This window comes from Sceloporus undulatus, chromosome 6 (assembly GCF_019175285.1).
Source record: "Sceloporus undulatus isolate JIND9_A2432 ecotype Alabama chromosome 6, SceUnd_v1.1, whole genome shotgun sequence".
NCBI classification, from domain to species: domain Eukaryota; kingdom Metazoa; phylum Chordata; class Lepidosauria; order Squamata; family Phrynosomatidae; genus Sceloporus; species Sceloporus undulatus.
This window is the reverse complement of record NC_056527.1, coordinates 2,627,338-2,698,078: the sequence shown is the minus strand read 5'-3', so window position 1 is coordinate 2,698,078 and position 70,741 is coordinate 2,627,338. Positions and strand designations below refer to the sequence as shown.

Sequence of the window (70,741 nt, the reverse complement as noted above, 5' to 3'; positions counted from 1 at the left end):
ATCCCTGCTCAGCCATGGAAACACACTGGAAACCTTGGGCAAGTCATACCTTTTCAGCCTTGGAAACAGGCAAAGGCAAACTCCCTTCTGAGCAAACGTTACCAAGAAAACCCATGATAGGTCTGCCTTAGGGTTGCCATAAACAGGGGACAATTTGAAGGCACAGAACATCATTCAGAATGGAGGCTGGAGCCAGTAGCTTAAAAGACACGAGATTTAATTCAGAGACTGTTATATTCAAGTCCTGGTCTTCTCTCTTACTTAGAAGACTAGTGGTCTCCACTTAGAGCTTCTCGAGATCCAGCCGCTCCCACATTAGCTGAGGCTTCTCCTGACTTTTGGACTTGTAGCACAGCTCACCCAGTCTCCTAACAGCTCACGTTGCCAGATCTCCAGGTGTGATTTTAGATTCTGACGGAGCGCCGTTGGCTGGCCTGCAAGTAGCTGGAAATCCCATTGTGTCAGTATGCTTTCTTGCTCCCAACTGTGCCCTGGCCTTGGCGTCTTTTTCAGGGATCTCACCAGAGAGGGAGAGCTGGAGCAGGAGAGGCAGGCAGATGGCAGGCACAGTGGTTCTGGCTAAGGAGGATGCTTCAGTGCCTCTGCTGCCTGCTCCTTCCTCGTGTGTGAAGGGGAGGAGAGAGCTGAGCTGGGTCACTTCCAGCTGAACTTGATGGAGGCAGTTTTGCATGAAGCTCTCACCGTAGCACATGGCAGGCCCTGTGTTCACCTCATCAGATGCTCAGGAGAGTTGAAGGGCCTCAGTAACCCCAGCAGCAAAAGTTCTGGCAAAACACACACATGTCAGGACTCTGTTTCAAGAAGCAAATCCCTTTTGCTTAGTTCTGCTTATTTTGTTTTTGGTTGTCAGCAGCAACAGGTTGTCATTAAAGGAGTGACAGAAATGCCATAGTTGCACATGGTGGAGCATGCTCCCCGGAGGCAGTCCACTCCATGTTTACTTGGATGGATCCTTCTTGTTGGAGAATCCTTGTGAGAACCTTTTCTTGGCTTTCTTAAGAAACAGCTAGCCTCCTTCATGACAATTGAAATGGAGTTGCTTCTCCCAGCCTCACCAGGAAAAGATGAACAGGGCTTGCAGGTGAATCAACAATCTAACTTTATTCAGGGGAAAAAATATATTTCTGTTGCCCACCCTGGCAGGCAGAATCCAAACAGAATGGAAGCCCTGAGGCCCCCAGATTCTTACAGTGTAATATAGTTTGCCAAGGTTGCCAAGGCACTATTGCAAAGCACAAGTGCTGTGAATATTCCATCAAGCCAACCAATTCTATAAATGCTTTGACTTATAGGTGTCAGATGGTCATGTATAGTCTTCCAGTAAGGTGAGCAGCCATTTCCTTATAAAATGTTAAAATATTAATATACATGCATGTACAAGCAAAAAATATACACACTAAACAAAATATTTTATTCATATATTACGTCAAGTGCGCGTGACATCTGTAGATGTAAAGGGGATCACAAAGGTAAAAAGTTTAAGAACCACTGATGGTAAACTTCACCATGTCAGGTTGCTGTATTGATTTCAAGACATGCATGCATTTGGGGGTTAGCACATGCAAAGCCTTGTTAGTTTTCCCTTCTCTTATCTTTGCCTGCCACAAGACTTTAGAGCGTGAACAGCTAGGAATTTCAGTTGATGGATCTTGTTATTCAAGGAAGGAAACGTGTGTCTATGCGTAAGTATGACATGTATATCGCTCTCTATCTGTTAATCTGTAGATAGACAGACATAGATATATTCCCCAACCCAAGAGCCCATTTTGTTCTCTTGGAATAAATCATGCAAATTGGCGATTTCAGCGTAAATCTTGCATGCCGTGAATTTGCCTGCTTTACGTCTTTAGCAGAATTCCAGTTCTTTTGACAGAAGTAGGGAGCACTGAATTCACAAAGGCAGCAGGGACTCCAGTCTGCTTTTTCTTGATCTGCGTGGACTGCTATGATTTGAAGGACCTTGGTAATGAGAGGATCTGTTTCTATGTCAGAGCATTTGTGGAGGGGAAGAAGTAGAAGAGTTGCAACTACTTAAATGCCAGTGAAGTTCTCTTTATACGATTGCATTATAAATGAGCAATCAGTTGCTTCCGTGATTGACTGAAACAGTATACAGCCCACTGTTTTCTTATTTATCCTGCTTTCTCTACCCACCCTATGTGCCTGTTTTTGTGGAACTGGTGCTCTATCTTCTACTTGTTCCCTTATCCATCATCACCACCCAAACCTTAGAGCACAACACTCAGGTTTACATTCTAGCATCATAGAATCCTAGAAGAGTTGGAAGTTATCCCCGAGGGCCACCCAATCCATTCCCCTTCAGCCATGAAGGAAGACACAATCCAAGTTGTGGCAGATGGCCTTCCAGACCTTTGTTTAAAAACCTCCAAAGAAGGAGACTCCACCATCCGCTGAGGCAGCAGCATCTTCCACTGTCAAACAACGTCAGGAAATGTTTAGGTGGAATCTTTTTTCCTGTAGTTTGAATCCAAGTCCTACTACACTGTCCAGAATGCTAGACCATAGAATCATAGAGTTGGAAGAGACCACAAGGGCCATCCAGTCCAACCCCCTGCCATACAGGAAATCTAAATCAAAGCCATCCAGCCTCTGTTTTTAAAGATCTCTAAGGAAGGAGACTCCACTACACTCCGAGGGAGTATGTTCCACTGTCAAACAGCCCTTACTGTCAGGAGGTTCCTCCTAATGTTGAGCTGAAACCTCCTTTCCTGCAGCTTGCATCCATTGCTCCGGGTCCTAGTCTCTGGAGCAGCAGAAAACAAGCTTGCTCCCTCCTCAATATGACATCCCTTCAAATATTTATACAGGGATATCATATCACCTCTTAACCTTCTCTTCTCCAGGCTAAACATCCCCAGCTCCCTAAGGCATTCTTCACAGGGCATGGTTTCCAAGGCCCTTCACCATTTTGGTGGCCCTCCTTTGGACATGCTCCACTTTCTCAACATCCCTTTTGAATTGTCGTGCCCAGAACAAGACACAGTATTCCAGGTGGGGCTTGACTAGAGCAGAATAGAGTGGCACTATTACTTCCCTGGTTAGTGACCAGGGCCTCACTGTTGGGATTGTGTTGCTGAAGAGTGTGTGGTGAGCTGGTCTAGTGTTCTGGACAATGTAGTGGATCTTCTAAAATGGAAAGTTATAATAAGTTGGGGTAGGCACCCATAGTAGAATGCTCTGTGAAAAGATTTCTGGAGGCTTAGTGCAAAGATCATATAGCATGGAAGTCTGGGAGCTTCACTGGAGCTTGTTAATATTCAGTTGCTAGTCCTGGCAGGGGCTCCTGATGTCCACATTCACAAACTAGTTGGTGTTATCAATTGCAGACCTTCTTGCCCAAAGGGAATGCTGAGATCGCAGGACCTGAAACTGTTCATATGTGGTTGCTGGTGGTGATGTTGTGTGCCTTTAAGTCATTTCTGACGTATGGAGGCCCTAAAGCAAATCTGTCACAGGGTTTTCTTGGTGAGATTTGTTCATTAGGGTGTTTGCCTTTGCCTTCCTCTGAAGCTGAGGGAGTATGACTTGCCCAAGTGGGTTTCCATGACTGAGCAGAGATTTGAACTCTGGTCTCCCAGTGTCCTAGTCTGACACTCCAACCACTACACCACACTGCCTCCTTGGTTCCTGGCAACCTCTGCCTAATTTGTAGCAGAGGAAATCAGCTGCTGGGGAACCTGGGTTGGTGAGCTCCTATCTTGTGTCTTCAGGTTCTGAAAACAGTAGTAAGGGACAGTCGACATTTATGACATGAAATGTTGACAGTCAGAAAGCAGCAGGGATGAGCAAGTTTACATTCTGCCTAAATGCCATATTAAAGTATTAATTTCAGTTAACTCAAAGCTATGTATTTGTCTGTAAAATTAATATATTGTCCACATTTGTAAATGGTATGGTGCACACATTTATTTCTTTGTGAAGGGGTCACAATCCCAAAATAGAGGATTTGGGGGGATTTTGTTCAGTCTGTGTAAAAGGAGCAGCTTTCCAGTCCTCAAATACCATCTAATAGTCCATCTAATAAGGGACATCTGGCAATTCTTCTCATATCACATATCAGGTCCTCTCCCAAGTTGCTGTTTTTTATGTCTCCAGATTTTTCTGTGGGGGGTGAAGAAAATAAAAAGAAATAGTATTTGATGCTAACATAGTATTAATAAGACTCTCTCCGCAGCAGACACTAAGTGGGTGTTTGGATTGGCAGTCTATGATTTGGCAGGGAGCTCCCGCCCCCATCTGCTTCCCTCGGCATTTCCTTGGCTTCAGTTCCCTCTGCCACCGCTGTAACGTATTTTTAATAGGTTTCCTCAGCTATAGAAGGAAGGGCCAAGGTGCGGAGGCTGTCATGATGAGGAAAGACGAGATTTTTCCTTCTTCTCCCAATTACTGCAAGAGGGCCAGGGAAGGGCCTGCTAATTTCAATGGACCAGTAGCTGCTGCCAAGGTTTTTAGTCCCCCACCTACACAATTGAAAATAATAACTGCAGTGTGGGCCTGATTCTCACAAGATGCTTTTATCAGGATCTCCTCGCTGCCCAAGTGTTACCACAAGCAATGTGCTGCTAAAGGCTCTCTCTGGAAAGTAAACCATGTGCTTATTTATTCATGGCTCATGAGTGATGGTATTAAACTACCTGCCCAGCATCCTGGTGGGGATTTTGCAATACAGTTGTCCCTCTGTTCTCACGGACTTGAGATCCTCTGTCTTGAATATTCACGGAGGGGCAGCCTCCATTAAAGTCAATGGGCACGTGCCCCATTCAAGCCTATGGGGCTTGAATATTGGCAAGTCTCTGTCTTCACGGAAGGGGGGGTTGGAACGGATCCCCTGTGAAAACAGAGGACCAACTGTACTTACGCAGTAAAGTTATCCATATTATCTGAAAGACTTTGACATACAATGCTGGCCATGTTTTTTGATCTTCTGAGGAGGCTCTTCTCACTGTCCTATCACTCTTTCAGGTACATCTGCTAGGAATATGGAAGAGGGCCTTCTTGGTGGCTGCTCCCAGCCTCTAGAACTCTGTTCTTGGAGAGTTTAGACTGCTACCCTCCTTCCTATCCTTTCATAGGCAGGTGAAGACCATTTTTGTTTGAGATGCCCATTGAAAGGGCTCAAGAAGAAAGAGTCCCTCAGAATGTGGTGCTCTGTTGCTATCCTTCTAGTGGTGAATCTTTTAACTGCTTTTAATTCTGTTGCTCGTTCAGTAACTTCTAACTTTTATATGTTGTTAATTTTTTAGGTATATCTTTTTAACCTTCATAAGGTGTCTTGAGTCTCACACTGGGGAAAGGACAGCCAGAATATAAATGTGCATCGATAGTGACAATGACTGTGATAGCTCTGCCTCACAGTTGCTTGGGACTCTCCCCCAAACTTGACCACTTTACCACTCTCACTCTCTTCAAAACCTCTTGTTTTCTGTGCTTCCACCTCTTGCCTGTCATTCCCCACAGAGACAAAAGTTCTTTTTAAGTACCTGATAACTACATTTGCTCACATTTCTTTCTAGCTCTGGATGCTGGTGTGCGTTCGCTCACATGCTACCTTCTTCTTTATTGCCCTTGGTCTTTCTTGCTGCAGTCAACTTTGCTTGACTCTTGGCATGCATTGCCTCTAGAGCTACTCCTTGCCCAAAGATGAGGGTCTTTGCAGGGACGTCGGCTCCTTTTCCAGCTGAAGTAACAAGTTTGGAGTACTAGATTGTCCGTAAATGCCATCCATCATTGAATGAGCCTTGTGCAGTTGTTGTATCTCTTCTCTCTCCTCTTGGGTTGACAAGATTGGAAAGCAAGACCTTTCAGAACCAGATTTGGAGAATCATAGAATCCTAGAGTTGGAGGAGACCATCCATTCCAACCTCATTTAGCCATGCAGGAAGACACAATCAAAGCACTCCCATCAGATGGCCATCCAATGTCTGTTTAAAAACCTCCAAACAGGGAGACTCCACCACATTCTAAGGCAGCATGTTATTATTATTCTTTATTTATGTTCCACTAGCAAACATCTCTTACATCAGGACGTTCTTCCTAGCATTTAGGTGGAATCTGTTTTCCTGTAGTTTGAACCCATTGCTCCAGGTTATAACCTTGGAGCAGCAGAAATCAGTCTTGCTCCATCCTCAACATGACATCCCTTCAAATACTTAAACATGGTTATCATGTCACCTCTTAACCTTTCTTCCTCAGGCTAAACATACCCAGCTCCTTAAGTCGCTTCTCACAGGGATTAGTGGTTTCCAGACCTTTCATAATTTTGGTCGCCCCATTTTGGACATGCTGAAAGAGAGGTCTTGTTTCTCCTCTCAGAAACAGAAAACAGAGCAAGAGGACAAAGGAAGACAGAGAACATCAGAAGCTGGTGACTCTAATGTCAGGTTTTTGGCTGAATTTTAGAGGATTATCCAGGGTACTGAACCTATTTCAGCAGTGGTCAAAGGTGGGGAGCCTTCCACTAAGACTGAAACAGAGCAGCTTTGCTTCCGCCATTGATATTGGAGTGCCCAGATGTCACAGTCTCTGAATGTTTCTGGAGTTGGTGGATGCAGTTCCTACATTAGCCCAGGCAGTCTTCCTGAAAGGGCTGTTCTTGGCTACTGGCTGGGCCTTCCAAAAAGAGGAAGAAACAGAAGCGAAGCAGCAGCAGAAGGATGATGATGATGAGGAGGATGATTGCATGTGTGCAAATACACTGGTATTGGGTGGCTTTGGTTATTTGGCAAGTCTAGCCTCTGCAGACAATGCTAGACTGTGTTGCACCCCCTGGGAACAATATTTCAGACACCTAGTTTATTAAATGTAGGATTTGTATTTGTATTTTTATAATTATTTTTAATTTTATCTGCTTTCTAATAATGCTCTTAAATGTTTGAATTACTGTTTTCAGTGCTTGCTCAATTGTTGTTGTTGTTTTTACTTTTGTACTGCTGTTAGTTTTAACTGTGTTTGGTTTGAATTCAAATGGTTAGCTCCAGTTGCTAGCTGCCTTGGTTGTCTGCCTTGAGAAAACAGAGGACTATAAAGTAAACAGGCAAACAAATTCATTATGATTGTGGCAGGGTCTTCTTCCTTTCTGTTATAATCTGTAGCTCTTCTGTAGCCTCAAGACTTGCAGTGCCTTTCTAGCCGTCCACACACACAGGCACAGCCAGTAACCCATTTTTTTTGCTTCCCACAGGTCAGGTCCTTGGCCCAAGCTCCATGATGCCTGGGCAGCCGGTGCCAGGCAGGATCATGACAGCTGGAGCGGCCAGTACTCACCCAGCCAGCAGCAGCTCCGGCAGCACCAGCACAACCACCACCGGCCCCCCATCTGGTACGGCAGCGGGAAACACTGGGGGGCCCCGGGGATCCCTGGCTTCTCCAAACGGCTTGTGTAAGTGAGGATGACGCATGTGTGTTTTTTTGTGTGTGATCTCTCACTCTCTGTTTCTCTCTTTGTGTTTCAAAGAACCATCGCAGCTGTTTGGTCTTAGAAATTTGCCAGCTTCCTTTCCCAGTCCTAAAGCATACTGCAGTCCCTTACCTGGCCAGTAGGGGGCATTTCCCCTAAATCCCCTGGTATGCCATGATGGGAAGCACTGCCTCGCTGCGCTATGCATTTTCACCTTTTGTGGGTGGTAGGCCCATGCTTTTACTTTAAAAGCCTCTTTCGCTCCCAGATACTCAGTCAGTAATCTCGACTTTTGAACAGTGTCACTATAGTGGAGGGCAGATCTGTGGGAACTATATTGTGTTCTGGTTTTGATAGAGCTTTCAAGCTTTTTCTTCCCTCTAGTAAAGCATGCGCAGGGGAGGGGAGGAGGGACACAAAGAGTATGTAGGTTTCATTGGGTTGCACAGGGCAGTTTGAGGAAGAAAACTTTAAAATCTGTATTCCTGTGATCTTTCTACCTGTTCTTCCATCTGAGGACAAGGTAGCTGAACAAATGAAATTTTCCATCTGTAAAGTCTTTACCCTGTCTGACTATCCTAAAGACACCAGCTCCTGTCTGGCCTTGGAAGTTAAGCAGGGTTAGCCCTGGTTAGTACTTGAATGGGAGACCAACAAGGAGTGCCAGGTTACCAGGTACTGTAGCCTAAGTTTTAAAGGAAGGAACTGAAAACCCTATAAAATTTATGGGGCCACCATAAGTCCAATTTAACCACACACACACACACACACACACACACACAGTCTAAATTGGGTGCACAGGGAGAGGCAAGGTCCTGGGAGACTTGAAGGCACACACACATACACACTTAGTTTTGGGAGCTAAGCAAGGTCAGCCATGGTTGGTACTTGGATGGTAGGCTGACAAGGAAGGAAATTTATAGTTTGTTGTGGTCTCTGACAAAGAAGGCTAAATATCTCATAGAACTACAAATCCCATAATTCTATAGCATTAAAGTGGTGTGAAACTCCATTATTTCTGCAGTGCGGATGCAGCCGTAGTTCTCACAAAAAAGGATGGCTTTTGTCTCTCCCTTCTCACAAAGTGAATCTTTGGGCGGCCGTGCATTTATTTGCCTGTGTAGCAGAGATGAGCGGAGGTCACACATGTTACGGTTTCTTGACTATCTTCACAATTTACAGTTTCTCAGTAGCTGGACAAATGTGTCCCATAGTTGAGTATTCATGTCAATCGGAGTCCAACAATGCCCTATTTCAGAGCAAGAGGCGCTGCTGTGTCATCCAGTCCAGGGTTGCCACTTTCTGTCAGGAAATTAGCCAGGGAGATTGGCCAGAACTCAGGGAAATTGTGATTAAGAGATTCCAGTGTAATGGGTTTTATTTGATTTTATTTTTTTGAGATGCGACAGCAAGAGGAGTCATCCTTTCTGGCACTCAGAACAGAAAAACAGCAGAGTCAAAGTGTAATATAATAGATAATAATGATCCATAATACAGCTCTGTGATTTTAAAAATACTTATTGGCTGTTGGCACTTAAAAGAATAAAATGAACCTGTCTGTGATAACATTATTATGTAAAAATGCAGCTGAGCAGTTGGTGTATTCCAGACTAGAAGCAGTTTCCGTTGAGTTGAAGGTAGGCATATTTTGGCCAGGCTCAGCAATTGGTGGCTGGCTGGAACTAGTAGCCAACCATTATTTCTTCTAGCCATCCATAAAGCCCCATCCTGCCACAATACAAATGTCCTTTCAACCATAAAAACAAATGAAATTGATTTGGCAGCCACACCACATATGCAGAGTATGTTAATAAAAGGAACAAATGTTGTCAAATGTTAATTTTTAGGTTTTGTAAAACTGAAGTTCTGCAGGTTAGTGTAGAGACCTCTGTCCTCGGCTTCATCAGAAGAGAATTACACAGTGCATGTGCTGGGCAAAATATTAGATTGGCATTTCAATGTTTTTTAAAAAGGAGAAAACAAACCAATCAACAGAGAAAAAGACTTATCAAACCAGTTCAAGGAAAGAGTGGTTTTCTGTTAATCCAGTATCCTATTTAAGCATTTTTCTTGCAGGCCACCTCTTAGCCTGAAGCTGATGGAGGCCTTTTATGTTGCTATATAAATGACTATCAGACTTTGTACTGAAATATCAGTCGTCCAAGTGCCTCCCCTTTAGAATCTGGCACAAATTCAGTGTGAAAATGTGTATTTTTACAACTGTGCTGAATGAAAGCAATGGGCAAAGGTGAGAATAACACTAAAACTGCTTGATACCCAGAAAAATCATGGTGTCCTGCCCAAGTCAGTCCATCTGAATCTGGGATTGATAAAGAGCACCCACTGTCTGCAGCAGAAGACATGTAGCCAGTTTGGGGTAACTTGTACATAATCAACTGGAACAGAACGTGCTCAGGGAACCAAGTATCTTTAGCTTGGAAAACAGAAGACTTGGAGGTGACGTGATAGCCATCTTTATATATCTTAAAGGATGGCATGTAGAAATAGAGTGAGGTTGTTCTCTGCTGCTCCAAAAACTAGGACCCTAACCGAAAGAGTCAAATTACAAGAAAGGGCATTCCCCCTAAACATTAGGAAGAAATTCCTAAGGGCAGGAGCTGTTCAACTGCCTTGGTCAGTGATAGGCCTCTGTTCTGTGGAGGTCTTTAAACAGAGATGGGATTGGCCTCTTTCAGGAGTGCTATAGTTGTATTCCTGAATGGGGGGGGGCAGTTGGATTAGATGGCCCTTGTGGTCCTTTCCAAGTCTTACAAGTCTATGTTTTCCCAATTTCTGCTAGTAGACTTACCAACTCACTTGCATGGTTTAAGTATAAAGAAACTGAAAACTCCCCCCCCCCACACACCCATAAATAAATAGAGACACACACAGAACTACATGTGTTGGGGCCATGCTTGTGAAGAGAAAGACAGAGAGGAGATGGAAGTTTGACCTCCTTCTACCAGCACCGCAGTCAAGCAGGGAAAATTCACCACCTAGAAAATTAGTTTTTGGCGGGGGGGGGGGGGAAACCAACGTGGAAAAAGAAACAGTTGATTAGAAAATAAGAGAACTAGCAAAATAAAAAGCAAAAACTGTAGGAATGATAGTTAGGTGTTTTTATTTAACCATTTTATAAGAAACACTTTCACTTTAGTTTCAAATGTTGTTTTAAAACAAGAACGTGAGCATACCATCGTTTGTCATTGTTTAGAGATACTTGTATTTTATCTCGGCATGATTTTTATTGCATTTCAAAACAGATACAGTATGTTTCTTTAATCTTTGTTAAAAGAACTCATATAAAAGCTTCCATCTGACATGAAAAATAACATTTCATTAGTGTCACGAAGCTTTCATGGCTGGCATCTGGTTTTTTGTGGGTTTTTCGGGCTGTGTGGCCATGTTCTAGAAGATTTCATCCTGACGTTCCACCACATCTGTACGGGCATCTTCAGAGAAAGATGCCAGCCACAGATGCCGGTGGAACATCCAGAAGAAAATCTTCTAGACATGGCCACACAGCCCAAAAACCACAAAAACCATTTCAGTAGTACTTGTTTCTCAGAAACGACTTGAAGGCATACAACAACAATATATGTACCGTATTTTAACTTGGAGTTATTTTAAATGACGTTTAGGGGAAAAGACAAAAGTGCGTCAAGGAAAGTGAGAAAAATGGAAAATAAAAATGTTGGTGTATTCTTCAGTCAAGCCTACACTCTTTCTTCCAAGAAATGGCATCCTATTACCTGTGAAAAGATGGCCCCTCAACTCTTCTCCTTTCCTTCTCTCCTTTTTAATACATTCATTACATTGTTTTTCTTCCACCTTTTTCTAGGTAGGAATTCAAGGTGGCTTTATGTGAGGAAAGTGTGGCCATGGACTGCATGCAGCCACCCGGAACCCCAGGTGCCCAGGTGGAGATTTTCCACATTGTGTGCCCCTGGGCCATTTTAGACCCAGGAGTGGCCTTTTTCCTAAAAGGAAATGACCAGAAGTCAACTTCCAGGTCGCTTCCTGTTGGAAAGCAAGGCTCTCCTCAGCTTAGAATGGCACGCAGAGGGTGAAAACATGGAGTACTTTCCCAACGCAATCCCCTTCAGGGTTCTAGGTGGGGTGCATTTGGGACAAAAAAATTTCAACAAAATGTCAGGGTGCGGTGGGGGGCATGCAGCCCTCCAAGTCCAGGCAGGAGGCTGCAGCCCCATCCCACCTACAGTTGCTCATCCCTGCCTTACAGGGAAAAACTATTATTGTTTAATCTGTTTTTAGTACTGGTTAGGGGGGGGGTAGGTCTAGGGTTTGATTTTAACTCTATGTAATTGATGTATTTTATTGTTGTAACCCGTTCAGATTCTTCGTGGATTGGGCGGGCTATAAAAAGTTGTGTGTTGTTGTTGTTGTTGTTATATAAGAATGGTCCAAAAGTTTAAAATGCCCCTCATGAGCTGCCTGTTCTAATTCTCCCCTTTTCTGTCTTCCTCTTCAGATCCTCCCAGCAGCCCAGCCACCTCCAGCTGATGGGGCCACTCCGCCACCTGCAGCAGCCCCGCCAGCCTTGGCTGCCCCCTGACACTCCAGCCACAAGGAACCTCTCAAAACACCTGCCAGTAGCAACCAAAACACCCACCATTTTTTTTACTTCCTGCTCTTTCCCTTCCAAGCTCCCGTTCTCCTTGCTTACCCATCCAAGGCTTGCAGCCCTGGTTGGTTTGGAGACCCCCCTCACTCTCTTGCTAGGAACACACACACACACACATTCATGGACCACACACACCAGACCAGGCACTGCTTCCTCACCTGGTGCTTTGCAACTTTCAGTCTCTCTTCTCCACCCAGTGCTTTAAGATTTTCAAGTGGAGAAATTTTCACAACTGAAAAGCCCTTCTGGTTGGTTCCATCCCTGTGAAGAGGAGCATCTGAGGCAAAGCATCTGGGATGTGGCAAGCCACACAACGGTCGAGATGGGGGGGGAGAGAAGGAGCTTCCCCAGCACCACACATACCCTAGGGCTGAAAGTCCGGATGAATGCTGCTGACCCAGGGGCAGCTGATAGGCCATTTATCAAGCCTCCACGGCTGCCTGCAAGCTTATTAAAAGGAAATATTGATCATGCCTGTCAAAGCCAGGCATTCACATAAGCCTTCTGGAGCTGTGTGAGCATTTCCCACTCTAGTTTTTCAGGAGGAGAAGGGAGACGGTGTGCCTCATCTCTTCTTCCCCCATCTCTGTTTTCTTTCCTGGTAGGGAACCACAACACCCAAGGCAGATTTTTTAGAAATCACTTGCTTTTCTGTCCTCACCTGTGTGCTGTCCTTTAGGTAGGCTGGGGTACATGCCATGTTAGGGATAATTTGGGAACAGCCGGGTGTGTGGTGGGCTGTCAGAACTACCTCTGCAAACAACGGGCGCCATGTAAGGAGCTGATCTGCAAACCAGTGCTTGTTTCCTTTCTGGAAGGGCCCTCTTGGGAACAGAGAAACAAGACTCTTGTCTTCCTGATATGTTAACCCTCCTCACACTCGCTCCACACATCATGCACACTCCCCCCCAGGTTTCCCTCTTCAACACATTCCAGCTTTTGACTGACAGGGATAACAGTTATATCTGGTGCTGGCCTTTAGGGCACCTTCTCCCACTGCTCCCTGCCCCATTATTTGAGAGCTCCCTCTGTACTCACGGCCACACTTTTCCCCTCCTCTTGCTTGCTTCATTGACATAGATGGTTCATGTGTAACATGTAACATCCCCTTTAGCTGCTGTCCTTGGCAGTGGTTGCCTTTCCAGATGGGACCTTTTCACCAAGGGATGAGGGGAGAGAGTCTTGCCCTGTTTGCTCCCCTCGAGGGGAAAAGGGGATGTGTGGAAGGGGCCCGTGTGCAAAGGAGGGTCTTTCCCATGCCCTGGCCTGCCCCTCGCCAAATGCTTCCTGTGTGCCTTTCAGTGCGCAATGTGAGGCTTCCAAAACTCAGCTCAGGCTGCCTGGGGATGGGGAGCGCAAGCAGTTTTCTTCTGGCCATCGGGGCTTCTAACCCTGCCATTTCGGGTGCCCCCCAAGTGACTTCCAATTGCTCTCAGGGACATATATATAAGAAACTCCGCCTCCCCAACCCTGGTTGTGCATTTAGGTGTCCTTCAGGGCCCCCTCTTAAAACGCTCATTCTTCCCTCTGCCTCCCCCCCCACACACACACACACACTGTGCAGCAGCATGGGTTCAAGTTCTCCACAACATCCTCACCAAACGAAAACCTCAGGTTGTTTTTAGTAGGATTCATTTCAAGTGCAAAAGGTCTCAGATGATGAACTTGCTTTTTTCCTCCTTTCTTTTTTCTGTTGATCTGTCTTGCAATGTACATGAATTGTTATGGGATGTGTTTTGGTATGAAAAAAAACCCACAAAGGTGACCTTTTTTGTTTGTTGTTTGTTGGGAGGGAGGGGAAGTTGGTGTCCTGTTTTATGGGGAAGATTTTTTAATGTCCTTTGTTCTGCAACACAGCTACTCATTTGTGAATAAAAATGCGGGTGTGTTTTGTTTTTTTTAAGAACAACTAAGTGGTGGCTGGTGTCTTTGTCAGGAGATGGAGAAGCCTCAAGCAGGATAGGTTTGATTTGGGTGGGAATGGTGCTAATGGCTGGGCTCAACACAATCTCAGGCTGCATCCACCTGGAGAAATAACCGGTTTAGCACCACTTTAACTGCCCTGGCTCAAGCTGTGAATTCTGGGAGTTGGAGTTTGTTTGGGCCCAGACAGAGCGGAGCTTAAAGAAGGAAGGCCCCACAACACTCCCCAGAATTCTAGCTAAACTGGGTTATTTCTCCAGTGTGGATGCAGGCCAAGACTCAGAAATGAATAAAACATTGGGCCCAGTCCACTCACAGGTCTGAGCCATTCCTCTTCCTATTGTGCAAAAGCGCTGTCCCTCAGTCCCTGACAAGTTGTGCCCTCTTTCCACTGCCTCCACCAGATGCACTTTGTGGCCCCACATAATGCATCTCAGACACAGGAGGGTTGCTCCCCCATTGTGTCCATAACTGATGTTGGCATGAAGCTGCTAAGAGCACAGGCTTTGGAAAGAAAAGTCTAGTGAACCCAGCTGGGTTTCTTCACCTTCTTCTTTTTTAAAAAAAATGCTCAATCCAGCCTGGTCCATTTTCTTAAATCTATTTCCCTCTCCCTGTTCAAACCCCTTTTCCTATCAGGCTTCTCAGGGTCAGCCCTGACTTTGGAGCATTTCCTTGGACAAGGGCCTAGGCTGGGTACCTTCAGGTTCCATCCTACAAATGGCATTGTTGTTTAAGATAAAGCCAGGAGGGTTTGGAGAGGGGGCTGTGTTGATGTTGTTGTTGTTGTTGTTGTTAACTGCCCTTGAGTTGATCTGACCCAATGGCAACCCTGCTGATGAGACATCTCCAAGACTCCCTGCCCTCCACTGCTCCCGCAAATTCATACCCATGGTCTTTTTAATAGAGTCCATCCATTTTGCATGCAGCCTTCCTCTCTTTCTACTTCGCTCCACCTTGCCTACCATCATTTCCTTTTCCAATGATTCATGCCTTCTCATGATGTGGCCAAAGTATGACACCCTTAGTCTTGATCTGCTCTAGCATCCTTGTGTTTGTGCTTTTGGCTGTCCAGGGAAAGCCTCAGCACTCTTCTCCAGCCCCACATCTCAAATGATTTGATTTTCCTCTTATCCGCTTTCTTAACTGTCGTACATGGTCTCACATCCGTATATGGTAATAGGGAACACAATGGCTTGTATGACCCTAGCTTTTGTGTGCTCAGTTGTATATCTTTGCACTTTAGGATATTTTCTAGTTCTTACCTAGCTGTCCGCCCCATTCTTAGTCTATGAGAGATTGTCTGTGGGGCTATGAGAGAGAGAGAGAAAGAAGGGAGGAGGGGCTTGCATCTGGCTTGGGCTCTCCCGCTTCCCAGCCTGGGTCTGAATTTGGCCTGGGTCATTAAGATGCTGAGCATCCCAGCTTCGGGACGGAAACTAATCCTTCACTGTGAAAGAGCGAGACCCCGGTGCTGTGGACAAAGAGCGGTTGAGGCAGAGGGTGGCTGGCAGGAGGAAGTGAGAGAGAGCGGCAAGTGGGGGTCTCCTCCAGTTTGGTATTCACAGCAGCCAGTCAGCCTCTTGGCTAGCCCAGCCCTTGCCCAGCTCTCTAGGAACAGCACCGTCCATTGTGCCTCCTACCATTTGGGGGGAGCGCACAGCCTCCTTCCAAATTGGGGCCCTGTTGCTTTCATGGGCTGCTGTTTTGCGTTCACACAGTTCTTTGCAGCCCAGCAATGCAGCAGCTGCATGTGAGATTCGATGTAAGATCATTCCGCTTTCCGGACACTTGCCCATTGCAGGTTTAAGGGCGCATGATCTGACCAATAGCAACCTCCCAAAAGAAAATGAGGTGAATAATATTGTTTGGTATCCATAAAATGCAGACAATCCTCCAATGGTGCTTGGTTTAGGAATTCAGAAATCCCACTGTGATCTGAAACCCACCTGCAGATTTAATTCCATGGGCCCAGTTTAAGATGGCAGAAACACAATAGATGCCCAGTTAAGAAGCACCTCTTCTGGAGATTTGACAAGCCTCAGCATCCCTCAGAAATGAGATTTTAAAAATAATAATCTGGATCTTCTGTTTTTAGGGGGAATTAGGATGAACATGCTGTTTGGGCCCCTGGTAGGACTTTTGCCAGAGGGGGTCAGCAATGACCTTATTTTCTCCCCATTTGGAAGCAACTTTTACAAGATTTTTAAAAGAATAATCTGGATCTTCTGCTTTTGGGGGAAATCAGGATGAAAACTCTTAAGAGCTGAGTCGGGGAGCCTGTTGGCACACTGAGAATGCAGCAGTCAGTCATAGCCCATCTTTACATTTAATTGTTTCTTTAGATTTGGCTAATTTCTCAGTTCCTTCCAGAATTTTCCAGACATTTCTGTTTAGGTTTATTTCAGTTTTTAGCAGGCCTGTTGCCAGAATCCTGTGGCTTAGTCCCAACAAGACTCTGATCATCCCATTCACCCTTCTCTGGACACACTCCATCTTCCAGTTCCATCAGCATCCTTCTCAAACAGTGTTGCCCAGAACTGGACACAGGAGTCCTGCTGAGGTATGACCAAAGCGGAATAGAACCATGACTTTGCTTGATCTGGATGCTCATATTGATGCAGCCTAGAAAGCCAGTGTGGCATAATGATTTGAGTGTTGGCCTGGGACTCTGGAGACCAGGGTTCGATTCCCCAGCTTGGCCATGAAACCCACTGTGTAATGATGGGCAAGTCACATGGTCAGCCTCAAGAGGAAAACAATGGCAAACTTTGAACAAATCTTGCCAAGAAAACCCCATGATAGGTTTGTCTTAGGGTTGTCATAAGCTGGAAATGGCTTGAAGGCACACAATGACAACAACAAAGAACTGCAGGCCCCTTGACCAGAGAGTAGACCCATTGAATCAATACTTAAGAGTTTGTTGCTGTGTGCCTTCAGGTCATTCCTGACTTATGACAACCCTAAGGCAAGTCTATCTTGGGGTCTTTTTGGCAAGTTTCTTCAAAAGGGGGTTGCCATTGCCATCCTCTCAGGCAGAGAGAGTGTGACTTGTCCAACGATACCCAGTGGGTTTCTGTGGCCAGGCAGGGAATTGAATTGAATTAATTAACCCATTGAATTAATATTTGAATTGAAAGTTAATCCATGGAATTAATGCTTGGATGGTGAGTCAACAGAGGTAATTCCTGTTGATCTAATGCAGCGGATCTTAACCTGTGAGTCGTGACCCCTTTGGGGGTCAAATGACTCTTTCACAGGGGCCACCAATGGTCTTAGGAACCAAGACACCAGTCTTCTATCTGTTGGGGGTCACCACGACATGAGGAACTGTATTAAAGGGTTATAGCATTAGGAAGGTTGAGGAGCACATGGGTATAACAAATAGGATTCAGGCTTGGGGAGGGGGGCACAGAGGGAGACGTTTACCCCCTGAATCTTCTGGTTGCCCAGCTTTAAACTATATAAGTGTTCTGGGGGCATCACTGGGAACCTTCTACCAGGCCGGACTGTTGGCCCAGCCAGAGCAGTATTCCTTCCTTTGACTTGATCCAAAGAAAGCTATTTCCCATTACCTGGTCTTCCTTTCACCCAGGAGATCCTGCCGGAGATTGATCGGCTGACTGGCTCAATTAATGACTGATGTATCTGATAGTCTGCCTTTCTCCCATTGCAAGAGACAAGGAAAGGAGATTTATTTCACAAGTTAGTTTAAAAAGAAATTAAAGAGTCTTTGTCATAATGGGGTCTGGGGAAGGTTGCATATTTACTCCCCTGGAGTAGCAGATCCAGGGGGCAAATGTCTAGATTTTGCATGCAAGAAGCTATGTGTCAAGAGGGCCAGTACGGTGTAATTGTTCAGGATTTTGGATAAGGAATCCAGGAGTCCAGGGTTTGAATCCCCACTCAGCCCTGGATACCCACTGGGTGACTTTAGGCAAGCCGTATTCTCTGAGTCTCGGAGGCAATGTTGGCAAACAAGAAAGCTCCAGGATAGTCAACTCAACAGGAGTTGGTATGGGTGTAGTGATCTGAGTATTTGACTAGGTCTCTTGCCTTTGGGTTGCCATAAGTGGGAAACTACTTGAGGGCACACAACAACAACAACTGAGAGACCAGGATTTGAATCTGCGCTTAGCCAGGAAAACCTATTAGATGCCTTTGGGCAAGTCTCACGCTCAGTCTTAGAAGAAAGCTATGGAAAACCTCTGTGATATCTGTAGGGGAGCCCACATGAGGTATTTCTCTGAGTGTCTGAATCCTCATTCAGCCATGGAAACTCCCTGGCTGACTTTGGGCAAGACACACTCTCAGCCTCTAGGAATGCAATGTTAGCAAACCTCTGAAGAAACCTTGCCAGGGAAACGCCAGGGTAGGGTCGCCATAAGCTGGCATTGTCTTGCAGGCACATTACAGCAACCAGAAGTGGCATGCCCAGAAATACCTTCCTGGTGTGTTTCACTATCTAAAGGCAATTTCCACGGTAGGATAATTCTAGGTTGAGGTGGGTTTCTTCTCCCTGCATTAATTTCCATTCCATTTCTGTTACTCCACACCAGCAATTACACCAGAGTCACTTCAGAGCTGTGGGGTTCTGCAAAGATATATGCTCCATCATGTGGCCAAGCAACATTGTCTGGGACACGTGGCCAAGATTACAAAATTTATTAATGACAAGGAACACATAAGCTGCAGCAGTTTGCTTTTGCCTGAGTCTCCTGGGAAGAGCAAGATTCTGCCCTCTTTGCTGAAATTATTACAAACTACTTTTGGACTTTATTTCAGTTTGCAGCAACTGAAGTAAACTGAGAAAGGGGAAAGTGGGAGGAAAAAGAGAGAAACTGGGACATTTTAAAAATGGCTGAAGGAGTGTGATGACAGAAGATTAACTTGGGAGTGCCTCTGCCAAGTTGGGACAATTGGAGAGTATATGCAAACATGGACATGTTGTACAAACAGAATGTCTCCAGAGCAGGAAGGGAACCCAAAGGGCACCTCTGGCAATGCAGGTAATCCATAGAGAAAACAACCATTCAACCTCTGTTCAGAAACCTCCAAAAAGTGGAGGCAGTGGGCTGGAGATGGATGGCTTCTTGTGGTCAAACCCTGCAGTGGGGGTCAAGGTAAAGGTCCTGGCCTGAAGGCAAATGGTTGCCACCATCTCCTTGGCTGTGGCACCTTTGCTTGCTCTGAAGAAGCTGTGGCCATGCAATATACACCTCAGAGCCTTGTGGGAAGAGGCAGCAAAGGCTGGAAATCAAGAGTCCTGCAAGGATTTCAATGGGCTTGTTAATTATGGAGGAGGCTGGGTGCTCTCTGGCTGGTGTCCAGCCAACGGATCTGGCCCACAAGGGAGGAAGGGAGTCTGTGGAGCCTGAGGAAAGTGTTAGCAACATGCATGTTCAGTATGGCCAGAAAATCCAAACTCTGCCCTCATCCCTCCAAGAATCAGGCTTGATATGGAAATGGCTGCGGCTGGTGGCTCTTCTTTGCCTTGCTTGGGTGGGGCAGTACTCCAGGGCCCATCCTCTTCCTCCCAAAGGCTACCTAGCCTCATCTCACTTTTCTTTGCTCCGCTTTCTCTCCCACAGCCTGCCTCTCAGCACAATCCAGAGCTGCTGCTTATGCCCTATAAAGCCCTGTGTGGCTCAGGTCCAGGCTGACCAAGGGACAGTATTTGCTCCTCTGTGAGCCAGCCTGGTGCAGTGGTTTCAGTGTTGGTCTATGGAGATCATGGTTCAAATCCTGGCTTGGCCATGGAAACCCACTGGGTGACCCTTGGGCAAGTCACACTCTCTCAGCCTCGGGAAGGCAATGGCAAACCTCTGAACAAATCTTCCCAAGAAAACCCTTAACAATTCCCCTTATCAACAGATGCAAGATGATCTGAGGAAGCAGACCAAGGGTCACCATAAGCTGGAAATGATTGGAAAGCACACAAAGACAACAACAACATCTTCCTCTATGAGTGCCCATCTTTTGGGCTCTTCAGCCTAGAGGAGGCAGTGCTTTCTCAGTCCGGTCATCCTCATAGCTGTGTTTGGAGAGGAGGCAGGAAAGGGCCTTCTCCCAGGACTCTGCTCTCCTTCCCATGGGAGGCTGAGCTAATTCCCTCTCGCTCTTTTCCTTCTGCCACCAAGCAAAGCACTTTTTGCTTGGAAAGACTTCACAGAAAGGCTGATGTAGAATCAGAGAATGATAGAGTTGGAAGAGACCACAAGGGCCATCCAGTCCAGCCCCATTCTGCCAGGCAGGAAATGCGACAGATGGCCCCCCAGCCTTTGCTTAAAAACCTCCAAAGATGGAGATTCCGCCACACTCCAAGGCAGCATCTTCCACTGTTGAATTGCTCTTGCCATCCGGATATTCTTCCTAGTGTTTCTATTTTGCCACTATTGACTATTTCTCCCACTGTGGGCTGTGTAATGAAAAGGGCCCCCACCAAAAAACACCAACTACTCACATGTGTGTAAACACACACCCACACCCAGCATGGCAACTTCTTCCTCTGCTCTATGGCTCCATTTGGGGTGTGGAGGGCAGCCCAAGCTCTCACAGTGGGAGGGAACGTCATCACCGCCCAACGTCAACACTCTTGGCTGGGCAGCCAGCTTGGCAGAGGGGCTGCAGGAGGGTGGCGGCGGCTGCCCCAGATTCCCAGCAAATAATCATTCTGACCTGCTTTATGCCTTTGGACAGAACAGAAGCGCAGCAGGAGATCTGCTCATGGTGTGGAGACGGCAGAGGTTGGGTGGCCCAAGGCGAGCCGGAGCAGCATGGGTAGTTGGCTGTGGCACATGCGCACACAGAGGGATGGCCACAAGGCACAGTGTGCAGACACCATCATGGGTAATGGCAAGGCAGACTATGGGCAGTGTCCTCTTAGTGATGCATGGAAGCATGGCTTATGCACATGGCTGTCTCTTTTGGAGCAAGGTGCAGAGAGCTGTTCCTTAGCCCCTTTGTGGGCCATCCAAAACAAAGGGGTGCCATGTTGGGCGTAGAGCAAATCAAGAGTGATATCTTTAGCTTTTTGTGGGTATTTCAGGCTCTGTGGCCATGTTCTAGAAGAGTTTATTCCTGACATTTCGCCAACGTCTGTGGCTGGCATCTTCAGAGAATGCTGAAGATAGCATTTTCTGAAGATGCCATCCACAGATGCTGACAAAATGTCAGGACTAAACTCTTCCAGAATATGGCCACAGAGCCCCAAAACACACACACAAAGCTACAAAATGATGTTATTCCTAGGCCTGCATTTTGCTCTCTTTGTTCTCAGTTCAGATGGTATGGAGGGCTATTTCTTCCAGACTGGAGCCTCCTCCTTCTGGCCATTGGCTCCTGGGAGATTCCCAAAGTCCAGGAAATGTAACATCTATTTGCAACACAAAAAAGATGCTTCTTTGCATTCCAGCATGTCTCTATCCTTTGTGTGGTCCAGGCAGCCAAAGGCTTTGCTATAGGCAGCATCAGCACTGCAGAAATAATCCAGTTTGACACCACTTTAACTCCAATGGCTTGATGCTGTGGAATTCTGGGAATGGTACTTTGTTGTGACACCAGAACTCCACCTTGGGTCAAGGTTTTGTGAAGGACGGGACAGTTGGCCTTCCATGTTTGTGGCTTTGACGTTTTGCAGATTTGAGTATTTTTGGTTCTGATTAATATCACCTCCCTAGGAATCTCTAGGTCCTCCAGCGCAACCCTGCTAGAAGTTGACCATAGAGGTGTGATGGAGGACCTAGAAGTTCCTAGAGCAAACACTTCTCTGCAGGTCCTCCAGAATGGTTCTGTTATCAACCTCTGGCAGATGTTGACCATAGAGTTTCACTGGAGGAGCTGGAGAATCTTAGAGAGATGTTCTCTTGCGTAAAAAGAACAGTGTGTTTCCATTTGTGGTTTTTCCACTGTCACAGGGGTCCTTCACCCCGAACCCCAGCGAATGTGGAGGGACCACTGTACTTTCCAGTCCCCTTCTTATCATGCTTCTGAATGCTTTTGAACAGTCAGTACTTGGGTTCTACCTATTAGTTTGTTTCATTGTTCGTCCTTGTTATCTCTGCGACTGAAAGGCATGACAGCCAGCGTGGCCTAGTGGTTTGAGCATTGGGATCTGGCTCTGGGGACCAGGATCCCATTCCCTTCTGGAGCACGAGAAACCTTGGACGAGTCACACTCTCTCAGCCTCCTCAGGGGAAGGCGATGGCCAACCTCCCCTGAACAAATTGTGCCAAGAAAACCCATGAGAAGGTTGCCTTTGGATTGCCACAAGGTGGAAGGCACACAACGACAACAGACAAGGTAGGACACACTTCTGCCTGGGGAAAATGGAGGACAGGGTCAAAGAAAAGCTCAAAACACTCCTATCACTCGAAGTCCATGCTTCTCAGTGATGCTCACAATGGAGGAGATTTTGGACGTCTTCCTGATCAGAAGAGTGACCAGTCCCCCTCTATTCCTCCCCATTCCCCCCCAAATGTCCTCCCCCAGTTATGGGCCAGAGGCCTAGCCCCCTCCCCCTCCCCTCCCCTCTTATGGAGCCAGCCACTCTCTGCCCCACAGACCCCCAAATCAGGGGGCCAGAGACCCAACCCCTCCCTCCCTTTGAGGTCTTTCCTTTTGGGAGGGGGGGGTCTCTTCCCCAGCCTTGGGGCCAATCTTCCTGTAGACCCCAGCCCTGCTCCCCTTCTAGGGCCAGTCCCCCTTCTTCCCCTGAGCCCCCCCAACCCCCCCTTTCCTCTGTGCCTTTTTTGAGGATCAGAATCACCTCTGATGCCCAGACCCCCAAGCCCCCCCCATCATGGGGCCAGTCAGCCCGACCCCCCCCCCCAGGGCCAAAGCAGTTCTCCCAACTGAGCTCTTTAAAGGGGGATGGACCCCCAGCCCAGCCCTATTCCCAGAGCCCCCTCTGCAGGCCCCCATCCCTGGGGCCGGGCAGCCCTCCTTCCAAAGGGGAAGGGCCTCCTCCTCCTCCTCCTCCTGCTGCTGCTGGCTCTTCCCTCTTCTTCTCCTTCTTTCCTGCCAGAGAGAGAAGGGCAGAGAGCGGCAGAGGCAGCGATGCTGCTCCGGGCTCCTCGGCGTCGGGCGGCGGAGGCAGCGGAGGCGGCAGAGGCGGAGGCAGGGCTGCTGCTGCTGCTGCCGGGGCTGCAGTGATGGGGCGCCCCCCCCCGGGCGCCCCCCCCCCCCGGGGGGCCTTCCTCCCCTCCCTCGCCCCCCTCCTCCTCCTCCTCCTCTTCCTGGCAGGTAAGGCAGACCCTGAGGGAGAGATGGGGGGCTCCTCTGGGGAGGGGGTCTTGGGGGGCTGCAATGGGGAGGACCCCCCGGCCCCTGATGGGGGGCTTGGCAGGCAAGGATGCCCAAGGAGGGGTCTTTTTTGGGGGGTGGGGGGCTTCTCTTCTTGCTGCGGCAAAACTGGGGCTGGGGGGATGCTCCTGGGGCGGGGGCTGCAAGGGGAGAGCCCCCCAGTGTCCCCCTTCTCCCTGGGATCTGGGGGATGAGGGCTGGCAGGCTCCTCTTCTTCCCCTTGGTTTTGGGGGCAATGGGGTGGAAGGGTTGCCTTGGGGGGCTGCAAGGGGGAAGCCATCCCTCCCCAAAGGAAAAGGGAAACCCAGCCCAACCCTTCTCAGCAGCTGGAGGGATGAGGGGCTTGGCAGCCAGGGAGGGGGCTTCTCTTCTTCGTTGTTCCTTTGCAAAACTGGGGGTGGGAACTGGGATGGGGGGGCAATGGGGAAAGACACCCCCAACCCAAGGTCCCCCCTCCTCCCTGGCCCCTGGGATCTGGGGATGATGGGTTTGGCAGGCATTGGAGTGGGGTCTCTTCATTCTGCTTTGCAAAATTGGGAATTGGGGGGATGCTTTGAGGATGGAGGTTGACCCCTCCAAAAAAGGCCCCCTCCCCAAATCCTCTGGCCGCCCCCAAGAACTGAGGGAGGAGGGGATGATGGGCTTGGCAGAGATGGAGGCAAAAAGGGATTGGGGTGGATTCTCTTCTTCATCCTTTTTGGCAACATTGGGGGGGTGCTCTTGGGTTGGGGGTCTTGGAGGGGGGTTGCAATGGGGGAACCCGCACTTCCCAAAAGGAAAACAGAAACCCAACCCAAAGCCTGGTCTGGGGATGATGGGCTTGGTAGACCTGGATGCCAAAGAAGATTTAGGGATGGGCTCTCTTCTGCTCCATCCTTTTTTGACAGAATTGGGGAGGAGTGGTCTCTTCTTCTCCAGACTGCGGGGGGGGGGGGCTTGGTGTTGCAAAATGGGGGAGACCAACCCCCTCCCCCCAAATTATTAAGTATAATTCATGAACTATTAATCCTTTTGCAAAATGATGACTGTCCCCATCTGGGAGGGGAGGGCAGGAGGGGAGGTCTGGATGTCTGTGGAGTTGTATGTCTGTCTCCATATGTGTGTGTGTGTGTGTGTGTGTGTGTGAATGGTTTTTGAGGCGGTGTCCTTATCATGCTAGACACGTGTCACCAAATCCACACAAGCACACGCCTCTTCTCCCCCCTCCCCCCAAAAGGAGATGGCTAGAGGAGGGGAGAATAGAGGAAGCAGGCAAAATCGGGATGAAACCGGATTATGGTCTGGGGAGGGGGGTTGGTGGCAAAGCAGAGGGGTGTTTCTTCTTTTTTGTGGGGGGAGTGTACCAGAGCCCCCCCCCCTTTTTCCATGAATGGTTTTGAAAGGGATGTGGCCACATTGGATGGAGATGTTGCAAAAAATGTCTTCCCTGTCTCTATGGCAACCGTGGGGTAAATAAACCGGGGGGGGGGCTGAGGATGGGGATCCAGGAGGATGGACTCATCTCCCCCCAGAAGTGCAGGGCAAGGCATTTAAGAAAGGGAGGAGGCGCTGGAAACATCTTCCATGACCTTCCTTCCAAGCACTGGGGGGATCAATAGAAGAATGGGGTCCCCATCCATCCATCCCTCCATCCAGACCCAGATCCAATTTGCCAATCCCCAATTTTCCAATTCATTTCAGAATCCCTTAATTTCTCCCATTCAACTATGATCCTTTTTCTTTTTGCAAGGTAAAAAATAAAATGGCACGCCCCTCAGTCCAAAACTGGATCCTTCAATGCTTTCAGTCCCCCCCCTTTTACTTTTTTTTCCAGGTGTATTTTTTGGAATTTTAGGGGGGGGATCCGGGGGTCCCACCCCACCCAGCCTCACCCCTAAACCCATCCATCCATCTAATCCTTTCTGCCATTTTATTCCACTTGGAACATAGGATCCTCCTCAACGATTGTGTCTCCCTTTGCGAAAACCCTTGGGGACAATTTTTCTCGGAAAACCCAACATTAAAACATTGTGTATAAGTAAAAGAATGCCCCCTCCCACCCTATTACTTGTGGGTTTCTCCCCCATCTTGACAATAGTGCCCTCCTTATGGGGAACTGGGAGACCCTTTTGTCCCCCAGGAGATAAAAGCACTCCAAAGAGGAACCCATGGAACACCTCGACGTTTCCCGTATTTACACCCCGGTTGCCACCTTCCTCGCCTCTTCCTTCTCCATCTTTGCAAGGCGTCCGCACCTCCCAGTGATTAATTCTGCTCTACTACACTTGAAATGAGGGGGAAGGAGTGAGAAAGATGACTTGGAAAGCAAGAGGATGTGTGGGAACCAAGAAACCAAGGAGTCGGGGACTATTTTTGCCACAGTCTCTGTGGCAAGAAAGAAAAGCACATGTCTTTCTATATATATATATGTGTGTGTGTGTGTGTGTGTATTTATATATTATTTCACACCATTGGGGAAATACCATGCAGTTCGTACTATCACAGGCTACGTCCACACTGGAGAAATAATCCGGTTTGGCACTGCTTTTACTGCTGTGGCTCAGTGCAATGTCATTGTGTGAATTGTAGTTTGTTGTGGCACCAGATCAGTCACAATAAATTCCCATTCCCACAATGTGTGGCACAACAAACAGCCATTTCTAGAATGCCATCGCATTGCCCCACAGTGGTTAAGGCGGCATCAAACCAGATTATTTCTTCTTTGTGGTCTCTGTGGAGGTTTGGAAAAGAGGAATGTACCCATGTCACGACATGCCTATCGTCTCATGCACATCTCCTTTTTCTCCTTTGCCCTTGTGTTTTTTCCTCTAGTGTCTGCACAGCTACCACGATCCACAAACACCACTGAACGGGGTTCTCTTTGGAGGGAAAGCCCAACGCAGACCCCCGCCAAAGGGGCATTGTTGGGCATGGAAGGCCAGGCGTCGGCAAAGAACGGCGACACATGGCACGGCGGCAACGTTTCCTTGATGGAGGCCTCACAAGCATCCGGAGTGAAGGAATCCCAGCTCAAGCCACCTGCGGTCCTCTCCGCCAGGGATGGCAAAGGCATGGGGGAAGCCCCATCTGTTGGCGGCCCCCCAGGGACGGACGTTTCAGTGAGGTACTTGTCTGGAGAGATGGATGAAGAGAAGAACGAGTCGGGCCTTTGTCTGGGCTGTTTGGCGATGGGAGGGGAAAATTGGGAGGCCGCTCAAGCGTGGGAGCCTTTGTTGGGCCAGCGAGAGGATGAGAGGCCCATGGAGGCATTGTCTGGGGGAACTAGCTTTGCTAAGCCCCCCGAGGGACTGGACGTGGCTTGGAAGTTATCGGACAAGAAAGAGACACCAGGGATGCCTTCGCCCGATAGCCAAGAGGAAACCAGTAGTGGAGACCAGCATGCTCGGGCTGCCCCAGATCTGGAGGATTTGGCCGAATGGACCACAGTCCTGACTGACCTCCAGTTTCATACCGAGACAACTTCACCATCTGGTCACAACAATGCTGAAGGAAGCCTTCTCCTTGACACGCTCGGGGGTAAGGGGTCCACCACTCCGGTGCTGAGCGGTGGGCCCACTTCAAAGGTGGCCGGTGGGGTGCCAGGCCAAGACTCGGCCCAAAAGGAGGAACCTTTGGAATTGTGGGTGGAAACGGTGTCCACCATCTTGCCGGAGGAAGGAGCGCAAGGCCGTACGGACCTGAGCTGGCCTGAGGCAGGGACCCCGTCACCGGCACCAGTCACACCTCTGACCCCGAAGGCATCCCCAGACCCCTTGGCCTCAGAAATCATTGACATCGATTACTATGACCTGTTTGATGGGGAGGGCTTAGGGGGTCCCGGTCCAGATTCCACCAAGAGGAAACCGTCAGAGGACAAAGGGATGTCGTGGTCCCTCCACGACCTTTACGATGACTTCACGCCTTTTGACGAGGCCGATTTCTACCCCACCACCTCCTTCTACACGGATGGGGACGAGGAAGACCTGGAGGAGCCTGAGGAGGAAGAGGAGGAGGAAGAGGAGGAGGAAGAAGAGGATGTGGGGGGTGGGTTGGCTCGGGACCTGGAGGATGAGAACGACTTCCGGTCCCCCACCGTGGCCCCGTCCAAGACCCAGACCGTAGGGCAAGAAGCAGAACCCACTAGCCGGCGTTACCTTGTCCCTCCACTACAGACTTTTATCATCTCCGGGGGGAGTGGCGTGGCCAGTCCCAGGCCCCCTCCGGCCGAAACAGGAAGGGACCTTCACCTGTCGGTTGGCAGTGGCACAAGTGAGAACGGCACTGAGTGCCGTAGCGGCTACATCCGGCACAACACTTCCTGCCGCTCCGTGTGTGACACTTTCCCCAGCTACTGCCATAACGGAGGACAGTGCTACCTGGTGGAGAACCTGGGCGCCTTCTGCAGGTGAGTGGGCGGGGCTTGTCTGGCAGGTGAGAATGATGTCTGCACTGCAGTTATGTCAGTTTGATGCTGCTTTGACAGCTGTGGTTCTACCCTGTGGAATAATGGGATTTGTAGTTTGGGGACGGACCTAGAATTCAGTTCCAAAACACACTGCGGAAATAATCCAGTTTAACACTGCTTTAACTGCCCTGCCTCACTGCTAGGGAATCCTGGGGATTGTTGTTTATTGTGGTACTTGAGCTCTCTGACAGAGAAGGATAAATGTCTCCCAAAACGACAGTTCCCAGAATTCCCTAGCATTGAGCCATGGCAGTTAAAGCGGTCTCAAACTGGATTATTTCTGCAGTGTGTTTTGGACCTCTGTAACCCTGATAAATCTGGCTTTCAATTCCAGAATATCCAATCTTGTCGAAGCTGATCAGGGTTGCCATTTTGTTGTTGTTGAAAGGCTCCTCCTTGCCTTTAACAACTGTATGAAAGCCAGACAAAGTGCCATGTGTATGGATGGTGCTATATACATAAATGATGATGGCCATAGAATCATAGAGTTGGAAGGGACCACAAGGGCCATCTAGTCCAGCCCCCTCTTCCAACTCTATGATTCTATGATCATCATCATTTATGTATATAGTGCCAAGATATATACATCATCTTTTATGTATATATCTCTTCCAACTGTATGATGATGATGGTGGTGGTGGCGGTGGTGCTCTGCATGTTGGAAATAGATGTTGTGTTGAATTTGGCCAGTGTAAATGAGTGAAGATCTGGTTTCAGTTTGGCTTCAGAGAATGTGAATTAATTTCCAAATTGCATATTTATTTATTTATTGCACATTTATTTATTTATTTATTTATTGCACCTCCTGAGAAACAAAAACAGATTGGTTGAAATCAGCCAGACAGGGCTTCTGGTTGTGTTGGTCCCATTGGTGTAGTTCTATGGGGAAGATCACGGGGGATGGAAAATGCTCCCCACAGTATAGGGTAGCATCCCATATGAGTGAGCCAAGCCACATGCAAAAATGCACCAGGGTCATAAACAGGAAGGGTCTTTTTATTATACATGGTGGAGGTGTGAAATAGCCAAAAGATACTGGATTCAAAGACATGGCTGAATACAGAAAATCCTATTGGTTAATTGTCCATTGAAACCTGAACTTTTTCTGCTGGGAATGTTTGGTGAGCGACTGGAGAGGAAGAATAATGCAATATGTGACCTTAGCTGCGAAAATGGTATATGCTCAGAAATGGAAGGAAGGAGGATTTAGTTCCTGCAAAAGAAGAGTGGCTATCTAAACAGAAGGATTTCGCAGAGATGGATAAATGGTCAGTTCCAGTTCAAGAAAATTTATGAACAAGATTTTGGAAAGATGAGGGTTTTTTTTAAAAAAGAAGAGAAGAGATTGTTAACTGACCTTTTGAAAAATAATGGTGATATAATCATTAATATGAGTTCAATTAATTAATATGAGTTAAATATAGAGATGAAGAGTAGTTATTAGAGAGAATAAAGAGGGCTGGAACCTATAAAGAATTTACCTGCAGAAGAGATAGTAGAAAGCCATATTTTTTAAAATGCTGTTTTGTTATTTATTCTGTTGTTGTTTGTTTGCGTATACAAACTGAGTCTTTCATATCTGAAATGCTTGGGACCAGAAATGTTTTGGATTTTGGATCTTTTCAGGCTGAGGGATTTTGGAATGCCTGTGTTTTCCCACATAGACATAATGGGGATGGGACCCAAGTCTAAACACAACATTCATGTATGTTTCATACACTCCTTATACAGATTGCCTGGCGATGTGTAAATTTATGTAATATTTTTAGTTATTTTGTGCATGAAGCAAAGTTTGTGCCCCTGGAACCATCAGAAAGCAAAAGTATCTCAACCAGCCATGAAAAAATTTTGGGTCTTGGAGTATTTTGGATTTTGAAATTTGAAATTTCAATAAAGGAGACTCAACTCATTTAATTACAATGACCCCCCCCCTCCATTTTCTGGGGTGTGGAGTGAAGGACGCCTGTGAATGTGGAAAACCTGCAAATAAAAGAATACTATCCTTTTTACCGAAGGGAACACCTGTGGTCAACATCTGCCATAAATTGACCATAGAACCATGGAAGGGATGTCATGTTCTCCAGCACAACTCTGTGGTCAACATCTGCCAAACATTCATCATAGAATCATGCTGGAGGACCTACAAATGTCTAGAGAAGTGGTTCTGTCTGGGCCCAGTGCTATTCAACATCTTTATCAATGACTTGGGTGAAAGAATGGAGGGAATATTTATCAAATTTGCAGATGACACCAAATTAGGGGGAATAGCTAATACTCCAGAGGACAGGATCAAGATTCAAAATGACCTGAATAGACTTGAAAGGTGGGCCAAAGCTCACAAAATGAAATTCAACACGGAGAAATGTAAGGTACTGCACTTAGGGAGGAAAAATGAAATGCACAGATATAGGATTATGGGGGACACCTGGCTTAAGGAGAGTTATACGTGTGAAAGGGATCTAGGAGTCCAAGTAGACCACAAGTTGAACATGAGTCAACAGTGCGATGAGGCAGCTAAAAAGGCCAATGTGATTCTAGGTTGCACCAATAGAAGTATAGTGTTTAAATCAAGGGAAATAATAGTGCCACTCTGTTCTGCTCTGGTCAGGCCCCACCTGGAATAATACTGTGTCCAGTTCTGGGCAAAACAATTAAAAAGGATGTGGTGAAACTGGAGTCATGTGTCCAAAGGAGGGCGACTAAAATTGTGACAGTCTGGAAACCATGAGGCCCTATGAGGAATGGCTGAGGGAGCTGGAGATGTTTAGCCTGGAGAAGAGAAGGTTAAGAAGTGATATGATAGCCCTGTTTAAATATTTGAAGGAATGTCATATTGAGGAGGGAGCAAGTTTGTTTTCTGCTGCTCCAGAGAACAGGACCCAGAACAATGGATGCAAACTGCAGGAAGAGAGATTCCACCTCAACATTAGGAGGAACGTCCTGACAGTAAGGGCTGTTTGACAGTGGAATAAGTTGCCTTGGAGTGTGATGGAGTCTCCTCCTTTGGAGGTCTTTAAACAAAGACTGAATGGTCATCTTTTGGGGGTGCTTTGATTGAGAGTTCCTGCATGGCAAATAGGGTTGGACTGGATGGTCTTTGGGGTCCCTTCCAGCTCTATGATTTTATGATTCTAACTTCTAGGTTCTCCAGCACAATTCTATGGTCAACCTCTGGCAGAGTTGCACTGGAGGACCTTAGAGATTCCTAGAGAGAACATATTAACCAAAGCTAAAAATAATCAAATCTGCAAAAGTCAAAGCCACAAATGTCGATGGACAACGGTAATATGAGATGCTTGGCAACACTACATCCAGCTCAAGGATTTGTGGGTACATGCAGAGTATTACTCGTAAAAAAGCCATGCCCCATTTAAACCCCTGTTTATGCCAAGCAGGTGGCAGGAGGGCTTTTCCGCGCGCCTGTTTGGTGCCCTCCTGCCTCTTCCGTGGGAGAGGAAATTAGGTCAAAGCCGTGCGGACAAGACGCCATCCCTTGGTAATCCCTAATCAGTTCTGACACCGTGCCGCCTGGGAATGTGGCACCAGTCAGCAATGCGCCTTGGGGGCTTGAGTTCAAGACATGAGGTGGATCCCAAATGCATAGGGGCCTGCTATGGATACCCAGTTAGTCCTTTGCTGTGTAAGATACATCCCAGTGGCAGCTAGAACAGGTCTAATGTCAGTCTGCCATGTCGAACCCGTTCTGGGTTTTAGACTGAATGTCCAATGTGAGGGATAAGGGGTAAAGCATTGGATCACAGTCCAAAGCACACTGCAGAAATAATCCAGTTTCGGATTGCTTTAACTGCCCAGGCTCAGTGCTAAGGAATTCTGGGAATTGTATTTTTGTGAGACATTTAGCCTTCTCTGCCAGAGAGCTCTAGTGTCACAACAAGCTACAATTCCCAGGATTCCCTAGCACTGAGCCAGGGCAGTTAAAGCGGTCTCACACTGGATTATTTCTGTGTTTTTCAGACAAATGCCTGCAAAGTTTGGATTTCTGCCCTATTAATATGGGAGCCAGACTGGAGATTTCTGTGGCAGAAATAACTTGCCCTTTCATCCAGGAGGCAGAGGCCTAGAAGGTTGGGGAAACGAATTCAAATCCTGGTTATCTGTGGTCTCATGATTTGCTAGAGGCCCGTGATGCAGGCTCAGCACTCACAGGATGAGCGTTTTGCCATTGGCAATGGATCCTTGGCCATGGTCCTTAAAAGGTCAAAATGACCCAAATAGACTAGAAAGCTGGGACAAAACTAACAAAATGAAATTCAACAGGGAAAAATGTAAGGTACTGCTTTTAGGGTAGAAAAATGAAATGCACAGATATAGGATGGGGGACATCCGACTGAAGGAGACTTATATATAATAATAATAATAATAATAATAATAATAATAATAATAATAATAATTTGTTTTATTTATATACCGCTATTCCAAAGATCATAGCGGTGAACAGCAAGTAAGCTAATTTGCCCCCAACAGTCTGGGTACTCATTTTAGCTCCCTCCTCGGAAGGATGCAAGCCTGAGTCGAGCTTGGGCCCTTTTGCTGGTCTTGAACTCGCAACCTTGTGGTTTTGAGTGAATGGCTGCAGTACAGGCATTTAACCACTGCGCCACCAGGGCAGTGTGAAAGGGATCTAGGAGTCCTAGTAGATCAGAAGTTAAACATGAGTCAACAGTGTGATGCAGCAGCTAAAAAGGCCAATGTGATTCTAGGCTGCATCAATAGAAGTATAGTGTCTAGATCAAGGGAAGGAATAGTGCCACTCTGTTCTGCTTTGGTCAGGCCTCACCTGGAATAGTCTTGTGTCCAGTTCTGAGAACCACAATTCAAAAAAGATGCTGACAAGTTGGAGCATGTCCAAAGGAGGGCAACCAAAATGTTGAAGGGTCTGGAAACAATGAAGCCCTATGAACAGAGACTTAGGGAACTGAGTATGTTTAGTCTTGAGAAGAGACAGTTAAGAGGTGGTATGATAGCCCTGTTTAAGTATTTGAAGGAAAGTCAGATTGACGAAGGAGCAAGCTTGTTTTCTGCTACTCCAGAGAATAGGACAACGGAGCAATGGATTCAAGCTGGAGGAAAAGAGATTTCATTTAAGCACTGAGATTGTAAGAGCTGTTTGACAGTGGAAGACATTCACTCACAGAATGGTGGAGTCTCCTTCTTTGGAGATTTTGAAAGAGAGACTGGATGTTGGGGATGCTTTGACTGGGAGTTCCCGCACGGCAGAATGGGGCTGGATTAGATGGCCCTTGGGATCTCTTCCAACTCTATGATTTTATAATTCTATGATCCGTCCAGATATTTAAATATGGCTGTTGTATTCCTTCAAGCTAAACATACCCGGCTCCTTAAGTTGTTCCTCAGGGGGCTTGGTGGTTTCCAGACCCTTCACCATTTTGGCCGCCCCCCTCTGGACATGCTCCACCTTGTCCACATCCCAGTGGTGCCCAGAACTGGACACAGGATTCCAGCTGAGAAGATCTAGGCCAAAGCAGAGTCGAGTAGCACTACTCCTTTCATCGATCTGAACACTATGCTCCTGCTGAGGAAGCCTAGGATCACATTGGCTTTTTTAGCTGCTGCATCACACTGTAGATGCTTTAGTGTGTAGTTTACTAAGACCCAAAGATACAGACCTTTATTGGGCCAAAAAAAGAGAGAAAGTAAAAACTGCCACTTCAATAAATTTCCAGGTGCAACACTTTGCCTTTTAAATAGGTTGTAAGGCCGCTGAGTACTTTTTTAACATCAGAAAATACCTATTTTTCTTAGTGAGAGGGATGGAGAGAGGGGCAGGATGGGCCTTGGATTCGTGTTGCCAGGGGGACCCCCTCCTGACCCACGGACCCCTCAAAATTGCCATGGGCTACCCACACTTCTGCATATGTGGAAGCCTCCATTTAAATTTCTCCTAAGTTGAGATCTTTGCTCAGGGACCCAGGTCTACTAGGGCTGGGGCTTTGCTCTCCTTTATAACATTAATGAAGAGAGTCAGTGTTGTGGAGTGGTTTAAGTGTCGGGATGTGATTCTGGAGGCCAGGGTTCAAATCCCTGCTCAGCAGTGGGAACCCACCGGGAAAGTCAAAGGCTTTCACGGCCAGCATCCATAGATTTTTGTGGGTTTTTGGGGCTATGTGGCCATGTTCTAAAAGAGTTTGTTCCTGATGTTTCACCAGCATCTGTGGCTGGCCTCTTCAGAGAATGCTGGCATGGAAGAGAATGGGGTACATATATACCGTTGGTTGAGAGGAAGCAATTTACTTGTTCATCTGTGTATTGTTCTGCTGCTGAATGGCAAGGCCTCCGGGGTCTATTTAATTCATGATCCATTGTCAGCTGGGAAATCCCCCGACCCTGACGCTGGTTTGCATTTGCATTTGCAGGCTATGGATTTTAGTGTTTTTTTTCAGGACTGGTAGCCAAACCTTGTTTACTTTCAGGGTTTCTTCTTTCCTTTTGAAGTTGTCCAGGTGTTTGTGGATTTCAATGGCTTCCCTGTGCATGCTGACCTGGTAGTTTTTGGCATGATCCAGAATTTTGGTGTTTTCAAACAGCATTTTATGCCCAGGATGGTTTGTAATGTGCTCTGCTACTTCTGGTTTTTCTAGCTGATTCAGTCTGCAGTGTCTCTTGTGTTCCTTGATTCGTGTTTGGATGCTGCGTTTGGCGGTCTGCATAGGCTACATAAGGACCACCAAACACAGTGGTCAAACACGAATCAAGGAACACAAGCTGACCATAGAGTTGTGCTGGAGAAACTAGGTGTTCCTAGAAAAACACGTCTCTAGGCACTTGTAGGTCCCCCAATATGTGTCTGGATTAGGGTAGCCATAATGGAGGACCTCCAAACCAGGACAAATGTAGGACCAGGTTTGAAAATGTAGGACTTAAGTCCTACATTTTCAAACCCTGTCCTCCTCCTCCTCCTCCCGGCTTGGGAGGAAGCCTAGGCCGGCTCCCAAGCCGGGAGGAGGAACGGGGGCCGCTTGGAATCGCAGCGATCGCCGCGGTTCCAGCGGCCTCTTCCTCCTCCCGGCTTGGGAGGACGCCTAGGCTGGCTCCCAAGTCGGGAGGAGGAACAGGGGCTGCTTGGAATCGCAGCGATCACCGCGGTTCCAGTGGCCTCTTCCTCCTCCCCGGCCTCGCAGAAGCCTTGGAGGACCCCATGATTGCGGAGCCGCCTCCAAGGCCTCGCTGTGGCCTGGGGGGCAGCGTCTCCGCGGCCAGAGCTCCGACTGTGGAGAGCGCTCCTAGGCCTCAGCGAGGCCTTGGAGGACCCTGTGGCGCACGGAGGTGGCCGCGGGTGGTGCCGTCCCGGTCTGGGCGCCAAACCGGACCGGGACCGGGACGGCACCGCCCAAACCGGGATTGTCCCGCCTACAGGCGGGATATGGCATCCCTAGTCTGGATTAACTTCTGGCAGATATTGACCATAGAGTTGCATTGGAGGACCTGAAGATTCCTAGAGGGGTGTCCTCCCTCCCTCCCCCCCTCTCTCTCTCTCTCTCTCTCTCTATATATATATATAGATATATATATATACAGTAGTCCCTCGGGTACGAAATTAATTCGTTCCGCCGTTCCGTTCGTAACCCGAGTAATTTCGCAACCCGAAAAGGCTTTCCGTTAGCGCTGGAAAGCCGCTAGCCGCGCTTTGCGTTTGAATTTCGCGCTGAAAAAAAATTCGTAACCCGAAAAAAATATCGTAACCCGGAACAGTTTTTTCCAATCTAACTTTTTTGTATCCCGGAAATTTCGTAACGCGATCAATTCGTATCCCGGGGCACCACTGTATATGTGTGTGTGTGTGTGTGTGTGTGTGTGTGTGTGTGTGTATATATATATATATATAATTTGTGGTTTTTCTACATTCACGGGGGTCCTTCACCCCTAACTAACCCCAGCAAATGTGGAGGGACCACTGTAGTTTAACATCAGCTCAGGAGTAATATTTTCTGAGCCAGCCACTTACACATGGATGAAAGTAGTGATGTGGCTGAATCTGTGGCATACCTTTCAGGTCTATGACCATTTGCTGGTCAGCACTCTGGGCCATGGCAATGCCCTCTGGACACTTGGCATGTGTGGGTGGACATTGCATATAGAATACCTCCTTATGCAATCTCCAAAAAAGAACATATACATAATCCTATTACAATAACATCCAAAATCCACAAGCTAGCAATACCTTTATGGGACCAACCAAAATGCACAAAAATACACATTGCAAGCTTTCTTCTTCATCAGGCAAAGATGTCAAACAAACAAAAAAAAACCATACAAGAAAAGAAAAATATGACATGGTTGGTTCCAAGCCTGCATCATCATCATCATCATCATCATCATCATCATCAATAATAATACAGTGGTACCTCGGGTTACGAAATTAATTCGTTCCGCCGCCGCTTTTGTAACCCGAAAAGCCTTCACAAGCCGAAAACCCATAGGCGCTAATGGGGAAAAGCCGCGATTTCGTGTGAAATAGCGCCGAAAAGCACCAAAAAATTTTTCGTAACCCGAAAAAACATTCGTAAGCAGGAACAGTTTTTTTAAGTGGATTTTTTTCATAACCCGGAAATTTCGTAAGGCGGCGCATTCGTATCCCGGGGTACCACTGTAATAATAAAGTTTTTATTTTTATCCCGCTCCTTCCTGCGATCAGGGCGGCTTACAAAAAGGTTAAAAACAGCAGTACAAAAAACATTGTAAAATACAAACATATCACACGCCATCATCATCATCATGCTTTGATTGAGAGTTCTTGCATGGCAGAAGGGGTTGGACTGGATGTCCCTTGTGGTCCCTTCCAACTCTACGATTCTATAATTCTATGATCATCCTCATTTATAATTATATTTATTTGTACCCTGCTTTTCTCCCAGAGCTGGGACCCAAGACAGCTTACAGTCTAAAAACACAGTATGATTAAAATTAAATTAAAAACTACCAGAAGTGGAAGAGGTTGCTGTTCTCAGTTCAAGTGGCATGAAGGGACATTCAGGCAGGCAGGCCTTCCTCCTTTTAGCCATATGGATAGTCTAGGAAATAAAAAACATTAAGTTCTATTAGCAAAGCAAAAAGAGATTCTTCTTTTGAAATCCAAGTTGCCTCCGTCCTTGGCTAGGTAGTTGTTGTTGTGTGCCTTCAAGTTCTTTCCAACTTATTTCAACCGTAAGGTGAACCTATCATGGGTTTTCTTGGCAAGTTTCTTCTGAAGGGGATTACCATTGCCATCCTCTGAGGCTGAGACAGTGTGACTTGCCTAAGCTCACTCAGTGGGTTTCTATGGCTGAGCCAGGATTCAAACCCTGGTCTCCCAGTGTCCTAGTCCAATGTACATCTGTTACACCACACTGTCCCTTTGTTAGGCAAAGAGCAGTGGATTTCTAGGGAAGCCATATTTTTGTATCAGGAAACATTTTTTAGGTGCAGTTTTGGTCAAATGTGCCAAATGTTGTCCAAATTTTATAGGAAAATGTTTAATCTTTGTTGGAGGTAGAAACCTCAAACGGTCAAGTCCCAGACTGTTGGCCCTCTCTGTAAGTTTCCCTGATGTGGCTACAATATGGTATCTTACGCACATCCAGAAAACATATCAAGGGGTAGCCATGTTGGCCACAGTCAGTATGGTGTAGTGGTTAGAGCATTGGACTACGACTCTGGAGACCAGGGTTCAGTTCCCTGTTCAGCCATGAAACCCAGTAGGTAGCCTTGGGCAAGTCACACTCTCTCAGCCTCAGGCGAAGGCAATGCCAAACCTCCTCTGGACAAATCTTGCCGATAAAACCCCATGATTGGTTTGCCTTGTGTGTCTGTGTTGTGTGCCTCCAAGTCATTTCTGACTTATGGCAACCCTAAGGTGTAACCTATTATGGGCTTTACTTGGCAGGTTTCTTCAGCTTTGCCATTGCTATCTTTTGAAGCTGAGAGAGTATGCCTTGCCCAGGATGACCTAGTGGGTTTCATGGCTGAGCCGGGTCTCCATAAGTCAGGAATGACTGGAAGGCACACAACACACACTTGCACAGCCATGTTGGCTACTGTAATGCTGGGTTATTGGTGACAACAGGATGCTAACCTTGGTATGTGTTCATGTGCAGAGGAGCACTTTGGCCTTCTGGCTATGGGCAGACTGATGCTCCCAGTTCCAGCCCCTGCCCCCATTTTGCTGACCCCTATTCCTCCCCTCCGTCTCTTTGGCCACAGGTGCAACACCCAAGACTACATCTGGCATAAAGGGATGCGCTGTGAGTCCATCATCACAGACTTCCAAGTGATGTGTGTGGCCGTCGGCTCGGCCGCCCTGGTGGTGCTTCTCCTCTTCATGATGACCGTCTTCTTTGCCAAGAAACTCTACCTGCTCAAAACGGAGAACAGCAAGCTACGCAAGACCAAGTGAGTGGGTGGCATGGATTTTGGGGTGGCATGGATTGGGCAGGTGGGCAGAGGGGGTATTTATTCTCTTTGGGATGGATGGAGACTGGCCATTTATGCTTAGGGTGCATCTCCACTGTCGAAATTATGCAATTTGACCCAACTTTAAGTACTGTAGTTCCATCCTATTGGAGCTCTGGGACTTGCAATTTTACAAGGTCTTTCACCTTCTCTGGGTGCATCTCCACTGTCGAAATGGTGCCGTTTGACCCCACTTTAAGTGATGTGCTTCCATTCTATGAGAACCATGGGATTTGTAGTTTTGCGAGGTCTTTGCCAGCTCCCCGACTGTTCCAAGTGGAGATCCCAGCTCTTGATGGGGAAATGCCTCTCCTGGCTCCAACTTTGTGATTTACGGCGCAGTCTTTGAGCTGGGAAAAACGCCAAGTGTGTGTGTGCTTGTGTGTATGTGTGCGTACAAGATGGAACAACTCACTCAGATGACAATTTGCTGCTCTCTGAGGGCTGTAAATTTTCCGGGTGCCGTCAGAGAGACAGGAGGGAAAAAGGTGAAATAGAGTGGCAGAGATGGGTGGAGGGAAGAGGCAGGAATATCACAGAGAAAAACCTAGACATCCCTGCGTGGCACATCCAAGGACTCAAAAAAGGTGTGTGTTTGTGTGTCAGAGAGAACGACAACTCTGCGGTTGTAGTAGTGTCACTTCACCCAGACCCCTAGGTTAAAGGGGGATCTGCACTGTAGAAAAAATCAGTTTGACGTCACTTTATTTGCTGTAGCTCCATCCTATGGATTCCTGGGATTTGTAGTTTTGCAAGGCCTTTTGCCATCTCTGGCAAAGAGAGCTGGTGCCTCATCAAACTGCAAATACCAGGATTCTGTGGGCTGGAGCCACAGCAGTTACTCCCCCCAAAAGGGAAAGGGGCTTTGCTCTGGTCCCCACAATAAATTCCAACTCCCAGAATTCCATAGCCTTAAGCCAGGATGCTGAAAAAAGGTACCAAACCAGGTTATTTCTCTAGTCTGGATGCAGCCATTGTTATGCTAAATCCTTCCGCCAAAGTCCAGAGCCCCCCCTTTTGCTCCAAACAGCCTGCTAACCCCAAATGACCCTGTGAGCATGTGGATGCGGCTGAGCGGAAGAGAGGAGAGAGCACAATCTCTCACACAATTGCACACACACACACAACACACACACACATTTTGATTGTTGCCACAGGCAAGGAAAAGCCCTTTTTGGATGCCAGGGCCGTGCCGCCGCCACCTCCTCCTCCTCCTCCTGCTGCTGCTGCTGCTGCGCTTGGGCTGGCCATCTCCCTAATGAGCTCTTAATTAATGTTTTGCAAAAAAATAACAAATGTCATTGGTAATTATCCAAGAGTGCCTTGCTCCCCTCTGCTTTCCAACATTCCCCAGCAAGGCCTCCTCCCCCGGAGACCGAACGAAGGGCAGCAGCGGCAATGAACAGGACTTAGGCAGTCAAGTAAAGATGCTCCCTGTTGCGTCTCAGGTCTGGCAGGTTTGGGGTCCCATGGGTGCTCTTTGGGGCTGCTAACACTAATGATAACTGCAGTGGGGCACCAGCACTCAGGAGTAACTGGAGGAACCCATTTCAGTGGGGTGGTGAATCCTCAGTGCTTTTTCATGTTGCTGTTAACTCTCCTGGAGTCAACTTTGACTCATAGCCATCCCATGGATGAGACCTCTCTAATTCTCCCTGTCCTCCACTGCTCTGGTTAGATCCTACAAATCCATGCCTGTGACCCCTGTGCTTGTGTCTAGCCATCTTTACTCTTTAGGATCTTGTCTAGTTCTTTCATAGCTGCCCAGTCTTCTTCTGAATTCTTGACTGCAGTCTCCGTTCCGATCAATGTTTGATCCTAGGTACAGAAACTCTTTTAACTATTTCGAGTTCCTCACTTTCTAGGTTGAATTTATGTAGCTCTTCCATGGTCATTATTTTTGTTTTCTTTATGTTTAGCAGTAATCCTGCCTTGGCACTTTCCTCTTTGACCTTCCTGAGTAATTGCTCCAATGTGAAGTCGAAGGCTTTCATGGACAGCATCCATAGATTTTCATGGGTTTTTTTGGGCTATGTGACCATGTTCTAGAAGGGTTTATTCCTGAAGATGCCAGACACAGATGCAGGTGAAGCATCAGGAAAACTCTTCTAGAACATGGTCACATAGCCCGAAAAACCCACAAAAAACTATAATTGATCCAAGTTTATGAGGTTTTCTGCTAGTAGTATGGTGTCGTCCACATATATCTTAGGTCACCAATTCCCACACTTTGGTCCCCCAGGTGTTTTGGACTTCAACTCCCAGAAGCCCTAGCTGGTTTGGCCAGCAGTTAGGAATTTGGGCAGCTGAGGTCCAAAGCAACTAGAAGACCCAGTTTTGGGAACAACTGTCTTAGGTGGTTGATGTTCCTTCGTCCTGTCTTCACTCCTCCTCCTCCTCCTCCTGAGTCTAAACCTGCTCTTCATACAGTATTTTCTGCATACCAGTTGAACAGGTAAGGTGAAAGGATGCAGCCTTGCTTGATCCCTTTACCATTTGAGAACCATTCTGTTTCTCCATATTCTGTTCTATCAGTAGCACCCCCAACATGGTTCAACCAGCCTCTGTTTAAAAACATTAAAGAAGGAGACCACCTACCATACTTCCAGGCAGCAGCATCTTCCACTGTCAAACCGTTCTTCCCTTCAGGAGGTCCTTCTTAATATTCAGGTGGAATCTCTTTTCCTGTAGTTTGCTTTGTGTCCTAGGACCTAGTCTCTGGAGCAGTAGAAAACAAGCTTGCTCCCACTTCAGTGGGGCATCCCTTCAAATGTTTGATCATCTTTAGCATGTCACTTAATCTCATCTGAACCTTCTGGCTGAGCAGAAGGGAAGAGGATTGCTGTTCCTCTGAACATCGAAGCTTTCAGAGGTGTTGAACTCTACCCTGGGAAATATGTCTGGCACCTTGGATAGTTCATTCATGCTCTTTTATGTTTAACCCCAGAGTTGATTCATCGCCCACCACTTCTATGGGACTCCTCCGCTGCAACTTGTAGGGGCCCATTGTTCTCCTGGGTATCTCCCTAGGACTTGTGTATCAAAATGTGGGCTTGCATTTACCTAAGCCAGGGGTGGGATGAGCGCCTGTCCCCCAAACATGGCCATTCTGTGGCCAGTGGACCATAGAATCATAGAGTTGGAAAGGTACCCCAAAGGCCAGCTAGTCCAACCCCTTGCCATGCAGGAATATGCAGCTACAGCACTCCTGAAAGAAGCCCATCCAGGCTCTTTTTAAAGACTTCCCAAGATGGAGAGTCCACCACCCGCCAAGGCTGTTCCTTCCACAGTCAAACACCAATCACAGTAAAAAAAACAATTCTTCCTTTTGTTTACATTGAATTGCTTTTCATGCAGTTTGAATCCATTGGATTATATCCAGCTCTGGAGCAGCAGAAAGCAAATTTGTGCCGCCATCTACATGACAACCCTTTAAATGTTTAAAGATGGCTGTCATGCCACCTCTCAGTCTCCACTTCTCCAAGTAAACCCTACTCAGTTCCCTTCATCATTTATTTTATTTTAACTTATTTTGCAGTATTTTATTTTTATTTATTTTACAGTATTTTATTTGGAGTTGGCCCTCCACATTTGACTTTTGCAGATTTGATTATTTGTGGTTTTGATTAGTATGTTCTCTCTAGGAATCGCTAGGTCCTCCAATACAACTCTACCGGAAATTGACCATAGAGTGCACTGGAGAATCTAGAAGTTCCTAGAAAAAACACTGCTCTAGGCATTTGTAGGTCCTCCAACATGATTCTATTATCAACAATGTTGACCATAGAATTGCACTGTTTAGTCCATGGAAAGCAGACACATTGAATCAATGCCTGCTTGAGGAGTCAAGGGGTAAGTAAATCCCATTGATTCCATGGGTCCTCGATAGTTGGCATTAACAATAGGAGCCCAGCCATCGCATCCGTATTTTCCTTGGGAATCCAACCATGCCCCACGTGCCGCTTGGGCTCTGCTGGTGGTCTGCTTGCCCTTTCCAGGTGTGGGGCTTCCATTGCAGAGTGGGAAGGGTCTGGAAGCCTGGGAATTGCCTCCGCCTGTCTTCTCGAGACCCCCCTATTCTTCCGAGGGTCATGGGAGCCAGACCCTGCATGTCAGCGCCTCCAACGGTCTCTCTTTTCTTCCTGGGAGTGAGCGGCTAATGCATGCAAATGAGCCGTTTGTGCATCCCTCCCCACAATCTTCCAGAGCACACAGTCACAATTCTTTGAGCCCCTTCTAAGAGCTTTGCCTGCGGAGGGAGCAGATGGTGCATTGTCTTCAGACAGGGCAGGGAGGACTGGGATAAGAAGGGGGACTGGAAGAAGCAAAAGATCCAAGGACCTGGCCTTTTGGGGGTCCTGAGCAGGAACCCCAGAATTGGTTTTAAACCGGGGAGGGGCCTTAAGATTGGTAGGCAGGTACTATAATTTTTGTCATTAATTTTTGCCTCCTTGGAGGTACAGGTTGAGACTCCTTTATCCAAAATTCCACAATATTCAAAAATCCATAGTGACACCTTTGCTTTTTCTGATGATTCATTTCATGCACAAAATTATGAAAAACATTGTGTCTGAAAATACCTTCAGGCTCTGTGTGAGTGTACTGTGGGCCCCTGGTATCCGCTGGGGTTTGGTTCCAGGACTCCCTCCGTGGATACCCAAATCTGTGGATGCTCAAGTCCCATTAGATACAGTGGCCTAGCAAAATGGTGTCCCTCCTATAAAATGGCAAAACCAAGAATTGTTTTTTGGAATTTGTATTTTTTTGGAATATTTTCAAGCCATGGATGGTTGAATCCATAGATAAAGAATCGGTGGATATGGAGGGCTGACTGTATAGGAATCATAAGAAACATCTCCAAGGTATTTCATTAAGTGGATGCAAATATTCCATAATCCCCCCCCAAAATATGAAATACTTCTGGCCCCAAGCATTTCAGTTAAAGAAGACTCAACCTGTACTTGCAGAGGGAAGGGAAGTTAATTTTTCAGCCTATTATTATGGAAATACAGTGGTCCCTTCACATTCACTGGTGTTAGCGGCGAAGGACCCCCGTGAATGTGGAAAACTGCAGATTAAAAAAGACTATTCTTTTTACCTAAGAAAAGACCTCTCTAGAAACCTCCAGGTCCTCCAGTGCAACTCTGTGGTCGACATCTGCCAAAGGGTGATCATAGAATCATGCTGGAGGACCTACAAATGCCTAGAGAAGTGTTTTCCCTAGGAAACTCTAAGCTCTCTAGTACAACTCTATGGTCAGCATCTGGCAGAGTTGCGCTGGAGGATTTAGAGAGAACATATTGATCAAAACCGCAAATAATTAAATCCACAAAAGTCAAAGTTGCATATGTGGAGGGCTAACTATATCCTTAAATATGAAGACAGGGGCAAACCAACAGAATGCCATCCAGTATGCATTCAATGTAGCTTATACCTGAATAAGTGTGCATAGGAGAATTGCAAGCGGCCTTTATTACTCCTGTCCTGGGAGGACTGAATGACCATCACTGTTGTAATATTTCTTACCGCACCATCATTTAATACCGATCGTTCCTAAGGAGGCCAGTAACATAGGAGTCTTGGGATTTGTATGCACTGGCAATCAGCTCTGGTGCCACAATTAACTACCATTCCCAGAATTCCATGGCAGTTAAAGTGGGGTCAAGATGGATGATTTCCGCAGTGTGGATATGCAGCACAAGATACTCCAGCCCAGAGTATTTTGGCTGTGCAGCAAGAGGTTCACACGCACAATTGTGTGTGTGTGTGTGTGTGTGTGTGTGTGTGTGTGTTTGTGCATGCAAAATGCTGGAAGGAACGGCAAGGTGGGCTTCAGGAGGGCTTCTAATTCTCCTTTCTCTCCTTCTTCTTTTCTCTTTCCTTTCCCTTCTCTTCTTCCTCTCCTTCTTTCCCCAACCCGGCAGATACCGAACTCCGTCCGAGCTCCACAATGACAACTTCTCCCTGTCAACAATTGCCGAGGGCTCCCACCCAAATGTAAGGAAATTTTGTGACACCCCGTGTAACCTCTCCCCTCATGCCCGTGCATTGGCTTACTATGATAACATTATCTGTCAGGTAACTTCGTCTTCTTCACGTCTTCCCCTTCTGCATGCCTCAGTCTTCCCTCCCCTTTGGACCCACCATGCCCTTCCACCCTGGACCTCACACCCCTTGACCCAACGCATGTTCAGACCAACACCAGCCAGGGGCCTGGAGTGCATCCGCACTGCACAGTTATTGCGCTCCGATCCCACTTTAACTGCTGTGTCTCCATTCAAGGGAATCCTGGGATGTCTAGTTTTATTTTTTTTAAATACACTTGTCCCTCCATATTCGCTAGGGTCAGGGGCACAAGACCCCCATGAATATGGAAAAACTGCTAGGCCCTCCAGTGCAACTGCTTGTCCCGTATAATTGGATGAGTTTCAATGTGTGCAGCCTGAGGATGTGGATAGGATCCTTGGAGAAGTGAGAGCCACCCCATGTGTACTGGACCCTTGCCTTTCTTGGCTCTTGAAATCAGCTAGAGGGGGGCTGACCGAGTGGGTAAAGGAAGTGGTGAATGCTTCACTGCAGCAAGGCAAATTTCCATCCTGCCTAAAGGAAGCTGTGGTGAAGCCATTACTGAAAAAGACCTCCCTGGATCCCGCCATTCTTGACAACTATCGGCCAGTGTCTAATATTCCATTCCTGGGCAAGGTTCTGGAACGAGTGGTGGCCTCCCAGCTCCAGGGATTTCTAATAATAATAATTAATAATTTATTTTATTTATATACCGCTATTCCAAAGATCATAGCGGTGAACAGCAAGTAAGCTAATTTGCCCCCAACAGTCTGGGTACTCATTTTAGCTCCCTCCTCGGAAGGATGCAAGTCTGAGTCGAGCTTGAGCCCTTTTGCTGGTCTTGAACTCGCAACCTTGTGGTTTTGAGTGAGTGGCTGCAGTACAGGCATTTAACCACTGTGCCACCAGGGCTCTATATGAAATGGATTATCTAGATCCATTTCAATCTGGCTTCAGGCCTGGCTATGGCACAGAGATGGCTTTGGTTGCCTTGGTGGATGACCTTCGCAAGGAACTGGACAGGGGGAGTGTGTCCCTGTTAGATCTCTCAGTGGCTTTCGATACCATCGACCATGGTATCCTTCTGAGCCGCCTCTCTGGGATGGGGCTTGGGGGCACTGTTATGCAGTGGCTTCAGTCTTTCTTGGAGGGGCGGGCCCAGAAGGTGGTGTTGGGGGACTCCTGTTCGACCCCTTGACCGCTGGCCTGTGGAGTCCCTCAGGATTCTGTTTTGTCCCCCATGTTGTTTAACATCTACATGAAACCGCTGGGAGAGGTCATCCGGAGTTTTGAGGTGCAGTGTCATCAGTATGCAGATGACACCCAACTCTATCTCTCTTTTCCATCTGATTCCAAGGAAGCTGTTCCTGTGCTGAACCAGTGTCTGATGTCAGTAATGGACTGGATGAGGGCAAACAAATTGAAGCTTAATCCAGACAAGACAGAGGTGCTCCTGGTCAGTCGTAAGGCAGATCAGGGAATTGGGGCTATGCCTGAGCTGGATGGGGTTACACTCCCCTTGAAATCTCAGGCTCGCAGCTTGGGTGTGCTCCTGGACTCCAGTTTGAATCTGGATGCCCAGGTCTGAGCAATGGCCAGAAGTGCATTTGCACAATTAAAACTTGTGCGCCAGCTGCGCCCGTTCCTTGAGACATCAGATCTGGCTACAGTGACACATGCTTTGGTTACATCCCATTTGGACTACTGTAACACACTCTATGTGGGGTTGCCTTTGGAAACTGTTTGGAAACTTCAGCGAGTTCAAAATGCTGCGGCCAGAATGCTGACCGGAGCCAGTTACAGGGAGCATATAACTCCTGTATTGAAACAGCTTCACTGGCTACCGGTTCATTTCCGAGCACAGTTCAAAGTGCTGGTTATGACCTGTAAAGCCCTACACGGCTTAGGTCCAGACTATCTGAAAGACCATATCTCCCCATATGAACCACCTAGAGCCCTAAGATCTTCAGGAGAAGGCTTTCTCTCGGTCCCACCACCATCCCAGGCTCTCCTGGTGAGGACCCAAAAGAGAGCCTTCTCCGTGGCTGCTCCTTCCCTGTGTAACTCCCTTCCTTCCACGGGAGACTAGGCTGGCCCTCACTGCTGGCCTTTCATAGGCAGGCAAAGACATTTTTATTTAAACAGGCCTTTTGAGATCTGGCAGGCTTGGTTTTATTGGGAGATGAGAGGGTTGGACTTGGACTTTTTCATTTTAACTCTGTATGTTTTAAAATTTTTATATTTGTAATTTTTATATTTTTATGATTTTAATTGTACAATTTTAACTTATGTTTATATATGTTCGCCGCTTTGGGTCCCATTTTGGGAGAAAGGCGGGACAAAAATAAAATAAATAAATAAACTCTGTGGTCAATGTCCGACAGACACTGACCATAGAACTGCACCAGAGGAGCTACAAAGGCCTAGGAGAGTGTCCTCTCTAAGAATCTCTAGGTCTTTCAGATCTACTTTCAGTTAAAGTTGACCATAGAGTTGCACTGGAGGACCTAGAGATTCCTAGAGAGAACATATTAATCAAATCCACGAATAATCAAAGCTGCAAATATCAAAGCTGCAAAAAACGGAGGGATAAGTGTTATTCATTTGTTTGTTTGTTGTTTTAAGCCTTCAGGTAGTTTCTGACTTGCGGCGGTCATAAGTGTTTTCTTGGCAAGTTTCTTCAGAGGGGGTTTGCCATTGCCATCTTCTGAGGCTGAGAGAGTGTGACTGGCCCAAGGTCATCCAATGGGTTGTATGGCCGATCCAGGATTCAAACCCAGGTCTCTAGAGCCATATTCCAGCACTCAAACCACAATGCCACCTTGGCTCCAAAACATAGTGCCTCAGACAACTTCAACACAATTCTTGATTCACAGACACTAGTGTGAAAAGAAAGCAGTGCCACGCTTAGTTGAAGGGAACTTCGGAGCAGCGGATTTAATATTACACATATATTATGCCAGCTCCCCGATTTTTCTTAGAGTTTACACCTTTGCACTTTAGGATCTTGTGTGGTTCTTAATTATTGATTATCTGTTTTATCTGTTTGGTTTATATCCATCCTGTCTCCCAAGGGAGCACACAACAAATAAAAACGAAGGACAGTGGTCCTTCCACATTTACTGCGGTTAGGGGTGAAGGACCCCCACGAATGTGGAAAAACCTCAAATAATAAACACTATTCCTTTTACCTAAGAGAGCACCTCTCTAGGAATCTCCAGGTCCTCCAGTGCAACTCTGTGGTCAACATCTGCTAGAAGTTGATCATAGAGTCATCCTGGAAGACCTACAATGCCTACAGAAGAGTGGTCAACTTCCAACAGAGTTGCACCAGAGGACTTTAACATTCCTAGAAAGAACATATGAATGAAAATCACAAATACAGTGCACCCGTGCCATACACGGGTGCACTATACACAGCTTTGAGCTTACACTGAAGCCGTGCAGCAGTTACAGAAATGGCGCACACACTGGCCAGTGTCGCAATCACGCACCACATTCTTTGCAATGGTACGTGAGCATACACGGATTTCCCATTACGCAGGGGGCTCTGGAACAGATCCCCCGTGTAAGGGAAGGGCCCGCCATAATAAAATCTGCAAAAGTCAAAGCCACAGATGTGGAGGGCCGACTAGTAAGGGTTTTGTAGGGTGCGGTATGGGAGGTCAATGGGGAGAGCGGCACCATGAGTTACCTCTGTGGGTGATGCCAACCCAAGTGGGGCCACTGGTTGGACCCAATTTTAAGCATCAGGAATCCAGTAGGGCCTTGCCTTACCCAGTCCAGTCCAGCCCAGCTAAGTCCCTGCTCCTCCATCCCAAACAAATACTACCCTGCTAACATCAAGGTCCTGAGTTGAATTATGCAACCTCACTTTGCCACGAGGGCAAATCTTGCACAGCCACTTCTGCACTGCTGTTTCTGTTTGGCTGGCCTCCTTGATGGTCTCCTTCCCCGTCTGCCCCATGTGCTCCTTCCCCCCCCCCCCACCTGCCCCGCTGTGTCCATTCCTCCTAAGGGCCCATGGAGGCCCCTAGCTTTGTCTGCCATGCCGTATGTCTGTCCACGTCTGACCCATTGCACCCGCGTCTGGCCCAAAGTTGTGCTGAGGAGGGATGGGGGGGGGGTGGAGAGATGCTGCTATGCCTTCGCTGCCTCCCTTACCCACAGCTGCCACTTTTTTACAGGGGATGGTGGGAGGGCTGGAGGATGCAAGAGCATGTACAGAGTATCGCTGATACGATGAGGTGTGTTTTTTGGTTTTAAAGCCCTCTCCTGGGCTTAAATTGGCAAAAATGTGGCAAAGATGTCCCCCCCCCATGCCTTCTGAGACACTGTTTGCATCTTTTGCTGGGTGCCATTAATTCATTTAACTGTTCTTCTCCCTTTTGCAAGAAAATTCCCAAAAACTGTGCAGCTTTCAAAGGCTATTGGCAGATTAGGATTTGTTGCTGCATGTCTTAAAGTTATTTCTGGCTTACAGCAACCCTAAAGCGACCTTATTGTGGGGGTTTTCTTGGGAAGATTTGTTCATTGTTTGCCTTCTTCTGAGGCTGAGAACGTGTGCCTTGCCTAAAGTAATCCAGGGGTTTCCATGGCAGTGCAGGGATTCGAACCCTGGTCTTGCAGAGTTCTAGGGTGCAGCTACACTCAACAAATAATGCAGTTTGACAGCTCTTTTAGTGCTGCAGCTCCATCTTATGGAATCCTGGGACTTGTAGTTTTGCAAGGTTTGTAAGCCTTCTCTGCCAAAGGCTGCTGGTTGCTCACAAAATTGTCAAGGATGGAGCCATGGCAGTTAAAGTGGTGTCAAAGTGATTTATTTCTACAGTGTAGACACACCCCTAGTCCAATGCACAAATGACAAAACCATGCTGGCTTCCAAAAATGGCCCTGATTTTGCCCACTCCTGTTTTAAAGATTATTTTATATTCATTGACAGAAGGCATTTGATTTTCTACTTTTCAGTGTGAAAACGATGATCTGATCAGCCTCCAGAACAGATAAAAAATAATATGAATTAAAGACGCACGCCTGTTATCGTCTCCCATAAGGCTCCTTGCGCTCAAACCCAGTCTGCTTTTAAACAGACCCCTGTTTAAGGGGGGCTTGTATAATAATAGTCAAAACAGCTAAAGCCCCAGATTAAAAAAAGAGATCTCTACAAGACCTTTGGGGGGGGGGGATGGATGGGTTAAGAAAAAAACACTGTAGGAATAATGCAGCTTGACACTGCTTTCACTGCCAAGGCTCCATCCTACAGGATCCTGGGATTAGTAGTTTTCTGAAGTACCAGCACTCTATGGCAAAGAAGCTTAAAGACCTTGCAAATCCCAGGATTCCATAGGATAGCAATAGCAAGCAAGTACATTTCTCTATGGCTTATTGGTGCAGTTAAGCACTCCCTAAGTGGTTTACAATGTGTAAGCTAATTGTAGGATGGAGGTACAGCACTTAAAGTGGAGCCAAAGTGCATTATTTCCACAGTGCGGATGCACTTCCAGTCGATCCAAACCAGGGATTTTGCCAAGCTCTGGCTTCCACTGGAATGCGCATTAGGAAGCCTCCCTTGCTATCCTTGCTTCAGTGCTAACTCTTTTCTCTTTCGTGCTCCCCGCTGCTCCCTCCTCCATTTAGGATGACCCCAATGCCCCTCACAAGCTTCAAGACCCCTTGAAATCCTGCCTGAAAGAAGAGGAATCCTTTAACATTCAGAACTCCATGTCTCCCAAGCTGGACAACGGGAAAGGGGACCTGGATGACGCAGACGTCAATTGCTTGCAGAACAACCTGACCTGACCGGAGGCAAGGAACGAGATGGAGAGAAGTGCAAAATGAAAAGGGGAAAAGAAAAGGAGAGAAAAAGTTTAATGCCAGCACGAGAGCCATTCCCTAGTGTACAAAATCTCATTTCTTGTAATTGTTCCGGTTCTTCTTTTTCCCCCCCTTCTTCCCCTGCACCCCCAACTTCATAGCATGCTTTGGTTTTTTTTTTTTCAGCAAAATAAAAATGATAATGATGATGATAATAATAATAATAACAATAATATTAATAATGATGATGATGATACACGAGAAGATGAGCTCCTCAAGTGTTTCCTCGATGAATCGTGTGCGTGGGGTTGTTTGGAATGTCTCTGTCTGTACCTTTTGCCTGGGTTTCGCTTGCTCCGGCCGCCCTCCTTCCCTCCCTTTCTGCGTCTGTGATTTCTAAACCTTTGCTGTGACTCGACTGACCTTTTTGTTTTTTATTTTTTATTATTTTTTTGGTACTTGACCCAGCCTTTTTTTGAGAAACAAGTTTTAAAAACATTGCAGGGGGGGTGGGGGGGGGATAAAAGATCTTGAAATAATAATAATGATAATAAAACAATTTTTTAAAATTAAAGCTGCGGCTTTGTATCTCTGCCAGCGGGACAGGACTGGGAAAGAAGGGGTCTTCGGACTTTAGTAAGGGGGGGACAGAGGTTCTCTTCTACCCTCCACAATGGCCAAAGCCCCCCTGATTCACTGTTTATCTGCTGCATCCCCCCTTCCTCGGCCATTTTGTTGTTTATGGAGACCGAGGGGGGATCGGAGTAGCATCTGGTCCTGCATTGTCCCTGGGACCAGATTGCCTTGGCTTTTCTAGCAGCTGCATCGCATGAATGAGGCAGCAGCTGGAAAAGTCAAAGTGATTCCAGACTGCAACAATAGGAATATAGTGTCTAGATCAAGGGAAGTAATAGTGCCATCCTATTCTGCTGTGGTTAGGCCTCATCTCTGTCCAGTCATATGCATAGACCTACATAGCATGGAGACATGGATCACTTGGTGCAGTTGGGGGGCAAACTACCTTGCTCTCTCTTCCCCCCCAAGCAGACCACTGCAAACCCTCCCAAAGCCTTCAGAGTCCCACGTGGCTATTGCTGGGGGGAACCAAAGGCTGCTCTCCCCCTTAAAAAGCCTTCAGAGGGGGACTCTGGAGGATGGTCCCCCCCAAAAAAAACCCTCCAGAGTCCTATGTAGCTACTGCCAGGGGGACTCCAAAGGCTACTGTTCCCCCCCCCCCAAAAAAAAAGCCTTCAGAGTCCCAGGTGGCTGAACTTCGAAGGCACTGCTCTCCCATCAGCCACTGCTACTGAAGGAGACAGTGCTGAGGTCTCCAGAGGACCCATTTAGGGTCTGCTACAGCTTCTGGACAAGTAGGAAAGCCCAGTAGCCATGCCAGTTCCTTTGAATGTACCATGCTCTCTGGGGTGTCACCCCTCACACCCTTTGCTTTCTCCAAGTGACGCCACTGACGCCATGGCATTTAAAGCTGTGACAGATGGCATTGTTGATGCAGCCTTAGCCCCAGGAACATGTGAAATGTGAAAAAGAGGGAAAGCAGTAGGAGGAGAGAGTGGCCGCACTGCAGGTGGATTGGTTCAACCAAGGAAGCCATGGCTGCCCTGAGCTTGCAAGACCTGAGCTGATAACTGGGGCTCTTGGAGATCTTGCATTCGTAGAGTCTCCATAAATCAAAGTCGAGGGCAAATAACAGCAACAAGCAAAGACAGAGCCACCTGGAAGGTGCAGTGGAGGCATTTGGTCCATGCGAAGATTGTGCAAAAATTGAAGGATGTGAAGGTAGGCAACCCAGGGAAGAGTGAAAAATCAAAATAATATTTGCACAGACGAAATGCCTCTAGATAACCTCTGCAACACATAAGTCAGGATTCTGTGGTTGTTTTCTTCATCAAACACCACATAATATCTTGGTCAGAGGGCAAGCATCTTGTTTGTGATATAGATGGATGAAAATTGCATTACTCATGAGGAGTGGGCCTTTTGTAAACCATGTACAGTGGTTCCTCCACATTTGCTGGGTTAGGAGTGAAGGTCTCCCAAGACCTCTCCAGGAATTTCCAGGTCCTCCATTGAAATTCTGGTCAACATCTGCCAGAGGTTGAGGACCTACAAATGCCTAGAGAAGTCTTTTCTCTACAAATGTCAAGGTTCTCAGCGCAACTCTATGGTCAACATCTGGCAGCGTTGCCCTGGAGGAACTAGAATTTCCTAGAGAGAACGTATGAATCAAAACTGCAAATAATCAAATCCGTGAAAGTGAAAGACACAAATGTGGAGGGCCAACTGTACAACAGTGTTATAAGCAAAGTTTGTCTCTTTTCAGATTTATAGTAGACCGAGAAGCATGTAAATGTGCGTTTCCACTGTGCATTGCCTTTTGCACACTGTGCTTTGTAATTGCACAATGGGCCGCCACCCAATGACCATTGGTCCACCTTGGTGTTGCTACGTTGGTATTTGGCATAGACTTCGTGTAACTCAACTCCTATGCAACCCATTGGGTAGCCTTGGGCAAGTCACACTCTCTCAGCTTCCGGGGATGTCAATGGCAAACTTCCTATGAACAAATCTTGCCAAAAAAACTCCGTAAGAGGGTGGCCTTAGGGTTGCCATAAGTCGGAAACACCTTGAAGACATCCAACAACTACTACTACCTAACTTCACTGGCTGGTATTTCTTCTGTGCATAAAAGGCCTAGGATCTTTGATACAACAGGGAGAAAGGGAGAAAAGTAAGGTATTACACTCTTCCGACTCTATGATTCTATGAAGTTTGGGCACCAGAATTGAAATCTTAAGGAAAGTCAAGGCTGATAAAAGAAGAAGGCAAAAGAACTCCCTTAGACGCATTTTGGAAGAAGCCTTTGAGTGGTGTGTAGAAAGATCAAAACATTTTTGTTGCTTTGTAGAAGGTTGACTCAACTTGGTTGTTCCTTCACACAAGAATATTGTTACTTCTGAAACAAAAGCTGCCTATACCTCCTGAGCTGCTCTTCTTTTGTTGTGATGTAGGAACCTCTCTCTGTTCTTTCCATGGGTTTTTCTGCCTCTGTGCTAAATTTTCTGTTAAGGAACTCATGGCCAGGAACAGATCTCCTTTGTGAACCAAGATATCCCTTTGCATACTGATTTTCCAGACTAACACAGACAGCTATGGTCCAAAGCACACTCCAGAAATAATCCAGTTTGAGACCGCTTTAACTGCCCTGGTCCAATGCCAGGGAATTCCGGAAACTAGTTTCGTGAGAAATTTTGCCTTCTCTGTCAAGAGAGCTCTGGTGCCACCAGAAACTACAATTCCCAGGATTCCCTAGCACTGAGCCTGGGAAGTTAAAGCAGACTCAAACTGGATTATTTCTGCAGTGTGTTTTGGACCTATATCTTTGAGAAACCTACATTTCCAGGGAAGGCGCTCAGCTAGGACCCTTCTTCCATATAGTTGTCTATAGTTTTCTGTGTATAGCAAAATGATGGTTAAAAGTAATGCTGGGATCAGGACTTTGGACAGTTCCTTCGCACAGTTTCAGCCCTTACTCTTTATTTTGAATTATTGCCGTTTATTTGAGGTATTGCCTCTCATTGACTGCCATGGATTAATAAATTGCTTTATAGTCATTTCTGATGACAAAGATTCCACAGAACTGCATTCACTCTTTGAGAAGAGGGTTTTTCTCCTGCCTTTAGCTGCTGCTTTATTTAGTCTGCTGCAGAACTTTGGAAGATTTGGACTTTTCATTTGCAGTGTCATCGGTAGCTATATGTATGTATGGCGAGTTAATATTTCACTGTCTGTCATTAGATGTTGGTGTTAACACATAACAATATATTTTGATACATAAAGGTTTTCTGGTATCTTCATTAGTTTTTAGTACATGCACTTTGGGAGACATAGCGTTGGGACCCTTTGCTGTTTTCTCTCCATTGTTTTGGACTGGTGTTAGTGAAACCCTCCTGGATGCCTGGACTGTGATTTCTGAGTGGTTAACTGAACTTTTAAAGTTAACGCTAAGCTAGAAATTTGGATAAATTTCCCTGGGGGGGAAGATGGATTTCTATTTGGAAGGGGACAAAGTCCTCCTATTGCCCATCTCATAGGGACACTGCAGAATGCAGCCATACGTTAAATAGCCACAGCAGCTAAACTCTGTGTGCTGGAGAGGAGGAAAAACCCTTCTTTGTGGCTCTTTTTTGGCCAGGTTTTAGGGAATCTTCCGGGCTGAGTGACTCCAGAACAGGCTCCTGACAAAAAGCCTCCTTCTCTCTTTCTCCCGGCTTCTGGTTGTGTTTGTCTAAGAAGCAGGCCTGGGGTGGGGATGCCCCAAAAGGCGCTTTTCCCCCTTTGCCTCCATCCATCCATCCATCCATCCATCCATCATTGTTGCCTCCTCCTGGGAGCAGTGAATGGGGGAAAGAGGCAGCCGCTTCAACGGTTGCTCCCCATGCCTTCTGGGGGCCTTCCAGGGGAGAGAAGGGGCATTTTGCCCTTTTGTGGCGTCTACAGATGGCTTGACCCATATATTTTTTCTCGGTTGCTCCTCTGGAGCGTCTGGCGGCGGCAGCTTGTGGCTTCTGGAAATCCAGCCTTGGTTACTGGGCCAAAGGCTGAAAATGGAAATGGGTTGGAGGCTAAAGATGAAGCTGCCCGCCAGTTACCCTGCCTTCTTCCAAAATAACAACAACAACAAGAAGTCCCTGACATACTATATAAGTAGGAGGCAGCTGACCCAGTTTGATGCCCTTGAGTTTCTGGAGCGACTGGTGAAACTGGGACACATTTGAAGCATGTGTTAAAAGCACTGGGAAACCTCCATCAGTGACAATTCAGGTCACTGGATTTGCTCTGGATTTCGGTCTGAACTTTAAAAGCACGACCCAAGTTGCTGAGCCCTATCCCCAAAACAGGCAGTCAGCCCTCTGTCTCCATGGATTTTTTTTATCCACGGATTCAAACAACTACAGCTTGAAAATATTTTAAAAATAAATAAATTCCAAATAGCAAGCCTTGATTTTGCTCATTTATACGGAGGGTCTGCATTTTAAAGTTTTGCTGAACACTCCCATACAGGCACATGCACACACACACACACACACACACACACACACACACACACGAAAACATAGTGACCACATCCTTCACTTCTGTTTGTAGAAGGTGGCGCTGCAAATTATTTTACTAACAAGGAGGGGCTCAAAGGTGGTTGGCCTGTATTTTATGAAGCTGACCCTCCTGCAGCACTCGAATCCAAACCCTTCTCTGCATGGTTTGCAATCTTTTCCATCTGAGCTCAGCCAGTGCAATGAATGTCTCAGAGCCAAGACCTTGGGGGACCTTTTCTCCTTGTGGCTCCATAGCCAAGGCCCCACACAGAGCATCCATGGGGCAGCAGCACAAGCCACTGAAGCAGCACCAAAAGGCAAACCAACCAATGCTTTCTTCCCTTGAGTCCAAAGCAGGAGAATGCTGTCCTTTCCTAAACAATGCAAACTAGCATAGATTCACAGAATATGCTCCAAGGGCCCTGATCCAGTCCAACTCCCTTCATTCTTTGATAAAGTTACCAGCTTGTTAGATGAAGGAAATGCTGTGGATATAATCTATCTTGATTTCAGTAAGGCCTTTGACAAAGTTCCCCATGACATTCTTGCAAACAAGCTTGTAAAATGTGAGCTAGGCAAGGCAATGTGGATCTGTAACTGGTTGACCGGCCGAACCCAAAGGGTGCTAAACAATGGCACCTTTTCATCCTGGAGGGAAGTGACCAGTGCGGTCTCACAGGGCTCTGTCCTGGGCCCAGGGCCATTCAACATCTTTATCAATGACCTGGATGACAGAATTGGGAGCATACTTATCAAATTTGCAGATAACACCAAAGTAGGAGGAGTAGCTAATACTGTACTCCAGAGGACAGTATCACTTAGGGCAGAAAAATGAAATGCACAGATATAGAATTATAGGGAACACCTGGCTGAATGAGACAACATGTGAAAGGGATCTAGGAGTCCAAGTAGACCATAAGTTGAACATGAGTCAACAGTGCGATGCGGCAGCTAACAAGGCCAATGCGATTTTAGGCTGCATCAATAGAAGTATAATGTCTAGATCAAGGGAAGTAATAGTGCCACTATATTCTGCTTTGGTCAGGCCCCACCTGGAATACTGTGTCCAGTTCTGGGCGCCACAATTCAAAAAGGACATTGAGAAACTGGAGCCATGTGTCCAGAGGAGGGTGACTAAAATGGTGAAAGGTCTGGAAACCTTTCACCTGAGGAACGACTTAGGGAGCTGGGGATGTTTAGCCTGGAGAAAAGAAGGTTAAGAGGTGATATGATAGCCCTGTTTAAATACTTGAAGGGATGTAATATTGAGGAGGGAGCAAGCTTGTTTTCTGCTGCTCCAGAGACTAGGACCCGGAGCAATGGAAAAGAGATTCCGCCTCAACATTAGGAAGAACTTCCTGACAGTAAGGGCTGTTCGACAGTGGAACAAAGTGTAGTGGAATCTCCCTCCTTGGAGGTCTTTAAGCAGAGGCTAGATGGCCATCTATTGGGGATGCTTTGATTGGATTTCCTGCATGGCAGAATGGGGTTGGACTGGATGGCCTTTGCGGTCTCTTCCAACTCTATGATTCTATGATTCTAACTCACAGTCAAAGCACCCTGACAGATGGCCATCCAGCTTCTGTTTAAAGACCTCCAAAAGAAGGAGGCCCCATCACTCTCCAAAGCAGCATCTTCCACAGTCGAACAGTTCTTACTGTCAATAAGTTCCTCCTAATGTTTACCTCTTCTCTTGGAGCTTGCATCTATTGTTCTGTGTCCTTTTTATTCTCTGGAGAAGCAGAAAACAAGCTTGCTCCCTCCTCAATATGGCATCCCTTCAAATATTTAAACAGGGCTATCATCATATCACCTCTTAACCTTCTCTTCTCCAGGCTAAACATCCCCAGCTCCCTAAGTCTCTCCTCATAGGACTTTATGGTTTCCAGATCCATTTTGGTCACCCTCCTTTTGGCATGCTCCAGTTTCTCAACCTGTTTTTTTAATTGTCCCAGAACTGGACACAGGATTATTCCAGGTGGGGCCTGACCAGAGCAGAATAGAGTGGTACTATTACTTCCCTTAATCTAGATACAATACTTCCATTGATGCAGCCTAAAATCACATTGACCTTGTTAGCAGCCGCATCGCACTGTTGACTCATGTTCAACTTGTGATCTACTTGGACTCCTAGATCCCTTTCACATGTAGAAGTCTCTCATTCAGCCAGATGTCCCCCATAATCCTATATCTGCGCCTTACATTTCTCTGTGTTGAATTTCATTTTGTTAGCTTTGGCCCATCTTTCTAGTCTATTCAGATCATTTTGAATTTTGATCCTGTCCTCTGGAGTATTAGCTATTCCTCCTAGTTTGGTGTCATCTGCAAATTTGATAAGTATATCTCCTATTCTGTCCTCCAAGTCATGGATGAAGATGTTGAATAGCCCTGGTCCCAGGACAGAGCCCCACTGGACACCCCACTGGTCACTTCTCTCCAGGATGAAAAGGAGCCATTGCTGAGCACCCAGTTTTTCCAGGCACTAGTTCCCTAGCGGTTGTTTTGAAAAGCATCAATTTCGACACATGTTCAACAATTGGGAACAATGGATCTGAATTGCATCATTCAGGAAGGAAGGGCCTAATGGCAGAGGGGTGTTTACCATCCCTCCTCACTTTGTGTTTGTGGTGTGACTTACGGGCGCATGGTTTTTTTAAAAAATAAAATTGATAGAAGATTCGATTGATTGGTTTTGCAGCTCCTTGCAATCAGTCAAGTAAGTAGTTGCCAAACCAAGTAATAGAATCTTCTATCAATTTTTAAAAAAAGTAAAATTGATAGAAGATTTGATTCACTGGTTTTGCAATGACTTGCCTCACGGGTTGCAAGTAGTTGCAAAATCAATCAACCCATTGAATCTTCCTCCCATTCCCCCCTTTGTCCTCAGCTTACTTCATTTGATGCAAACTGACGCCTCATCTGCACTTCAGAAATAATCTAGTTTGACACCAATTTAACTGCCCTGGCTCAATACTATGGAATTCTGGGAACTGTAGTTAGTTGTGGCACTAGAGCAAAACAAGGAGGAAATTGAAATAAAGAATTTGGGTACCTAGGATCAAGCATTGATCAGAAACAGTGGTTGCAGCCAAGAAATGAGAAGAAGGCTTCTTATTATTCATTACACATGGTTTGGCCGGAGAAGAGAAAGCTGGAGCGGTGGCACTATGAATCCCAGGGCTTGGGAAAAGGCAGTAGATGGAAGGACAACATTAGTGCTGTGATGTGAGCCAGTTCCTCACCATATCCACAGCATGACGATGGGAAGATGGCGCATGATGCATAGCTGGCCACCTTGGTTTCAGAGCAAAAATCCCTCTGCATCCAAAGCACATTCCCCCAAATGGTTCCCCTCTCTGCCTTGGATGACTTGCCTTGCCCCTTGGCATTGCCAGGCCACATTGCCCCAAGCTGGTTTATTAACGCTCTGAATCGACGGGGCTATTAAATTTCAATGCTTGGTTAGTTGGCCGGGGAAAAGGAAGGCTTAGGTCTTGTTTTGGGGTTATTTCATGAGATGCCAATGGTTGGAGGATGGAGAAAAGGGGTGGAAGAGCAGAAGGAGTTGGCGCATAAGCAAGATCCAGCTCTCTCTCTTTTGCTGCACTCCTCTTTCTTTCTTTCTTTCTTTCTTTCTTCTTTCTTTCTCAGAGACAGCATTGCAGGATCAAAGCCCTCCGCCTCTGGACACAAGGGCCTTTTCTTTTCCCTGGCTGGCTCCAAACAAGAAGGGAAGAGTTCCCAGTCCAAGAGACAAAGGGAAAGGAGGGCAGATTGCATTGGAACAAAAGGGGGTCAAAGGGTTAGTTGCTCTCCCTGCCTTCCAAGACCTCAGAGGGACGGAAAGGAGGAATTCAAGACCCTGCATTATTGCCTGTGTATTGTCCTGGTGTGAGTGTTGGACTAGACCAGGGTTCGAATCTGCGCTGAGCTGTGAAACCTATTCGATAATGCTGAGCAAGCCACACACTCTCAGCCTCAGAAAATGGCAATGGCAAACTCCTTCTGAAAAAATCTGGCCAAGATACGTTTGCTATAGGGCTGCCATAAGTCAGAAATGACTCCAAGGCATACAATAACTACGACTCTAATGTGGCAATAGAGTGATGTATTATTATTATTATTATTATTACTACTACAACTCTGGAGACCAGGGTTAAAATCCCTAGCAAACCATGAAACCCGTTGGGTGACCCTGGGTGAGTCACACTCTCTCAGCCTCAGAGGATGGCAATGGCAAACCCCTGCTGAAGAAGTAAACCCTATGTTAGGTTTGCTTGAGGGTTGACATAAATTGGAAATGACTCCAAAGCACACAATAAGAACAGAATGTAAACAACAAAATGTAAATCTACCCCACACAGGAGTGGCTCTACACATCCCTTCTACTGAATATTGCCACTGCGTAGCCAGTGGCGTATCTGCCAATATGTCCAATTTTTGTCCCTTTGTGCAATGAGGAGTCATGCGCAGGGACTGTTTTTGCAATCTCAGGGACGCAAGGGATACACTGGAGGCACTGCTAAATAGTTATGCATAATCTCTAATGATTCTCATTTTATGATTCCATGATGTGCATTGCTGAGTGAGTTGGATTAGGAATGCATCGCCACACTGGAGAAATGATGCAGTTCGATGCCACTTTAAGCACTATATAGCTCCAGCCTATGGGATCCTGGGATTCATAGTTTTACAAGGTCATTGCCAACAGGATGACTAGATGTCATAACCACAAAGGAGGACAAGGCACTGCAAAACGCAGGACATTCAAGGGGAAGGGGGGAAGGACTTTACAAAAGCTAAACACACTAATATAAATACAAATTGTAGAGTCGAAGGCTTTCATGGCTGGCATCCAAAGTTTTTTGTGGTTTTTCAGGCTCTGTGGCCATCTTCTAGAACTATAAATACAAATTCATGCTTCTAAAGTCATGCTCAAGCTGGAGGGCATTTTCTGCAAATTCCTCCTGGACAGGAGGGTGAAACGTAGGACGTGTCCTGGAAAAGGAGGACCTCTGGTCCTCCTGTCCTGGCAGCAAAATAAGACATGGAGAAGATGAGCTTTAAAATGGCATCAGTCTACAGACAGGGTCTTATCGATGATGCCCTTTGTCAGTGGTTGCATTTCTTTACAAGATCAGGCAGAGGGAAAGCAGCAGGCAAAACCATCCAGCTCCAAACAACCTGTTGTTGTTGTTGTTATTATTATTATTATCTTGCCTTCTTCCCAGTACAGGGGCTCAAGGCAGTTCTTTCTTTGCGGCTGCATTGTGTCTCTTTCTGCTATGCTCATTCATGCGCCAAGAGGGTTGGGCCTGGTTTTGCAATGCCCGCTTGGGTGGGCATTGCAAAACCAGGCCCCTTCCTTCTCTTTTCCCCATAGCAACTCTGGTCTTTCAGTCTCCAAGCATGGATAGAAAAAAATCTGAATTAGCTGGAAACGGAGAACGCCAATCAGGCCGCAGCTGCTTCCATGCGCCTATCAGGGTAGCCAGGCCATGATGCGCCTGTTGCCAAGGAATCTGGTGCCACAACTGTGCATGCGTGTGTGTGTGCATCTGTACATATATCCCTTACGTTGCCTGTCGGACTAATGGCAACCACATGAATTTCAAGGGGGTTTCTTAGGCAAGGAGTAGTCAAGAGGCAGTTTTGTATGTTCTTTCCTCTTAAATAAAGCCTGCTATTCCTTGGCAGTCCTTCTAGGCTTGGGAAATGTTACTCTTTTTTGGACTGTCTCTCCCAGAATCTCCCAGCCTGGAGGATTCTGGGAGTGACACTCCAAAAAGGCACTTTTACACATGCTCTGGAAATTCCAGCCTGCATTATTTGGAGAAAAATTACCATGCTCAGATATGGAAGCGGAGGTGGCTGGGGGATTCTGGGAGTGGCAATCCAAAAAGGCACCTTTTCTTCATGCTCTGAAAGGTCCAGCTTGCAGCATTTGGAGAAAAGGGCGCAAGTTCAGATGTGGAAGCAGAGCTGGTTAGGGCATTCTGGGAGTGACACTCCAAAAAGGCAGCCCTATCCCCATGCTTTGGAAATTCCAGCTTGTAGCATTTGGGGGAAGGGGACGAAGGTCAGATCATATGTATACATGTGCCTTCAGACTTATGGAGAACCCATGGGTTTTGTAGGGTTTTCTTAGGCAAGGAAGCCTCAGAGGCGGTTCCACCAATTCCTTCCTCCAAAATAGAGCCTACAGAACCTGGGATCCCTTGGCAGTCCTTGGGAAAGGTTCTTCTTTTTGGACTGCCAATCCCAGAATCCCCCAACTAAAAGGATTGGCAGTCCAAAAAGGCACCCTTTTCCCTCATGCTCTGGATATTCCAGCCTGCAGCATTTGGGGAAAAAGGACCAATAAATAAATTATCATTGATTATTTCAGAGGAAGGACCTGGCAAAACCACCTCTGAGTCTTCCTTGCCTAAGAAAAGCCTACAAAAAGTATGGGGTCAGATCTTGGATCATTGAGACCCCATGAATTCTGTAGGGTTTTCTTAGGCAAGGAAGCCTCAGAGGTGGTTTTGCCAGGCTCTTCTTCTGAAATTAATAATAATAATAATAATAATAATTTATTTCTTACCCTCATGGATCGAGGCGGAGAATAACACCAGTTAAAAGACACGTCAGTTTAAAAGGTCATGCATACGCATATTAAAACATTCCACATTTTAAAATGCACAATTCAAAAGCTGTCTGGTCTTCAATGCAGCCTCTGCTCAGCTCCAGACAACACTCTTGGCTCCTCTATTTATGTATTTGTTTGTCTATTTATTTCACTGATATCCTCCATTTCTCCCAAAATGGGAACCAATGTAGAATTTTTTATATATATAATTTGTCCCTTCAGAAATTTACCATTTTATTTTATATTTTTATTTTATATTTTAGCTGAGGCGTGACGCGTTTATAATTGTGAGTCGGAGGCTTTTGTGGCCGGCATCCCTCGTTTTTTGTGGGTTTTAGGGCTATGTGGCCAGGCTCTGGAAGAGTTGATTCCCGACCTTTATCAATATTATTACTATTATTCGGAATCAACTCTTCTAGAACATGGCCACAAAAAAACCCCAATAAAAAGTACAATTATAATTTAAATAGAGGCTCTATTTGGTGCTCCTTGGCAGTCTCCCATCCAAGCCCTAACCAGGGCTGACCCTGCTTTGTGCCCATGATCAGATGGGGATCTGGTATTTAGACTCCCTTCATTTGTATCTCATGGGAGAAGGATACAGGACCTACTCCATCTCACAGACCCTAGTCCTGGTCCTCAGTGACTGAGGCTCCTCAGCCAGTAGCTGAGTCACCCATCATCATCCTCTGCTGGGTTCCTCCAGGTTTCCAGATCCTGGAGACATGGCTGGCTTCTGCTGCCCCCTGCTGGAATGCGAGGCGAAGAACAGCAGCAGCATCACCCCAAACCCACAAGACAGGGATACCTTTATGGGGCCAGACAAAGTGCACATTAAACACACTGCAAAGGTCAAACTAACATTGTCTCATATATATATATATATACACACACACACACACATATATATGCGCTTCCTGTATGGTTTTTAATCCCTTTGCCTGATGGAGAAGAAGCCAGTGGAATTTCAAAAGCTTGCAACGTGGATTTTGTGCATTTTGGTTGGCGGCCCCATAAAGATATCACTGTTTCATGGATTTTGGATGTGTTTGGATTTGCTATATGGCCAACACAGACACCGCTGGATGCTTTGTGCAAAAGAAGTTTATATATATATATATACACACACACACATATATATATATACACAGACACGCACATACATATTTGTGTAGATAGATAGGGTGATTCAAAAAGAATGGTGCAAAAATAAAGCTGTTTTTATTCTGTTTTGCACCTTTCCTTTGGAACCACCTTCTCTAATCCTCATGGTCCTTAAGGAGAGAGAGACTCCTTAGCTATCCCCTTTTGAGCATCTCTGGAAATCTCTCCTTGGCCTTGCACAAAGGCCCGCCCGCCCGCACACACAGATTGTGTTTTCGGCGCCCGCCCGCATCGCTTCCAAGCGGCCGGCAGGGGGCGAGCGACTCAAGCAAAGCAGAGGCGTGAGATCCGACTCAGGGACAGAAAGAGCGCATGCGTACTACGCTAGCACGCCGCCGCCCCCAATTCCTCGCTCGCGTATCCTCCAAAGCGGAGCCTTTTAATCCCTCGGTGGACACCGTAGGGCCCGGAGGATGTTTGTGGGGCTGAATGAGCTGCTTGGGGTGACGGTGGAGAAGCCGGAGCAGGTGAGGGGCACCCCCGGGGCTGGCTGGCTCGGTCCCCACCTTCTCCTCCGGCTCCGAGGGGGAAAAGTTGAGAGGCAGGAGGAGTAGGCCGCAAGCCCACTCCCAAGATGCAGCGCGCGCCCGGCTAGGGGAGCAAGGCATGCTGGGAGTTGTAGGCTGGTGCCACAATGCACAGTTATTCTTATCATTACAGTACCCTCGTTTCTTTCTCTGGCGCCATCGCTTTCCATGGGGCCTTAGGCTCAGCTGCCCTTCAGTAGCATTTATACAGTGTATATTTTATAGTGTTAACACATAATTTCCATATAAAAATAGCCCAATACATTCTTCTCTTCTTGAATCAGCAATCCTCATATTATTTTCTCTTATATCTTTATTTATTTAATTCACTTATATAGTATTTATATACCACTTTATTTATTTATTTATTTGCATATTTGTTATTTACTTATATGCTCTTTATATACTGCTGTTACTTTTGCAAGTGTCTAAAGTGTAGTGTGCTTTGTTTAGACTAAGCAGCTTTGAGTCCCCAATTTGGGAGACGAATAATTATAATTGTAATTATTTAACCATATAAAATACTAAAACACAGTGTTGAAGTACATTCCACACACACACAACACACAACAAGACAAAACAAACAAGGCAGCTGCGCAGGTGATCAGATATACTAAAGATATAAGACGTTAATCCGGAGCTTCATTTTGTGACGGAATGCTTCAGTTTGTTGTCTGCCTCATTTTATTGAATGCTGACATGTACTAATATGTGTTATATTTAATTATTTTGTAGAATGTACGCCATTGGCAGGTTTATTTTGCCTATTTTAATTGATTGTATGTACAGCGCTGTGTAAATTTACAGCGCTATATAAATAAAGCTTAATAATAATAATGATGATGATGATGTTTAGAGTATGACTCCCAGAGTCTCCAATGGCCTTTTTAGCTAAAGTCGCTGGGAGCTGGAGTCCCCAAAAAGGAAAACGTCCAAGCTCTGCATTGCCTTTTAGGCAAAGTCAGACCATCAGCCTGATAGCAAGCCCTACATTAGATGTTAGGAACAAAAGGAGGCCTTTGCAAGAATCCAGCGCATCATGGGGCTGCCATTGCCCACCGACTGGCATTTTAATGTCTCCCCGTCTTTCTTTTCCAGGGCAAGCTGACCTTGCTTTGTGCTGCCAAGACCGATGCCAGCTTCCTGGTGCATCACTTCCTCTCCTTTTATTTGAAAGGTTTGCAGGGAAACCACTCTGTTTGATTTGTTTACAGTACTGTATACACTTGACTATAAGTCAACCTCATGTATAAGTCAAGGGCAGGTTTTGGGCTCAAAATTATGGATTTGGATAGAGACATGTAATGAAGGATGTAAAAGATGATGCAAAGGAACTTAGAAAATTTTGGAAGGCGTAACTGTTTGTGCTCATCCTAAAGGCTGATGGATGAGAAAGTAGAGGGGATCCGTGCTTCTTTTTGGTGCTCCCAGGATGGACTGAGCCCTTGCCTTTTATTCAGAGAAAGGGGATGGCTCCTATATATATATATATATATATAGAGAGAGAGAGAGAGAAAGTTAAAGTACAGTACTTACATTTACCCGTGGATCAGTCAACCCAGTTTTTTTGGGTCAATTGTTTGACTAAAATTTCTAGACTTATACAGGAGTATATACAGTATTTTTACTTTTAAAAAATAGTTATTTGAAATGTTGCTGCCTTATTCTACCTCTTTTGTTCCTGTCATTCTCTGCTTCTCTGCGGGGCATTGGTGTCCGAACCCTTTGCTTAGGCTGCATCCTCACTGCAAAAATAATCCAGTTTGAAACCACTTTAACTGCTGTGACCCAACGCTGTGGAATTCTGGGAATTGTATTTTGTTATGGCACCAGAGCTCTCCCACGGAGACAGTTAAATGTCTCACAAGACTATAGTTCCTGTGATTCCATAACATTGAGCCCTGGCAGATAAACTGGTGTCAAAATGGATTATTTCTGCAGAGCAAATACAGCCTTAGACTCTCTATGCCAGGATGGGCAACCGGTGGAGGGCATAGGGCTGCATTAGCCTCTCAAGACATATTGGAGAGCAATACACCCCTGCAAAAAATATCCAGAGTTTGGCCCCAAAAGTCCCTAAATACATTTGTGCAGTTTTAAAAATCTTTCTGGGCTATTTTATTCCCAGGAGAAGCCTTTTTTAAAACAACGTGAGGTGATGTGTGGAGTTGCTTCTTGTTCATTTTCAGTTTAAAAGAAGGTCTGTTCTGGCCTGGGCCTAAAATGGCCGAGGAGATAGAAATAGGGCAAAAAATGCCCCCCCCCCCAATGTTCCTTAGAGGCCATTTGGGGCAAAACAAAATTTCAATGTTCACCCTAGAGGAGCCTGCATGGCTTACAGTCTGTACTTTACCCATCCCTGTTCTATAACATCACAAGCAGGTGAGATATAAAACTGTAACTCCAGTATCACCCTTCTTCCCCCTGCATACGGTAATTATTTCTATATCAATGGGAAACCAACTTTCACATTGCTGTTAAAGGCAGGTATTGTGGGGAAATAGATTCTGCACTCCAGTTTGAAAGGCCCAGTGCCTCCAGTTTCTTAGAAAGTCTTTGCAACTCAATATTTTGCTCCTGACTGGTTCTGCACTTTGTAACATGTGTCTTGATGAATGCAGTACACAGTTATACTGAAATGGGTATCTTTCCTCCTTCTTAGCTGGTTGTAAAGTCTGTTTCGTGGCTATTGTGCAGTCCTTCAGTCACTACAGCCTCGTGGCCCAAAAACTGGTAAGCCACATGGATTTTATTTTATATACTGTTGCGTCTTTCCTTATCCAAAATACTCCAAAATCCAACATTGTCTGCATGGGTAGCTGAGACACTAACACCTTTGCCTTTTGATGGTTAAAAGTGCACACATTTATTAAAATAATATTTAAAATATTGCATATTAAATTACTTTCCGGCTATGTATATAAAGTATATGAAAAATAAACAAATTTCATGTTTAGACTTGGGTCCCATCTCCAAGATCTCATTATGCAAATATTCCAAAATCTGACAAAATCCAAAACACTTCTGGTCCCAAGTATTTCGGAGAAGGGAGACTCAAGCTGTATGAACAAAAACCTCTCCATCACACTTTTTGGTCTTTGGTAACCACTTCTCTCATCTTGTCTCCGAAGGCAGTTGCAGCAACAGGTTGGACACCAGTTATAGCCTTAGCATGGGAACATGTTTGTGTGGGAAGAGTCTGGTCTTAGATATTCTTACATATCCTTCTCATACGGATTTCCTTTTGTGTGGGATGTCCTGTAGTTGCTGGAAAGCTAAATAAAAGTGGTATTTATTTAATTTATATTCTGTCTTTCTCCCAGCATTGCGCAAAGCAGTTTATGATACCAGTTAAAACCAAATGCAGTTATTTGGTAAGGTTTGTTGGCTGTGTGGAGGTGGTGTATACTTCCAAGCTCTGTCAGACGCAGAGCTTGGAAAAGTTGGGTGAAACAACTCCCAGAATCCACCCAGCAACATGGCCAGAGAGTTGTCCTTTTCACAGAGTAACCTTTCCAAGCTTTCCTCCTATTTTCCAACCTCTTTGCCTGTTTTCAGAATTGGACTCTTTAAACTTCAAAGGCCACATAAGAAACTGCCATCTTTAGGGACAAACTGTAGGCCCATCTGACCCAGGGTTGTGTAGAGCAAGAGAACATCTGGCCTGCAAGCTTCATTTGGCTTGTTGGAAGTCTAGGCTCCCAGTCATCCACCCTCCAGCTGGCACAGGGGTCCCTGCTGTCTCTGGTTGCTCATCAAAGCAGTGATTCTCATGTGCATAGAAGTTAAACCTCACTATTATCTCCAGTCTGTGATCAGAGATAACCAGGATTCCTTTTCCCAAGTTTCTACCCACTTGTCCAGAAATCTGATGATATCAGGGACATGGTCACATGCCTGACATCATCTGGAAAACTGGTGGTGTGGTATGTCAGTTGTCCAACACATCTGGAGGGTCCTAGGTTGGTGAAAGATGGCCTGAAACATTAATCATTGGATGCCAGAACTAGTTTGTCAAATTTGTGTTCACCCTCTCCTATTACTGACAGTGGCAAATACAAATGAAAAAGCCAAAGATGCCAGTGGTAAACCCAACTTCTAAGCACCCCTGTAGAGATCAGCATTCTTTGCAAAATGCAGGAATTCCATCTGACCTTTTCTCCTTTTCCAAGGGAGTAAGTCTGACTGCAGCCAAAGAAAGAGGCCAGCTTGTGTTCTTAGAAGGGCTGAAGTCCTCAAACAACATCTTGTTTGGTGAAGGGCAGGCTTTGGATGAGGTTGATCCATTCCAATTCATCAGGTAACCAGTCTTAGAGTACATATGCAGTGTTTAGTCATAGCTGTTTGATACCATTTTAATAGGATGGTTCCAAAATTTTGTGAAAGTGGACTTGGAATCCTCTGTGAGAGAACTCTAGTGCTGTAGTTCACAGGTCTCCAGCAGAGAATTCTAAATCCCTCCCCAAACTACAAATCTCAGAATTCCATAAGGAAATGTAAGGGTATTGGTTGAACAAATGCGTGAATCTACTTTTGCCATCCTACTTGCTCACATCTAATCTTGTTCAGCATCTGACATGCCATGTATACACCTGGAATCTAAACATCTCCAGCATCTAAACTTCTGGGGCATAAGACAAGTGATAATTGCATTCATAGTTATTGTGTTACATATTTTTGAAGGGGTAATGTAATGTAATGTTGGTGTTGGTATTATTATTAGTCTCATGTTTTGTTTTCCCAATACTGGGAACCAATGTGGCTTTAAAAAATAGAACTAAAAACAGTTAATTGAAAGGCAAGTAAAACATATGAAAAATTATTACTTAAATATAATTCAACTGTTATTGTTGTTGTGTGCCTTCAAGTCATTTCTGACTTATGGCTACTCTAAGATAAACCTGCAGTTAGGAAATCATAAGACTAGGAATGGGTCTACGAAAGAACTAGACAAGATCCTAAAGAGTAAAGAGATAGGACTGAGCACTAAAATTAGAATTATCCAATTGCTGAGTTGCTCAAACCAGTACAGGCCACATATGGTTGGAACCATGACCAGAAGAAATGGCTGCTGTCACGTATTTTCCAAATGCTTTCACCTTCACATGGTAATCATTGTTATTTCTTCCCTTGCAGTGGAGATGGCTCAAACCTGAAAGACCTATATGAATATGTCCAGAAAGCCTTGAGCCCTGGTGCTAAGGATGGGACTGGAGTCTCATGGAAGCCTCCTGTGCTCATTGTGGACAACCTTGGGGTCTTGCTCAGCCTGGGAGTGAGCCTGACGGACATCCTTGATTTCATCCATTATTGCAGAGTCGGAGTCAACTCTCAGCTGAAGGTATCTGCAGTGGCTGTCAGCCCCTTGCCACCAGGCACATGGGCTCTAGAATCCTTGTCCGCATTGTGGCCAAATGTTAATGGCTGTTAAATGACATAAGAAGGGTTAATTTGCAGCTCCTGTTGAATGGTTGATGCTTTAGCCTAGCTATTCAAGGATGCGAAGTTGGCTGGGCACTGACCAAAGGAATGAGCCTTCCTGTTGGCAATTTGCTTGCACTGGTGTCATATCTCTAAGACAGGATGATGGGTGACATATGTGCAGTTCAGTTTCCTTTGTTTGGTTCTTCTCTGTATAACCCTGGCAGTCCATTTCCAGTTGGCTTGTTCTGATTTTTCTTCAGGCTTCCTGCCTCTTGCTGGTTTTAAATTGTTGATCTGATGCCCTGTTCAGCAGTTTCATCACTTGCTTTTATGCCAGCATAGTTATACTTCATTGCACCATTGTGCAACTGTTGGTGCAGTGGAAAGCAACGCCTTGTTGTCACCTGTCACACAATTTTTACCATTCCTTGCACAGTCCTGATTAGGATAGCAGCATTATACAACTTGTGACCATGCATCTGAGGAAGTAGGCTCAAGTCTATGGAAGCTTATGCTACCAACTGATTTCTTTCAGTTAGTCTCAAAAGTGCTACAAGATTCTTTTGCATACTGATTTTCCAGACCAACACAGCTATGTCTTTGCAGCTATTCATGCAACAGTATTTGCCCAAAACAAAATGCTAGTCAGCACAAAATACAGTCAGCTCTCTCTATCAGTGGATTCTTTATCCATGGATTCAAGAATCCACAGCTTGAAAATATTTTTAAAATATATAAATTCCAAAAAGCAAACCTTGATACTTATAGTTTTTTGTGGGTTTTTAGGGCTATGTGGCCATGTTCTAGAAGAGTTTATTCCTGACGTTTCGTCAGCATCTGTGGCTGGCATCTCTATGGGGAGAAACTGTTCCAAGACACAGGAATAAACTCATCTAGAACATGGCCACATAGCCTGAAAAACCCACAAAAAACTATGGATGCCGGCCATGAAAGCCTTTGACTTACAAACCTTGATTTTGCCATTTTCATGTAAGGGACCATTTTACTATGCCACTGTTTTTAATGGGACTTGAGCATCTACAGAATTTGGTATCCACAAGGCGGGGCTCCTGAAACCAAACTTATGTGGATACCAAGGGCCTACTGTATAATGTAAAATAACCTCACCTGGAATCTTGCGTCCAGTTCTGGACACCACAGTTCAAGAAGGATATTGACAAGTTGAAATGTGTCTGTAGGAGGGCGGCCAAGATTACCAAGATGATAAAAGTTCTGAAACCAAGCCCTACTAGAAATGACTTAGGCCCAAAACGCACGGGCCAAATAAGGCAGCCAGGCTGTGAACTTCGGCCCTTAGACTAGAGTTGGGACTTGTTGCTATTTTTGTGTACTTTCAAGCTGCCTCTGGTTTGTGGTGATCCGCTCAGAGTTCTCTTGGCAAGATTTCTTTAGAGCCAGTTTGTCATCACCTTCCTCTGTGTCTGAGAGAGTGCAGCTTGCCTGAGGTCACTCATTTGGTTTCCATGGCTGAGTGGGGATTTAATTCCTGGCCCAAGTCCTAGTCCAACACTTAAACCACTACACTGTGCTGGTCCATCAAAATATTTATTCTGAGGAGGTTTGTCTTTGCCTTTCTCTGAGGCTGAGAGAGGTGTGATATGCCCAGGGTTACCTAGTTTGTTCCCATGGGTGAGTGGAGATTCGAACCCTAGTCCAACACTCAGACCATGACACAAGTTGATTTCATCTCCTACATGACATGTCTTCAGGTATTTGAACATGACTATCATATCTTCTCTCAAAAATCAGTGGGTTTTTGA

The 70,741-nt window shown here is 46.2% G+C and overlaps 3 protein-coding genes across 5 annotated transcripts in view; all 3 read left to right on the top strand.

Annotated features, from left to right (window-relative positions):
- SMARCC1 (SWI/SNF related, matrix associated, actin dependent regulator of chromatin subfamily c member 1) overlaps positions 1-12,062 on the top strand; it is a 115,602-nt gene extending 103,540 nt beyond the window's left edge. Inside the window, exons 27-28 of the mRNA XM_042474761.1 lie at positions 7,223-7,420; positions 11,931-12,062. Of these exons, the coding sequence (XP_042330695.1) occupies positions 7,223-7,420; positions 11,931-11,962 (230 nt within the window). The 3' untranslated portion in view covers positions 11,963-12,062. The remainder of the gene's footprint in view (positions 1-7,222; positions 7,421-11,930) is intronic.
- Positions 12,063-26,049: 13,987 nt separating this feature from the next.
- Positions 26,050-50,295, top strand: CSPG5 (chondroitin sulfate proteoglycan 5). 3 transcript variants are annotated; one of them, XM_042474762.1, is made up of 4 exons: positions 26,052-27,693; positions 37,972-38,160; positions 44,145-44,298; positions 49,924-50,295. In XM_042474762.1, the coding sequence occupies exons 1-4, from the start codon at positions 26,075-26,077 to the stop codon at positions 50,083-50,085; spliced, it is 2,124 nt and encodes a 707-aa protein (XP_042330696.1). In that variant the 5' UTR covers positions 26,052-26,074; the 3' UTR covers positions 50,086-50,295. The 3 variants fall into 3 exon arrangements, with proteins under 3 accessions (XP_042330698.1, XP_042330696.1, XP_042330697.1); XM_042474763.1 differs by having other exon boundaries at positions 26,060-27,693; positions 44,145-44,217; XM_042474764.1 differs by lacking the exon at positions 44,145-44,298 and having other exon boundaries at positions 26,050-27,693.
- Positions 50,296-63,321: 13,026 nt separating this feature from the next.
- The window catches only part of ELP6 (elongator acetyltransferase complex subunit 6), a 10,302-nt gene continuing 2,882 nt past the window's right edge, over positions 63,322-70,741 (top strand). The window contains exons 1-5 of the mRNA XM_042474784.1: positions 63,322-63,476; positions 64,635-64,713; positions 66,199-66,269; positions 67,709-67,836; positions 68,673-68,877. Of these exons, the coding sequence (XP_042330718.1) occupies positions 63,423-63,476; positions 64,635-64,713; positions 66,199-66,269; positions 67,709-67,836; positions 68,673-68,877 (537 nt within the window). The 5' untranslated portion in view covers positions 63,322-63,422. The remainder of the gene's footprint in view (positions 63,477-64,634; positions 64,714-66,198; positions 66,270-67,708; positions 67,837-68,672; positions 68,878-70,741) is intronic.

Bases quoted from the DNA above. Each gene is read 5' to 3' on its own strand.
- CSPG5 (XM_042474762.1), top strand. From the start codon at position 26,075: ATGCACATCTCCTTTTTCTCCTTTGCCCTTGTGTTTTTTCCTCTAGTG. The intron at 27,694-37,971 runs GTGAGTGGGCGG...CTTTGGCCACAG, and splicing joins AACCTGGGCGCCTTCTGCAG to GTGCAACACCCAAGACTACA. The intron at 38,161-44,144 runs GTGAGTGGGTGG...CCAACCCGGCAG, and splicing joins AGCAAGCTACGCAAGACCAA to ATACCGAACTCCGTCCGAGC.